This window comes from Rhinatrema bivittatum, chromosome 1 (genome assembly GCF_901001135.1).
Source record: "Rhinatrema bivittatum chromosome 1, aRhiBiv1.1, whole genome shotgun sequence".
NCBI lineage: Eukaryota > Metazoa > Chordata > Amphibia > Gymnophiona > Rhinatrematidae > Rhinatrema > Rhinatrema bivittatum.
The window spans coordinates 646,392,582-646,464,670 of NC_042615.1; positions in this window are offsets into that span (position 1 = coordinate 646,392,582).

The following is a 72,089-nucleotide window of genomic DNA, read 5'->3' on the forward strand; positions in this document are numbered from 1 at the left end:
GTGCTCCTGACCCCCCAAGCTGGCCAAAAGTTCCGGTTGGGTCCAACGGGGGTCCCGGAGCGACCTCCTGCCACATGACCTACCTGTCACGTGGTAGGTGTACAAGATGGCGCCGGTGACCATGTGACAGGGGCTGACCAATGGCATGGCAGCCCCTGTGACACAGGCTATCGGCGCCATGAGGAAATCGCAGACGAGTGCAGGGATGGCTTCCTAACTCCCCGCTGGACCACCAGGGAGTTTTGGTAAGTCTTGGGGGGGGGATTAAGGAGGGTGAGGGGTTTAAATTTTTATTTAGGGAACCGGTGAACGTATGGACAGACCCTCAACTTATGGAATTCTCCATATGTCCATATTGAACGAAATCGACCCTCAACTTCAACTTATCAACTTATCAACGAAAACTTTTTGTCTGCACATCCCTATGCTCTATACACCTAGAGATGGCAGAATGAGTGATTCCAGATATGTCCCCCTAGAGGTGTTTGGAAGTTACCGGTAGTGAAAAAGGCCAGGGCAGTAGTGACCTTGATGTGTACTGGCAAGACATGGCCCCTTTAGGTGGTAGGTTGCAGGTCCTGCTCTAACAGTTGACATAGGTACTGTATGGTTTCTTTGTTGAATCTGAACCTTTTTGAAACCCTTGTTATCCTCCTTAACCTTGTAACCTTTGTATTTTTGTAAACCGTTATGATGGTGAAACCGAATGACGGTATATAAAACTCGATAAATAAATAAATAAACCTGCACATGACTTCCTCCTCTGAGAGATCCAGAAATTGTTTCCTAGTCCAGTAAACTCTGTGCAAGGCATACCTCATCCTCCTGTTCCTTCTTCTTCTCCTCTCTTTCTCTTCTCAGCCGTATTGATCTGAGAACCCATGAAGCTATTATTATCATAGTCTTGAAAAGGGACTCCCAAGAATGAGTATCCCCCCTCAATAGTTATAGGTACAACACACTGTCCTAGCCACCTTGGTAAATCCCATTGTCTAATTCCTTGGTAAATCCCCTGTCTAATTCCTATTTCAGTAGCCACCATTCTACAGCTGAAGATCCAATAATACCAGCATTACCCTTTTAATCCATGAGTCAGTACCTGCAAGCCATGTGTTATATCCCTATATACTTCTCCCTGCCTCCCCCAGTAGGTCCCAGTCTGTTCCTGACACACTCCCTCCCACCCCCTGACCTGCTTCTATGTCCATTCACCCAGAGAGACCAGCCCAGCCAAGGAAAGCACACGAGTAAAAAAGAATGTTTGCACTACCTTGTGTAAATAGGCAGTAGCAAATAATATACGCTCGTGTGTGCACCTAAACATGCCGCCTCATGGGCGCTTATCCTTATAATATATGTCATAAATGTGTATGTATGAGGTCCACTCCTGACACACCTATTTTTTATGCACGCAGCTTTGTGCGCACACAGCTATATATGCACACAAATACCGTAAATGTAAAATACTGTCCCTGTGTGCCCAGAGCACGTTTATTTATTGATTATTTATTTATCTGAATTTTACATTACGCATTTCGGCACTTCAAAGCAGATTATATTCATGTTCTGTAGTTATTTCCCTGTCCCCAGAAGACTCACAATCTAAATTTGTATTTGAGGCAATGGAGGGTGCTCATTAGAGATGTGAATCGTGTCCTCGATCGTCTTAACGATCGATTTCGGCTGGGAGGGGGAGGGAATCGTATTGTTGCTGTTTGGGTGTTTGAAATATCGTGAAAATCGTGAAAATCGTGAGCCGGCACACTAAAACCCCCTAAAACCCACCCCGACCCTTTAAATTAAATCCCCCACCCTCCCGAATCCCCCCCAAATGCCTTAAATTACCTGGGGGTCCAGCGGCGGTCCGGAACGGCAGCGGTCTGGAACGGCCTCCTGCAATTGAAATGTGTTGTCTTCAGCCGGCGCCATTTTTCAAAATGGCGGCGCAAAATGGCGGCGGCCATAGACCAACACGATTCGACTGCAGGAGGTCGTTCCGGACCCCCGCTGGACTTTTGGCAAGTCTTGTGGGGGTCAGGAGACCCCCCCAAGCTGGCCAAAAGTCCCTGGGGGTCCAGCGGGGGTCCGGAAAACGATCTCCTGCCGCGAATCGTTTTCCGTACGGAAAATGGCGCCGGCAGGAGATCGACTGCAGGAGGTCGTTCAGCGGCGGTCCGGAACCCCCGCTGAACGACCTCCTGCAGTCGATCTCCTGCCGGCGCCATTTTCCGTACGGAAAACGATTCACGGCAGGAGATCGTTTTCCGGACCCCCGCTGGACCCCCAGGGACTTTTGGCCAGCTTGGGGGGGCCTCCTGACCCCCACAAGACTTGCCAAAAGTCCAGCGGGGGTCCGGAACGACCTCCTGCAGTCGAATCGTGTTGGTCTATGGCCGCCGCCATTTTGAAAAATGGCGCCGGCTGAAGACAACACAATTCAATTGTAGGAATCCGTTCCAGACTGCTGCCGTTCTGGACCGCTGCTGGACCCCCAGGTAATTTAAGGCATTTGGGGGGGGTTCGGGAGGGTGGGGGATTCAATTTAAAGGGTCGGGGGTGGGTTTTAGGGGGTTTTAGTGTGCCGGTTTTCCTGCCCTCCCCCTTCCCCCGATTTACGATTTTTTGACGATAAATCAGGGGAATTGGTATTGTATCGTGGCCCTAAAGATTTTTGACAATTTAAAATATATCGGACGATATTTTAAATCGTCAAAAAACGATTCACATCCCTAGTGCTCATATCACTACAATTTCGCTTGTGTGGGCCTTTTAAAATCTATCAGTTAGTGTGGAGGAGTAGCCTAGTGGTTAGAGCAGTAGACTGCAAACAAGAGATAATGAAGTTTAAATTCTCATTGCTGCTGCTTGAAGTCCTGGGCAAGTCACTTCACTCTCCATTACTTTAAGTACCACCTTAGATTGTGAGCCCTTTGGTGTAGGGAAGTACCTAAATGTAATCAGGCTTTGAAATGGCTGAAAGGCAAAAAATAAATTAGAAAAGAAAAAAAACAACTGTGGGGAGTCATTGCATATATTTAAAGCAATTAGCTGGCAGAAAATGTCCTTGGAGTGTTGCTTTCAAGAGCAAGTGTCCACATTATATATATATATATATATAAAGTGGACACTTTGCATATATACATATACAAAGATTCAAGCACAATCTTGATAGCTGAGTTTTGATTAAGCTCCTACATTAGACTAGGGGGCATCCTAGTGTGCTGCCAAAGCAAAAGATTTTGATAGCAGATTTCTTTCTAGCAACAAATAGGTCTAAAATCCAAGAACACAATGTAAACCATTGTTGGGGGTTATTAAGAATTGTTCATACCAAATCATCATTTTTTTATAGTAACACTGTGGCACAAATAGAAGTATTCCAATATGTTTAACATATTAGGGGCATGAATTGTTTTTTCAGTATTTTAACTTTCAATGAATATGAACATTTTTTATGTTTTTTCCTGACGTTAATCTTATTGAAGTCAATATTCAAAGCCATTTAGACAAATAACTAACAAGTTATCTGTCTAAATGGCAAGTTTTGCAATGTTGAGCCACTTATCTCACTAGATAAGTTATTATCCAGATAAAATCTAGCTGGATATAAAAGAGACATTACATGAACATTGTGGGACGTGCTTAATTTATCCAGGTGTGTTAGCCAAATTTCAATACTATCCAGCTAAGTAATAGGATCATTCATCAAAATGTGTTATGGTGTTAGCACACACAATAATGCATTAACACATGCATTGTCATAATGCAAGTGATAATAGTACTATCACATGGTGTGAATGCAAATTTTTGGAAGGGGAGGGGTTTGGGCAGGATTAATTAAAATGAGGGGCAATAGAATAACACATGCTATTGCATGGTTTTAACACCAAAAATAACTACAACTTTTTTCCTGATGTTAAAATGTGCAAAATGCTGAAGCAGCCATAATGCAATTTATTTTGCAAATTTCATTTTGGCCATTTCTGGGCGAGAGAGATCGTCACAGTGTTCAACTATTTATATGACTATAGGAGGGCCAGCTAATAGTTCGAGGTGAGGTGGTGGTGGTGGTATAGGTTTAGGGGCCAGTTTTACATGCAGAGTGAGACATGAACAGCTCAGTTCACCTTGGTGAAGATTTGAAGTCATTTGGAGTAAGGAAAGTCACAAAGATGAGATTTCTACTATGTTATCTCAGCCTAGCTTGATGGCACCCTGTTATAGAGCCCATCACACTAGAGTGAGAGAACATTGTAGAAATCTCATCTTTGTGAGACTTTCCTCACTCCAAATCATGTCAATTCTTCAACAAGTTGTACTGTGCTGTTCATATGTCTCACTCTGCATGCAAAACTGGCCCCAAACCCTAAACTACCACCAACACCTCACCTCGAGCTATTAACTGACCCTCCCACTCCTACAGAGATATAAATAGTTGACTACCATAAGGGTTTTATAAATAGTCTCTCTCTCTCTCTCTCTCTCATATCTTAGGCCTTCTCACACAATTCCACCACAAAAGACCAAACACCCTGCTTGCCAGGACACCTCCTAATTTAAGCAATAATGAAATTCTCAGTGCCTGCCTCCAGCTCTTCCCTCCCTTGGTGGTAAATACTGAAAAAAATATTGCCTCCATGCCAACCTCCACACCCCCTCCATGGTGCCACCTGAAGCCCTCCCACCCACCTAGTACCCTATGGCCCAGGATCACAGTACACTGCAAACCTTGGTGCTTCCAGCATTGATCTAGCAATAGTGCTGGAAGCATTAGGTGTCAGCATAAACTTACACTTCCAGTGTTATTACTAGGGCAATACTAGAAATGCCTGGGTTTGCATTGTACTGTGATCTGGGTTTCAAAATTGGCCCACGATGAGGGACTTGATGTGTGGGAGGGCTTTGAGGGAAGGGTGGTGGTGGCAAGGATGCAATAGTTTTTTTCAGTATTTATGGGGGTCAGCACTGAGAATTTCATTATTGCTTAAATTTGGAGGGGTTGGGAGGCTCCTGGCCAACAGAGGGGTATGGAATTTTGTGGTGATCAGTGGGTGGGGGATAGGAATAGGGTCAGGAGGCCCATGATTAATATTTTTTTTTAAGTCATAGGAGTACCACTTAACCGGATATCTTTTGAGAAAACTGGTTAAGTATCTAGTTATCCAGGAACACAAGGTTGGATAACTTTAACCTAACTGGCCATATTCAAAAGCTGACCAGTTAAATTTAAAATTATCTGGCTATATATAGCCAGATAACTTTAGATGATTATACTCAGCTGGATGTTTATCCCACTGAATATACAGGCTTATTGAATACAGACCTCTTTGTGAACAATATATACATGCACTGATGGTGCGGTCTTTTTTGAGAGATTTATCTTTAGCATCTTTTAGGAGAGAACTATTAATGTTTTAGTTCACACAGGTTATTATACCACTGTTAAAGTATCTCTTACAAGTGTTTGTGGTTGCACAATCTTTGAGTGTTTTTTAATGGCTAGAGATGATTACTTTTTTATAGTACCCTTTATGACTTCCTTAAGTGCTGTGCACTCATGAACGTTGCCATTTTTTTCACTCACTTTTAAAGAAGATTTGTTTGTTTAGGTTAAACTTTGGGATACGTTTTTGGGAAAATCTTTTTTTCTCATTTTTGCTGTATATTGGGATTTTACCAATTTAAACATCTTTGCCTTATTTTTTGGACCTATAGCAGGGCGAGTAAGTAACCAACCCCTTCAAAGGGCGAATAAAGGCCAGTCTAGGTTTTGTGACTACATCTTTCAAATGGCCTGACTAAAGGACTTCAAAGACCAACTTGCATTTGGATTTAAGTACTAAACAGAAATGTTCAAACACTTTGCAAGTTTGCCTTCGCCTGCTATCAAACAGGCAATTGACAGGCCTGCATGGTGTGCCATACTGATATCTGGCCACAGCAAAATACTGATGACAGCACCATATGTCTTTTTCTGATAGAATTACTAAGTATAGTCTAAATCATTTAGATCCTGCAATGCAGAGCTTGTTGAAGGTGGGCCATGGCTATACATTATTTGGCCAAGATATAGAAATAGAGAAATATGACAAAAGAAAAAAACTATACAGCTAATCTAGTCTGCTCATCCACGCTAATTAAATCAGCAATACAATCCCTAAAACGCCTTCAGAGATCCCCTGGGCTTATCCCATGCTTTCATGAATTCAGATATTGTTTTTGTCTCTTCTACCTCCACTGGGAGGCTATTCCATGCATCTACCACCCTCTTTGTAAAGAAATATTTCCTTAGATTATTCCTGAGTTATCAGCTTTCACTTTATCACATGACCTCTCATTCTAGAGCTTCCTTTACTTTGAAAGAGGCCTGACTCATGTACATAGAAACCTTGGAGGTATTTAAACATCTCTATCACATCTCCCATATCTCACCTTTTCTCTAGGGTTTATATGTTTAGATCTTTAATTGTGTCCCCATATGCTTTGGAATGAAGGCCAACAATCATTTAAGTAGCCAACTCTGGACCAACTCCAACCGGTTTAAATCTAAATGAGATCTCACCAGGGACCAAATACAGGGGCAATATCACCTCTCTTTTTCTGCTGACCATTCCTCTCCCTACAAACTCAAGTATCTTTCTGGATTTTTCTGAAAACTTATCCACCTGTTTGGCCACTTTAAGATCACCAGATACTATTACCCCCAGATGCCACTCTTCTTTCTTGCTTAGAAGAATTTCATCCCCTATATTATACTTCTCCCTTGGGTTTTTGAAGTCTAAATGAATAGTTCTGCATGTTTTAGTATTAAATATTAGAGATGTGAATTGGTTGCCGGAATTGGTTCCAGTTTCGGGATCGTGGATCCACGGGAAATTCTGTTTCCCAAGGTTCTGGATGTTTTTTGTTTTCGGCTTACCCGAGCCAAAAAAAAACCCCACCCTGACCCTTTAAATCTAATTATTTAGAATCCCCCACCCTACTGACCACCCCAAAACTTTCCTAAAATACCTGGTGGTCCAGAGGGGATCCCGGGAGCGATCTCCCACTCTTGGGCCGTCGGCTGCCAGTAAACAAAATGGCACCAGTGCCCTTACCATGTGACAGGGGTTATCTGTGCCATTGGCTGGCCTCTGTCACATGGTAGGAGCAATGGACAGGCCGGCGCCATCTTCAAAATTTGGCATGGGCCATCCATTGCTCTTACCATGTGATAGGGGCTGGCCAATGGCACCGATAGCCCCTGTCAAATGGTAAGGGCAAAGGGCCATTGGCAGCATTTTGATTAATGGCAGCCAATGTCCCAAGAGTGGGAGATTGCTCCCTGGACCCCCGCTGGACCACCAGGTACTTTAGGAAAGTTTTGGGGGGTCGGGAGGATAGGGGATTATAAATAGTTAGATCTAAAGGGTTGGGTGGGTTTGGGGGGTTTTTCTGTGTGCCCTTTCTCCCCCCCCAAAAAAAACGATAAGAAAGCCACACAAAAATGTCATGGGGTTTTCCTATCATTTTCAGGGACCCCTGATACTTGACGGATTAGGAAATATCGTACAATATTTTCATCCGTCAAAAAAACGATGCACATCCCTATTAAATATTAGCTAACAGTCTCTAAATCATTGGTTATCAACCCAGTCCTTGGGAAACACCTAGCCAGTAAGGTTTTCAGGATATCTGTAATGAATATGCATGAGATAGATTTGTATGAACTGCCTCCAACTCTTAAAATGCATTGCAATATCAGCCATTAGAGCTGCTAGAATTTCTCTTTCCCTTAATTCCCTTGGATGTATTACATCTGGCCCCATTGCTTTATGACATTTAACTTTAGTTAGCTCCTCACGAACACACTTTTCTGAAAGTTGATTGAAGTTTACCTCACTTTCAATTTTATTTGTTTTCTTTTTATGTGGCCCTGCTCCTGGCCCTTCCACAGTGGATAACAAACAGAAATATTTGTTCAGCAATTTTGCATTTTCCTTGTCAGCCTCTATACAATCTTCTCCTTCATTTCTCCGTCTCACGCTACCACTGTAAAGGCAGTTAAAATGCATTCCAGACAGAAGTGAATTGCTTTAGCCATGAATGAAGGACAGATATTTATTTATGCCACTGGTCACATGTATAGGCCCTCTGTGTGCTCTACAGTCCTAGATGCATTGAATGGCATTCTTCTTACACAAGCAGTTTTAAAACACAAGCAGTTTTAAAACATCCATCAGCAAATAAGCTTTTTGTCTTACAAAGTAAATTTGCTACACCAATTATTACTGTGTCTGTAGTAGCAGGAGAGGAAGGTAACATTCTTTCAGAGAGGCCAAGCTGCATTCATGCATGTGAAAAGGCTGTCATCAGCAGAGTGGCTGACTTGCATGGAGAGAAATGCCAACACAAATACTGGAACAGGAGAGCCAGCAGAGGTGGGGTTGCAGGAGGAGGAACTGCAGCTGAGGATGAATCCCTAATGTCCTTCCAGAATCCATAGTCACCACACAGCCTTTCCCAGAGGAGTAGCAAAGCATCACTATCCAGTAGGGATGTGAATCGTGTCCTCGATCGTCTTAACGATCGATTTCGGCTGGGAGGGGGAGGGAATCGTATTGTTGCCGTTTGGGGGGGTAAAATATCGTGAAAAATCGTGAAAAATCGTGAAAAATTGAAAAATCGCAAAACCGGCACATTAAAACCCCCTAAAACCCACCCCCGACCCTTTAAATTAAATCCCCCACCCTCCCGAACCCCCCCCAAATGACTTAAATAAACTGCGGGTCCAGCGGCGGTCCGGAACGGCAGCGGTCCGGAACGGGCTCCTGCTCCTCAATCTTGTCTTCAGCCGGCGCCATTTTCCAAAATGGCGGCGAAAAATGGCGGCGGCCATAGACGAACACGATTGGACGGCAGGAGGTCCTTCCGGACCCCCGCTGGACTTTTGGCAAGTCTCGTGGGGGTCAGGAGGCCCCCCACAAGCTGGCCAAAAGTTCCTGGAGGTCCAGCGGGGGTCAGGGAGCGATTTCCCGCCGCGAATCGTTTTCGTACGGAAAATGGCGCCGGCAGGAGATCGACTGCAGGAGGTCGTTCAGCGAGGCGCCGGAACCCTCGCTGAACGACCTCCTGCAGTCGATCTCCTGCCGGCGCCATTTTCCGTACGAAAACGATTCACGGCGGGAAATCGCTCCCTGACCCCCGCTGGACCTCCAGGAACTTTTGGCCAGCTTGTGGGGGGCCTCCTGACCCCCACGAGACTTGCCAAAAGTCCAGCGGGGGTCCGGAAGGACCTCCTGCCGTCCAATCGTGTTCGTCTATGGCCGCCGCCATTTTTCGCCGCCATTTTGGAAAATGGCGCCGGCTGAAGACAACAAGATTGAGGAGCAGGAGCCCGTTCCGGACCGCTGCCGTTCCGGACCGCTGCTGGACCCGCAGGTTATTTAACTCATTTGGGGGGGGTTCGGGAGGGTGGGGGATTTAATTTAAAGGGTCGGGGGTGGGTTTTAGGGGGTTTTAGTGTGCCGGTTCACGATTCTAACGATTTATAACGATAAATCGTTAGAATCTCTATTGTATTGTGTTCCATAACGGTTTAAGACGATATTAAAATTATCGGACGATAATTTTAATCGTCCTAAAACGATTCACATCCCTACTATCCAGTCAAGTGCTGAAGAGCCAGTACAGCCTCCTGTGGCTGCCTAGAGATGCCACTTATTAATGCTTGTAACAAAAGCATGCTGACAGAAAATGAGTGAATATCAAATCTGCTAGGTGTGCAGGGAGGGTTATACAGTATTAGGATGTACTAGTGTCCATCCTCCAGAACAGGAGTACTCAACCCAGAGCTTGGGACACACTTAGCTAGTGAGGTTTTTAGAATATCTGAAATGAATATGCCTGAGATAGATTTGCATGCACTATTTCCATTGTATTCAGATCTATTTCATGCACTTTAATTGTGGATATCCTGAAAATCTGACTGGCTAGGTGTGTCCTGAGGACTAGGTTGAGAACCCCTGCTCTCCTTTCCCTCCCCTCCCCTGCAATAGCTATGCAAGAAGCATTGCCTTTCATGACTCCTTCTCTGAACCCTCCCTCTTATCATAGCATAAACTTCCAGCTGCCTCAGAGCGCAAAGTCAGCTCAGACTGCACACTCCTTAGGTGTAACTGTCAAGCGACTCACATGAGGCAACCACTGGAAACCTCATAAATAACCATTCAGATCTATGAGGTCCATATTCAGAGACACTTAACTGGATAACTTACTAGTTATCCAGATAAATGAAGATTTTGACACTTATCCAGCTATATTTTAAGTAGATATCTTATTATCTGGCTAAACATTGCCCCTTAGCATCTAAGTGACAGATTAGATGTATCTAAATAAGTTCCAAGTACATTCCAAATGATAAAACCATCCAAAGTTTTAGGTTATATCACTCTTCAGTTATGTTGGTAGGAGCAGCCCATAGCCTTTTAAAGAGCTGTGCTAAAGGCTGTGTGGCCCAACACCATTGAGACAGGCTGGGATCAGGGGAGAGTGTAGCCAGTGTGCTGTCCCCTTGAAGAGGCTTTCCCCCTCTGGCTTGCCTGCAGCGCGTTTCTTCCTTTCTTCCTCCTCTACTGTCTTGGAACAGCAATTGTGACTAGGACTGGGGTTGTTAAACGTGCCCCAAAGATGTCAGCAGGAACATCCTGAGCTCTTTAAAGGGCCATGCAGGAGGCAGGCCCTATGCTTAAGGACGGCATGAAAGGACATGCCTCTTTGTGTGCCCCTTTGTGCATAACTTTGCAAGAAGTCAAACTCTTATAGCCCACAAAGGGAGAAGCTCTATCTCAGGACCAGTTTGCCTATGTGATGGAGCCAACACACAATCAAGTAATAGGAAATATTGAAATAAGCTAACAACACATTTTCAATTTAACCAAGAATATGCATAGACCCTCTAGAATTCCAGTGGGGTAGAGGGAACCATGGTTTTCAATGATTTCCTAGGAAATCAGTGAGAAGGAAATTCATATACCTCCCTAAGAATGCACACAAGAGTACCCCTTACTTCAAGGCCACCTCAATCAGCAAAATATGTGGAATCATAGGTCTGATTATTGCCAGGTCAGTAAATAAATAATTTCCTAAGATCCTTGATGTCATTAACAAGTACCACCTAGATATTCTAAGCATTACTGAAACATGGATAATGAAACTGGGGGTGCATCCCCCAACAGGCTTCACCATAGAACACTAACTCAGAGCAAGTAGATGGGGTGGAGCGGTGGCAATTCTTTTACCAGGACTTGATCAAATTATACTGAATACCAATTCCCTTGACGGTGTACTCAGAATGCTTATTAATATAGTTAGGACATGGGAATACTATAGGGCTCCTTCTAGTCTATAAAGCCCCATGCAACAACTCACCTGCAGTATATGACCTCCTTGAACTCATCACTGATGTCTCATTAAGACTGAATAACTTGGTGATCATTGGTGACTTTAGTCTACATATAGAAAACCCAAATCTAAAAACTGAAAATTTTCTCATATCCATATTGGCACTAGAATTTTCACAGGTGGTCACATTCCCCACCCATGAGAAGATCACACACTAGACCTAGTGTGCCTCTCAGGGCAAGATAAACCCAGACCACATGCAAGTAATATCAAGATAGATCTTCTATCCTGGTCAGACCACTATATAACAGCACTCACCCTCTCACTCTAACCCCAAAACCTAGAGTTCTCACATGCAGAGTTCCTCAAGGCTCATTCTTTTCTCCTATTCTTTTTAACATTTACATCCGACCAATATGTGACTTCATAAGAACATAAGAACATGCCATACTGGGTCAGACCAAGGGTCCATCAAGCCTAGCATCCTGTTTCCAACAGTGGCCAATCCAGGCCATAAGAACCTGGCAAGTACCCAAAAACTAAGTCTATTCCATGTTACCTTTGCTAGTAATAGCGGTAGTTATTATCTAAGTCAACTTAATCAATAGCAGGTAATGGACGTCTCCTCCAAGAACTTATCCAATCCTTTTTTAAACACAGCTATACTAACTGCACTAACCACATCTTCTGGCAACAAATTCCAGAGTTTAATTGTGCGTTGAATGAAAAAGAACTTTCTCTGATTAGTTTTAAATGTGCCACATGTTAACTTCATGGAGTGCCCCCTAGTCTTTCTATTATCCAAAAGAGTAAAAAACCAATTCACATCTACCCGTTCTAGACCTCTCATGATTTTAAACACCTCTATCACATCCTCCTCATTCAGGCCTAATTGTCTTATATCAGTGGTACAATGACTCAGCAGCCAGAAGCTCAAATTGAACCTCTCTAAATCAGAACTTCTTGGGATTAGCCACCAAAGTCATCCCTTAAAGTCACCACCTTATTTGATAGACACACCTTTACATCACAAAGAATCAAAATGAAGCTTCAGGGTTCTACTTGATCAAAACCTCAATATGGAAGCACACATCTCCAAAGTAGTAAGAACTTCATTCATGTAACTGCGTCAGATCTGCCAACTACAGAACTACCTAGATAAACACAATCTGGATATAGTAATCCTCGCACTAATCATCAACAGAATAGACTACTGCAATTCTTTATTAAATGGCCTCTCCCTAAACAATTCAAAACACCTCCAGCTCCTATATAATAAAGCAGAAAAAATGCTAAAAAGAATAAAGTCATTTAACCACCTAAAATCTTTTCCATCTTGACTCACTGTCTACCAATAGAGAACAGGATCAAATTCAAAACACTTTGCTTTGTATTCAAGTGTATGAACAAATAGGCCCCGGTATATCTCTCGCGATTCCTTCTCCCTTATGCCCCTAAGAAAGAGCTCATATCTTCCAATTGGCTCAACTTTCCACACCGCCTCTGGTCTCTGCTAAACTGTCCTGCACCAGAATTCAGGCCTTTAGTTGTTATGCACCAAAGACCTGGAACAAGCTTCCATTATCTCTACATTTGAAATCCAGCTACCAAACCTTCAGGAAGAAGATTAAAGCATGGCTTTTTAGCAAAGCATTCTCAACAGAGATTTCCTGTCCAGCAACCTAGTCATCATACAAGTATTCCTATTTCTACAGCAACAACAAAAATCTAAATATGAATCTGATTTTAAATATATAGATCCTCAACCAATATTGTTGATTTAACACTACTGTAACCTACTTGAAATGTATTGTAATCCACTTTGAGGCAACCATGTTAAAAAGCAGAATATTAAATGCCAATAAGTAAGTAAATAAGTAAATGGGCAGATAAATAAATAAATAAATAAAATAGCCTGCAACTTTTATCAAAAGACCGTAGTTAGGGTTTCAAAAGAAATTAGGGACAGAAAAACGTGACCAGTAATATCCTATATATAGCACTGGAATATCCACATGAAGATGAAACTTCAGCTCTGGTGACAAAACAAGCAGATATGTAGAATACCAACCTAATAACTGCCTTGGAAAAAACTGCACCTCTGAAAAAGTGCAATGCCATACACACAAACGAGTTACCTTACTACACCTCAGAACTATAGATGCTCAAATAAAATTCACGCAAACTGGAGAGAAGATAGTTCAAATCATATCTCAAGGAAGACAAACAAATATGTAGATCCCACATGATAACTTAAGGTTAGGCCATAACTACCAAAATAAAATATTTTTCCCAAGCCATTGACCAGGCATTAAATTCAACCAAACAATTGCTCCAAATAGTAAATAACCTCCTATAGCCTCTACTACGATAGAACCAACTCCCCCAATCAGCACTAACCAGTGAAGATTTTACTTCCTACTTTGAAAGAAAAATCAATGGACTCCACCAAACTCTCTAGAACAACCTACCAAGTCCACCTTTCACTGGCCAAGGCAATGGAATTCTGCTTTCCAAAGCCCAGTCAAATAAAACTCTTTAAACTCTGTAACAGAAGAATATCTCAGAAGCATACTGTAAAGGATGAGACTGAATCCTGCACACTAGACTCTTGCCCATCAAGTTTAGTGAAGTTAGAATGCAAAGGCCTCATAAGATGAATAAGTAAAATTGTTGCCTGATGCCAACAACACTGAAAAAGCAACAGTCACATCTTCTACCTATTACATTCACCGGTCACGGCTCTCCGCAACCAGCCGCACGTACTTACTCACTCCGTGCTGCAGCTCAGGCGGGCCCTGGAATGTTGGTGGCGGTGGGGAGCCACTGCTGACACAGATCTTCCTCTCGGGCTCTCCGCCGGGCAGTGACAGCTGGTTTCTCCGGTGCTGCTCCCTCCCTGCGCATGGCCGTGAACTGCCTCAGGCTACTCTCACTCCCCGATCATCTTAGGCACGCACGTGCGCTGCCTGCTGAGATTTAAAGGGACCATGGCAGGAAATTGCCATGGCCCCTCCCTCCTGCTGTCAGCGCTTTTCCTATTTAAGGCAAGGTCTGGCCTGCAGACCTTGCCTTGGCTTCTTGACTCTTGCTCCTGTTCCTCCCTGGAGGGTGTTCACGAGCTCCTGACCTGTTCTGCATTTGAACTGTCCTTGGACCCTGATCTTTGCCTGGATACGACTATGAGACTCGCTGCTTGCCACAACCACTGCTTGGATAACCGCTTATAATATTTGCCGCCTGCCATGAGCACAGCCTGAATAACTGACTATGGGATTTGCTGCCTGCCTTGACCCCGGTCCAAACTCTGACCGCAAGGTTTGCCGCCAGCATCTACCCTTGCTTGAACTCCCATCAGTATCCATACCCCACATCTGGCTCCAGCCAGCATCACTACTCCACCAAGACTTTCAGAGATCCCACGAAAGTCCATACAGCCCCGGTACCCAAGGGTTCAACCTGAAGGGAACGTGGGCTGGTAGTGGTGAATCTCCAGCAGGATCTCTGCTCCTCTATGGCCTTGCCTGCTGACGATGGGGACCTGTGGGACCCATCCCCACAGTTGGCGCCAACTCCCCCTTGGCCCAGGGGTCCACGACTGTAACACTACCCACCACAGTCATATTTTTTGATATGTAGATTATTATCCTCAATAGAAGGAAAATCTTCAAAATAAGTGTCAGTTAGTGACTTAGAATAACATACAATTATTGTTGATTTTAATAATTAATTTTAGTCATATTGCTGTCATTCACAAACTAGCAATAAATATATTTTAAAAAAACTAATCAAATTTATAAACTTTAGATAGAAAAAAGTTCATACCAAATTTAAAACTCTTACACCACTTATACCCATTTCTTAAACAGTTTTAAAAACTTTAGAAACTCAATTAAATCTTTAACAACTCAACAAAAATTAAGATGCAGAAAGCCCAGCAGCAAGATGTATGATTATCTACCTGTTAGTGAGAGATTATATGTGTGCACCTAGTGAAAAGAGATCCTGGTTCTAAGAGAACAAGTCTGATCCCTGAAGGCCAGAGTGGCAATTTGGAGGAGGTAGGTGGAAAGGATGACATGGAACTACAGAGAGGACATCTTCAGGACATAGTGGAGCAGTCCCAACTCTAGTATGACAGCTTTGGAGAAACAAGATCACTGGAAGGAGACCATCACCTTGATGTGGCAGGTAGTGATCTTGTAGCTAGGATTTGCCTTCAAGGTGAGGTCTTATACTCATACCAACAATGTATCTCCAGGGGCATGTGCTCAACAAGGATGGCTTAGGACTGCTGTTATAGTTGGTGATTCCATCACTAGGAATATAGATAGTTGGCATGAGGATTTCTTAGTAACTTGCCTGCCTAGTTCAAAGGTAGAGGACCTCATGCACCACCTAGATAACATTTGACAGAGTGCTGGAGAGAAACCGGCAGTTGTGGTGTTCTGGTGTATGTGGGTACTAATGACATAGGAAGGTACAGGATGCAGGTTCTGGAGGCTAAATTTAGGATTTTACGGAGGGAAATTGAAATCCAGAACTTCTAGGATTACATTCTCAGAAATGCTCCCCATTCCACATGCAGGATCCCAGGAGCAGGCTGAACTCCAGAATTACTAACAGGCCAATACAATATGGACGTGCTAAAAAAAGCGTGCTCGCTTAGGCGCCCTCTTTTTGAATGCACACACAGGCCCCTTTCCTGGGCACATGATACATAATGCAAATGAGGGGTTGCACTAAAAGGAGGAGCTAGGGGCAATTACGTACCCCTAGTGCCTCCTTGGCCAGGAGAGGTGGCTGTCAGTGGGTTTCCAAAATGGACACTCAATTTTACGAGCGTCTGTTTTCCAAACTTGCTGATAGCCATGGGTTAGGAAAATGGATGCTTATAAAACTGAGTGTCTGATTTCCTAAACTGACCCACCAGCACATTTTTTTAAAATTATTATTTATTTATTTGTTTACATTTTTGGTTCCTCCGACTTATCGCTAGGATATAAAGTCAGAGGATGTACAGAAAAGCAGTATTTTCTGCTTTTCTGTACACTTTTTCCGGTTGCTCAGAAATTAATACCTGCCCTTGGGCAGGCCATAGTTTTTGAGTGTAAAATGTGCAGATTGGCTGCATTTTTTTTCAGTATCCCGGGCAAATAACTAATAGCCTCATCAACATGCATTCGCATGTGATGAGCGCTATTAGTTTCCAGGAGGATTGGACACACATGTTCAATGTGCTAAACCCCTCACTGTATAAGGAGTAGTGGATGCACGTCGAAAATGCATGTCCAAATCGCATAAAATGGCATGCTAACCCAGGTGCACTTTATTGTATATGCCTCACTGTGAGGATAAAACAATGGCTTGCTTTAGATTTAGTGAATGACAGCAGATAAAGACTAAAATGGTCTATCTAATCTGTCCAACAAACATGTTAAGGGTAGTAGCAAGAACTAGAGAAAAACCTGAGGAAGGGAGAGACTATTCCAATGAGATGGATTCCACCTTAACCAGGGTGTAACCCAACTGCTGGCATTAACATTTAAAAAGATATGGAGCAGCTTTTAAAGAAGATCAAGAGGAAAAGCTGACTATTGCTCAGAAGTGCATGGTTTGGAGGGAGATATCTTCCAAGGACACATGCAAAATAGAAAATTAGAATTTTATTTATTTTTTATTTAGGTTCTTTTTTATACCGAAGTATAGCGGGAAGCCTTCACTCTGGTTTACAATTGAACAACTTCATACATGGAAACATTTTGTAACATAAAACATTATAATTATAATTAACATCTCGGCTAAAGCAGAGTAATAAAGAACATCAATAAATAATATAATTAAAGAAAGTATCTTATAATTGTGTTTTCTGATGTATGATGGGGATATTAGTTTAAGTGGAAGGAAAAGTCAGATTAGAGATGAGGAGGGGTGAGAATAGAAATTATAAGTGTAAGGGCTGGGTAAGTAAAGAGAGAGAAGGTTTAAGGTAAGCAAGGGGAGAAAATAAAGAGGGGAGGAAAGAGTAGGGAATAAATTTAAGCGGATTGGAAGTATAGTGAGGAGGAGAGGGTTAGGGTTCTTACAAAGGCGAATTTCCAATGGCTGAGAGTGGACAGATAACTCAAAAGTTATCCATCTAAATATCAAAAGTGCATATTCAGCCACTTATCCGTCTAAATTATAGTAGGATAAGTAGTTATCCAGTTATAATTTAGACAGATAAAAAAAGGTTACTTTGGGGCGTTCCATGGAGGGCAAAGATATGCAGCTAACCTAGCCGAATACTGCGTATATCTGGCTAAGTTAGCCAAATAACTTTAGAACTACATCTGAGTAGGTCTAAAGTTAACCACCCTTGTGTGGCCGGATAACACGCTACTTAACCGAATATCTTTAAAAGATATCCTGCTAAATAGCACTGCCATTACCCTATAAAACAAAGATTAAGACAAGAGGTTGGCCAATTCCCCCACCAAAGCTGCTGCTAAAGACATGCTAGGTCATAGTATACTACTCCCACCCCCCTCCTTAAACTTTTTTATATTTTGAGAAAGTGCCAGCATTGTATGCTTGGCTCCAGTCCTGGACCCTGGTCCCGATCATTAAATATCCATTCGACTTCCTCCCTGCCTTCCCCCCACCCACCCACAATGAAGATTCATGGTGCCTGCCCCCCCCCCCCCCAACCCTCCCCATCCTGGCCAATACCATAGAACCAAGTCGATTCTATGGAAACCGACTTGATTTTATATGTATATCGAGAATGTCGGTATATAAAAACCCTAAATAAATAAATAAATAAATAAATAAATAAATATATCTGTGCTGGGAGTGAGGGGGCCTTGCTCCCAGAGCTTTCAGTGCTGCTCTGACAGTGGCAGTGATGGAAGCATAGACTTTGACCCTTTGAAAATTTCACTCTCATCTCCTTTTGGGGAAAAGGTACCCATGCTGTCCCCAGGGAAGTAGAGTAGAGGTAGATTGGGCCCCTGGAAGAACCTTAGATATTTCATTTTGAAATGTATGCAGGGAAAAGATTCCAGTTGGCACCGGCTGCCTCAAGGTTTTCAAAGTTCAACTCTGCTGGTCTCTCTGAAAATTGCCTTCATGTCTCTGAATAAATTACATTCCAAATAATAGTCACAGAACAAAAGGTATAACAGTATTTCAAATGCAAACAATGGGCCAGATTTTAAAAAGGTTAAGCGCGTAAATCCAGAGGATTTACGCACGTGACCGGGCTTGCGCTCACGGGCCTATTTTAAAAAGGCCCAGCGATGCCTGTAATGCCCCGGGACGAGTGTAAGTCCCGAAGCTTGCAAAAAGGGGTGGGGAGGGGGCGGTCCGGGAGTGTGGCAGGGTCGGAGCCAGAGGCTCCAGGCACAGAGGCCATTTGCCGCTGTGCTTGGGATCGCGCGCCGGCAGTCGGCCAGCGCACTCAACTTACTTCAGCCCCAGGGCTGAAGTAAGTTTTGAAATAGAAAAAAGAAAAGAAAAAAGGTAAGGGAAAAGGGCGGAGGAGGTAGGGGAAGGGAAGGAAAGTGGGGTGGGGGGATAAGGAACCGGGGAAGGCAGCGCGGCTCGGCACAGGCTCGGCGCGGGCTCGGCGCGCAAGGTGACAATTGTGCACCCCCTTGCGCGCACCAACCCCTGATTTTATAACTTGCGTGTGCCAGCATGCACAAGTTATAAAATCGGGCATATATGTGTGCGCGCCGGGTAGCCACAAGTGCTCCTTTTAAAATCTACCACAATATCTTATAAGCAGGAAGAGAGAACTGAAACAGGGGCCAGATTTTTAAAATGTTACGCGTACCGGGTCTATTTGAAAAAGATCTGGTGACGCACGTAAAGCCCCGGGACCCGTGTAAGTCCCGAGGCTTGCAAAAAGGGGCGGTCCGGGGGTGGGGCGGGGCAGGGCCAGAGGCTCCAGGAACAGTGGCTATTTGCTGCTGTGCTTGGGATCGCGCGCCGGCAGTCGGCCGGTGCACTCAACTTACTTCAGCCCCAGGGCTGAAGTAAGTTTTGAAATTGAAAAAAGAAAAGAAAAAAGGTAGGGGGAAAGGGCGGGGGAGGTAGGGGAAGGGAAGGAAGGTGGGGTGGGGGATAAGGAACGGGGGAAGGCAGCGCGGCTTGGCACGGGCTCAGCAAGGCGCAAGGTGCACAATTGTGCACCCCCTTGTGTGCACGTGCAATTTATAAAATCGGGCATACATGTGTGCGCGCCGGGTAGGGCACGCACATGTACACCGTGCACGCTCCTTTTCAAATCTACCCCAAGAGCTTTTAGTTTTTTCATGTGCAGATAAACCAAAGCAAAAGCACTTCACAAACACTTTCATTAATCAGGCCTGCAAGTCAGATGTTTGAAGATGATCAAATGCCATCTGGTTTCCATCCATAAACAATGCCAATGAAAGATCAGGTGTCAATATTCCCATGAATTGTTGAGTAACGTCCACTGAGAAACTGCTTCTTTGAGGAAGTATAACAGCAACTCTCTCAGTAAGCAGCATATTCCATAACTTTACCTGAGCAGACAGATACACGATTGAGTGTTTGGTACTATCAGGAATAGTTTGTACCCTAATTTAGGACATCATTTCAGTTCGAGTTTCCTTTTCCATGTGTGGGTGTGGGTGTGTGTTGTTTTTTTTTTTGTTAAGTTTCAAGGAGGGGAATGTTTGTTTCATTTTTTAAAATACCACATGCTAAAATGTTTTACTGCATGTTATTTACAAATAGTGTGTGCTATTTCAAAGAATGAAACTATATAAAAGAAAATGAAATTTCAGGGTGTTTTAAAATATCTTTTCCACATTTATCATTAATATTCCGAATGTCATTTCAAAGAAATGCACATTCCTAGCTTAATTTGACCTAGCATGGGATACGACACATGACCTGGATATAGAAAGGATTAAGAGAGATTGATAGTTCTTTCTCAATTCTGTGGGCAGTGGTGCATATTAATTCTTAGTTTGTGGAGTGATAGGACTAGTTTTGATAACAAACAAGACTCCTCTACATAATTACCTATGCAGCTGCCAGCCCTGACTTGATTGTATTGTACTTCAGTTGGATGACTCTGCTAAAAGACAGTGCCTCATTCATATTACTGGGGAAAGTTTTCAGGCAAAGAACTGGCATAGTCATACTGAGTGCAAAAGATAATTGCTCTCCTGACCAACTAATGCCATATATTCATTTCACTCAGATCTTCAAGTGCAAAAAAGCAATATATCAACCGTCTGACAAATTGGTGGTGGCTACCATTTGGGTACTAGTTTAACCAGTTATTAAGTCACTTTAGCCAGTTAGCTGTGGATGAATATCTGGACAAACTTAACCAGTTAAAATGATCTGGTTAATTTCTAGGGATTTACATGCGTTGATCGATTTGTTTCATTTGTTTTGATGGTACACGCGTATTTCACAAATGGACAGTAGGCATGCAAAACTTATGGTATGTGCGTAAGCGGGTGACCGCCGAAAGGAATGAAAGAAATCGACCAATGAATGGATGTTCCTATTAATTTCAACACTCAGAAGCGCTTTGACTATCTGTCTATTCCTTAGTTAAAAATCCTCTTCGCAACTTCATAAATATGTATAAGTGGCCATGTAGTACAAATCAGGTAAATGACATAGAATTCAGCTATTGCACTTGGAAAATAGTACATTTCATGAACAGTAGAAAGTTAAAGAGACTTGAAATCAAGAAATAAAGCTGGTGCCAAATGTTCATGCTTGCTAGTACAATATTATACATTGCTTGGTAAAACAGAATCATATGAGATCCATTGGTGATGCCAGAAGAATTGCAGGGCTGCTAGTCAGATTCAGCTGCACTATTGAATTTAAGATTTTTTAGGAGCAGAATATTTTCAGTTCAAAAAACTGTAAGGTAATAATTGATTGAATTCACTGAAGAACTGAACATGGGGAATATACAATGGTGATGACTAAATGTATTCAGCCAGTAATTAAGCCAAGAAGGTTACAATGAAATGTTTCTCTGAGGAAATGCCAGAGCCCCGGTTCTCAATCTGCAATGAAAAGACTAGAATAACAGTAAAATGCTGTTTGATTTTCTAATTATTATTGAAGCATGCCTCCTGAGCTCGGCCTCTGCAGCTTCTTCTTTGAACCAGCTGCAGATCACGCTGTCTCTCATACATAATACATTAAACCCATATGGCATTTTGTGGTGCAGGGGTCTCTGGAGGAAAGATCCGTGCTGTTCTTTTCACAGCAGAGAGATGAGGGAGGAAAGAAAGAATAACAAGAATAGAGAAAGACAGAGTGACAGAGAAAGAGAGAGAGAGAGAGAGAGAGAATATATAGAAAGACAGTGAAAGCCAATAATACACCAGTTCTATTTTACATACAAAGTGAGAAAAGCCTACCAAACATTCACTTAATACTGTTCCTTGTATAATAATGCATGACATAATAGTGCCGTGGTGTTATTATTAATACTGTATTTAGCCACATTATGCAGTTTACATCTTTTTTCTGTTTCAATATATCTGTTATTTTATTACTGTGGTCCATAGCTTTCTGGAATTAGGCAGCTTCATAATTTGACTTTTAGTTGAGAATGTACTCGGCTTTTTTTTGTATAATATTTTGACATAAAAGTATTTATTTTTCACATTGCAAGTGAAAAGCAAAAAATAAATAAATAAAAGACTGGCAATGACACAAAAGGTACAATGTAAAAAGATTTCTTTTGTAGAAAAAATGCTGAGAGGTCCATTGTGAGAGCTGCGAAGAGCGGGAATTTATCTGGGTAACTTTAACTGGGATATTCAGTGGAATTTATCTGGATAATTCTGCCTCTCAGGGGTGGCCGCAGGCAATCTACTGCCTGAGGCCAGGAAAAAAAGAGCTCCCTCTCTCCCCCCCCCCCCCCCCAAAGGTACGGTACAAGTCAAATCAGCAAGAGGGCAAAGGACTCTAATTCTTCTGGCAATTTGAATGCTAGGGAGGGGGGGAAAGCAGGGGCCAGATCTCCCAGAGAAGTTGCAAGTGGAAGGTTAGTGATAATATTTTTAGGAAGCTGGCAACCCTGTCATATTCCCAGGAACCCTACTACATGCCTTCTACCATTCCTCAGATTTTTGACCCTAGAGAAGCTGGAGATATGTGAATGGTGAGAGTCTGTGTGTAATGCACTCTCTCTCTGGACCGATGCAAGGATATTAAGTGCCCTAGGCAAACCTTACAGCCTTGTGTGCCCCACCCTCTGCCCTCACCACACATAGTTAAAAATTATGCATTTATAGCAACACATTTTACATGAAAAAGGACATTCAAAGTATAGTCTTCTGAGGTAAAAATATCACTTATGACAAGTATATTATATTTACTTGCACTACTGAGGAACGAACTAGAAAACCTGCAAAAAAGCAAAAAAGACACTTGGAACCTATATGGTATTAGGCCTAATGTAAAGTGCATTATGTATGAACTTGGATCTCAGGAAACCATGAGTAAACTGAATTACAATTGTAATATAGTAAACCTGCCATACCAAAACAGCACTAACTGCCAGCACTCAATCAGTAATAAACCTATGAAAACCAGACCCTAAAATCCCAATGCATCTCCTATTAGGAAAACAGAACAAGCCTGGATACTATAGATCCTTACACTGAAACTGCACATTAGCAGACTACCTCACTTTGATCATACATCACAGACACTCTCACCAAATATAAAATAAAGGCACCATAAAATATATCAATGTGCAAATAAAACAGGAACTGGAAACTACAATAAGCCAGACTCTGAATGCAGTACAATAATGGAAAAACAAAAGCATTCCTCGTAAAACATCCAACAATACAATTAAGAAATATAAAAGATCAATCATAATATTAAAAACATACTAAGAAAAAGAATATTTCAAAACTGCTGAAAATAGAACTTTCAATAATTAGGCTCATAAAATTTTTTTAAAATTTTCCAAAAATCAATAAAATATTTAAAAAGAGCTGATACGTTAATTATTACAGGATATGCATATTACATAGATTGAAACCAATACTAACTCTTGAAGACTTATGAATGGTTCTACAATCTCTCATTTTCTCAAACATAGACTACTGTAACTACCTACTTATCGGACTTCCAACCTGCCTATTAAAAAAACTACAACTAAGAACATAAGAACATAAGAACATAAGAAATTGCCATGCTGGGTCAGACCAAGGGTCCATCAAGCCCAGCATCCTGTTTCCAACAGAGGCCAAAAACCAGGCCACAAGAACCTGGCAATTACCCAAACACTAAGAAGAACCCATGCTACTGATGCAATTAATAGCAGTGGCTATTCCCTAAGTATAGTTGATTAATAGCAATTAATGGACTTCTCCTCCAAGAACTTATCCAAACCTTTTTTGAACCCAGCTACACTAACTGCACTAACTACCTCCTTTGGCAACAAATTCCAGAGCTTTATTGTGCGTTGAGTGAAAAAGAATTTTCTCCGATTAGTCTTAAATGTGTTACTTGCTAACTTCATGGAATGCCCCCTAGTCCTTCTATTATTCGAAAGTGTAAATAACCGAGTCACATCTACTCATTTAAGACCTCTCATGATCTTAAAGACCTCTATCATATCCCCCCTCAGCCGTCTCTTCTCCAAGCTGAACAGCCCTAACCTCTTCAGCCTTTCCTTATAAGGGAGCTGTTCTATCCCCTTTATCATTTTGGTTGCCCTTCTCTGTAACTTCTCCATCGCAACTATATCTTTTTTGAGATGCGGCGACCAGAATTGTACACAGTATTCAAGGTGCAGTCTCACCATGGAGTGATACAGAGGCATTATGACATTTTCCGTTCTATTAACCATTCCCTTCCTAATAATCCCTAACATTCTATTTGCTTTTTTGACTGCTGCAGCACACTGAGCCGACGATTTTAAAGTATTATACACATTTTAAAGTATTATCCAATATCCACTATGATGCCTAGATCTTTTTCCTGGGTGGTAGCTCCTAATATGGAACCTAACATCGTGTAACTACAGCAAGGGTTATTTTTCCCTATATGCAACACCTTGCACTTGTCCACATTAAATTTCATCTGCCATTTGGATGCCCAATCTTCCAGTCTTGTAAGGTCCTCCTGTAATGTATCACAGTCTGCTTGTGATTTAACTACTCTGAATAATTTTGTATCATCTGCAAATTTGATAACCTCACTCGTCGTATTCCTTTCCAGATCATTTATATATATATTGAAAAGCACCGGTCCAAGTACAGATCCCTGAGGCACTCCACTGTTTACCCTTTTCTACTACAAAATACTACAAAATACGGTTGCAAGACTTTTAATAGAAACCAGGAAATTTGATCACATTATACCCTTGCTTACCAATACAATACCGAATATATTTCAAAATTTTAACCTTAATATTTAAATTCATCCACACCGATAACCTTGGACTAATAGATGTGACTACAACCATACATACCACACGAACCCTAAGGTCCCAAAACAAAGGACTATTAACTGTTCAAACAATCCAGAGCACACACCTGATCGAAATAAGAGACCGCATGTTTTCCATAGCAGGCTCTAAACTGTGGAACTCACTACCGGAGACAATACGACTGATCCTAGAATGAAAGATATTCAAACGTGAACTAAAAACTTGGCTATTTAAAAATGCCTATAATCTAACTTAAATCTTTTAGAATGCAGAGTCAATAATACCAAGAATAGACAATATTAAGTAATGAGAGAACAAAAATATGACATGACAACTCCCCTACAATTACATAAATTACTAAATAGAATCACCATTCTATTAGCCCAATGTCCCATATCCAATTAAGATGCATAAGAACATCCCTGTAGATTCACATGACCCCCTTTTGTGTTATACCAAAGATTGTCATACCAAAGTATGTGTCATGCCAAGGTATGTAATATACCAAGGTATGTAATATACCAAACACATACTTTGGTATATGTAATATACCAAAGTATGTGTTAAACCAAAGTATGTATTTGTCTAAAGTATGAATATTACTTTTGTAAACCGTTGCAATCTTCACTTGGAATGATGGTATATAAAATAACTACATAATAAATAAATAAATAAATAAAAAGTAGCACCTAATAATTAAAAATATTTTAAAAGAAATTCCCTGATCCCCATATCTGGGAACTTTTGATTTCCACTCACCCTGAGATTGTCATGGATTAGTGGGAGAAAGGGAGCTACACACAGACTTTGTCCTCTCTCTCTCATATACATACACTACCAGAGGAAGTGGTGAAGACTAAAACTGTGAAGGATTTCAAAGCGGCATGGGATAAACACTGTGGATCACTAAAAGGCTAGAGGATGGGAATAAATAAAAAAGCTTAACCGGCACAGAGCGGCAGTTACTACCCTTAAGAGAAACATGGTGGTAACCTGCATGGAGCGGCAGTTGCTACCTTGGGAAGCTTGCTGGGGGACTAGATGGATCATTTTGGTCTTTTTCTGATGTCATTACTATGTTACTATGTACTACATGTTCATTGTCATGCACAAATGTTTGTTCATACTCTCTTACATGCTCAATCATTTATGCATGCATGCACGTGCGCGCACACACACACGCACACATACACACATAAACACACCCACTTCTCTCCTTCTGGATCATACAAGCAACAGCAGCAGCAACCTCTGTCTTCAGCCCATGCATCAGATGGGAAAAGTCCTCTTTCTTCTCGGGGCATGGACCAACCCTGCTCCAGCTCCTTTCTTCTGGCCACATAAGCCAGCGCTGCTCCTGCTTCTTCTGTCCTCAGTGATTGCACCTCCTTCCAACGTGTTCAGTGCCATGTGACACAACTTCCTTTCCTAGGCCTAGGAAGAACAAAGAGTCACAATCGTCACAGTCCTGCCACTGCTGTGCCACCCCCAAAATTGTGTTGCTCTAGGCAGCTGTCTAGTGCTTCTACTGGTCCTGTACTCTCTCCCACTCACATAACCCATACATTCTTACTCCCTATTTCCCATCTTTTTACTTTCTTTCCTCTCACTCCCCTCTTCTAATTCACTCATGCCTCTTTCCATTTCATTCCCTCCTTCACTCATGCTTCCTCTCTTTCCCTTCCCCTCACTCACCCCTTCCCTGCCCTCACACACATGCCTTCTTCCCTTTGCTTCCCTTCCCTTCCCCACTTCCTTTCCCTCACACACTCCTTCCCTTCCCTCTCTCACACCTCCCCTCACTCACAATCCCCTCCCTTCACTCTTATTTGCTCAACCCCATTCCTTTTCTGCCTTTCATTCTTACATAGCTGCTCCTTCCCTTTCACTCACTCTGCTCAGTTCTCTTCCCTTTCCTCCCTTCTCATCTCACTCACTCACTTCCTTTCCCTTCCCTTGTACTCAATCACCTTATCTCAGCTCAGCTCCCCTTCCCTTCCCTTTACTTGCCTTGTCGTCCCTCTCACAACTCTCTCCCATCCCCCCAGTCTTTTGCAGAGCTCTTTTCCTGTCCATGGGGGGTGGGAACACTGTCAGCACATCATCTCTGACACCACCATTGGTTTTTATCTTTCAGTCCTTGGGAGTTAAAAATCCCAGTGGCATTCATCTCCAGTGTAGCAGTAGATCTTCTCTTTCTGCCTTTGGAGGTTAGGAATCCCCAGGCATGTAATTTTCAGTGCTGCTGAGTTTCTTTTCTTCCTGCCTGTTGGCAGGAGGGGTTCCTACAGACATGCCAATAAAATCACGCTTTGGGTGTCTTGGGTCTGGTTGCAGGGTGGGCTGGTCATGGTAGGAGTGTTTTGGGGGAACTTTTTGCTGCCCCAAACATTTGCTGCCTTGGGTGGCTGCCTCACCTTGCCTAATGGTAGAACTGTCCCTGCTTCCACTGAATACACCTATCTAAAGTTACTTGGATACAATTACTCAGGTAATTTTGGGACTGTGATTTATCTGACCAGACTTACCCACCTAAATTTCTCCAGATTTAACCTGGTTAAATTTAAAACATACTCAGATAATGCCCACTGGCCTTTCTCCTTTTAGCTTTTGTAATTTGATCGTAGTAAAAAGTAACCCGTGTTGCGGAGCGCTCGGAGAGCGATCCCACTTCCTGAGAGAGGTGTGTCCTTGGGCCGCGGCTCGACCCCAGAGGATTCCGAAGAGGGCCGCAGGAGGCGTGGCATGCCTGAGCATGGGTAGGACGGAAGCAAGACTGGAGATGACCAGGCGACAGGCCCTCCTCCGGACCTGCACACTTCGGAAGACCCAACAATGCAATGTTGGTCTTGTGAACAGCCCTCCGACCGTTCCCAGCCCTTTCGGACCTGCCGCAGGGTACGGCACGAAGCGGCAGGCTGGATGGAGGCCAGGACAGCGAAGACTGGAACATAGATTCAGACGAGACTCAGAGGCAGGGTATTGGGAGTGCAGACGTAGACTCAGAAGCAAGGTACTGGACGTGCTGACGTAGACTCAGAAGCAAGGTACTGGAAGTGCAGACGAAGACTCAGAGACAAGATACTGGGCGTGCTGACGTAGACTCAGAAGCAAGGTACTGGGAGTGCAGAGGTAGACTCAGAAGCGAGGTACTGAAGGTGCAGAGGTAGATTCAGAAACGAGGTACTGAAGATGCAGAGGTAGATTCAGAAGCGAGGTACTGAAGGTGCAGAGGTAGACTCAGGAACAAGGGCTGAAGGAAGACATGAGCACTGTTCCTCAGGGCACCCCGCTCAGACCACTCCTGGGACTGAGTCAAGGGCCACCCTGTCCCACGCGTCCCCAACACTGCCTTGGAGGGCAGGTCACGGACCACGCTGAGAACAGGAAATGCAGGAGAGATCCAGGCGAAGCGAACTCCGATGCTGGGATACTGACATCCGAAGCCCCGTCGGCTGGCAGGAAGGGAAGCTTTAAAGCACAGGGACGAATCCCACCTGTTGGCCACTCCAGGGCCCAACAAGCCAGAAGGCTCAGGAGCCAGACGAAGACAAAGGGCAGAACATCTGGGTCTGGATTAGGAACTGGATCAGGCACCGACATCAAGGCAACAGGGAAGAAGCAGGTTGCTGCACACCGGCAGCCAAGGTAGGATTGCTGTACACCGACAGCCAAGGCAGGTAACAGGGTCAGGAACAAGGACTTCTCAGAGACTTAGAAATGAGGTACATGGCTTGCATCACAGATGGCCCTAATCATCCCACCCCGAGGGCTGGTCACGGACCACGGCGTGGCTTGCCGCGAGGTACCAGGACATTGGAAGACACAGGATCAAGGTGCTAGCTATCAGGAGATTCAAGAGCAAGGTACTTAGGTTTCAGGCGAGTTTCAGGATCAGGATACAAGGCTTGAATTATCTGGGCCGGACCATGGATACCGGATTAGAAATCAGACCTCAAGGCAGGAACAGGAACAAGCAAACATCAGGACTGGAACAACTGGAAACATCAGGACTGGAACAACTGGACAAGAAGCTCCGACGGAAAACATGGAACACTGGACCTTGCAGAAGGCTGGAACACAAGGCAGCTCCTGGAACGAGGATCTCAGGAGTGACCAACTCCTTGCGAAGGCAAAGACAGACTGAACGCTGAGCCCTTTAGTAGCGCTGAGATGGACAACGCCCAGGGAGGGGTCAGCAGGGGGCCACACCTGGCTGACCCTTGAAGAGGAGCGGAGAGGCACGCGCCCGCGCCTAAGGAAGCTGGAGAGCTGGTGCTGGAAGATGGTGGCGTCCTCAGCCATGTGGAGGACCATGGAAGCCAGGCAAGCATGGGGGCAGCTCTGCCCTGAAGCTGGAGAAGTGGCAGGTTGCTGGAGCGGCTTCCAGCCGCGAAGTCAGAAGCAGGAGAAAGGGTAAGGCTGGCTGCAGGGGCTGTAGAGGCTGAGTAGGCTGCAGGCACCGGCAGGGACGCCCTCCCTGCCGGCTGAGGACCCCGGGAAGGCAGAGGCACGTCGGGGAGAGCCCGGAAGGACAGCGGGGTTCCCGGCCGCGAGGGAGAGCTCGCAGTGGGTCGGCCCCGCTGCACGGAGGAGAGGGCAGCCGGGGAGGAGCCCGGACACCGCGGAGAGACCGCGGCAGCGGCTCGACTAGCCACTTGAAGGTGAGGGCCTGCCCGCGCTCCTCGCGGACAGGATCGTAACAACCCGGGCAAAATTTCACTGGTTGGTAGGACAAGAAATTGTAATCTTGGGGTTTGTCAGAATAACTTGAAAGTTACTCTGACAAACCCTTTTTAATATCAACTTGTGAAATTTTAAAGATTGCCCAGTCAGATTTAGCATAAATATATACACACAGTTGAATTTTCAAAGGCTTACTTGTGTAAAATAAGGTCACAAATGCATGTATGTAGCTTGAAAAGTATAATGCATATTTTAAAAAGGGCTCACATATGAGTGTATATGTATGTGCATGAGGAATAGTACATGCGCAAAAAAGAGGTGTATTGTGGTCATGCCGGTATGGGGTTTGCAGTTACAAGAGTAAAAGGTATTTTAAAACCAATGTATGCATGAGCGTCATCCAACTTTTGTGTGTTCATTTACTACTGCTCATTTATACACATAAGTGCAAACTTTTATTTTGTTTTTGGACGGCATTTTGTGGATTTTTTTTTCTGGGTGAGTAGACACTGGTACAGGCTAGGTGGTGGGAGGGATTATAGCTGCAACAGATAGATACTCACTGGGGCCAAATTGTAATACACCTGGTTCATATGGGGGTGAAAGGCATAGACTGTTTCATATGGGGCAATGGGAAGGAGTGTGCTTGGGATAGGCAGGGTCACAAAAGGGAGGAGTAAGTATACCTGGGATGGTCTGGACAAAATTGGGTGTTAATTGGGATATACCAGATTATACTAGGGTTTATTGAAACCGATTAGGAGTAAAATGGGACATACAGGACTATAATGTGGGATGGGAGTTTGTGTTCCTGGGACATGCTGGGGAGTGTGAATCAGTGGTGGAAAGTCCCTTTTCAATATCACTCTAATTGGTCTATAGATACTAGAGATGTGAATCGTGTGATCGATCGTCTTAACGATCGATTTTGGCTGGGGGGGGGAGGGAATCGGATCGTCGCGGTTTTGTTTTTTTAAATATCGTGTAAATCGTAAATCGGGGGAGGGTGGGAAAACCGGCACACTAAAACAACCCTAAAACCCACCCCGATCCTTTAAAATAAATCCCCCACCCTCCTGAACCCCCCAAAATGTCTTAAATTACCTGGAGCCCAGTGGGGGGGTCCCGGTGTGATCTTCCACTCTCGGGCCACGGGTGCGTTTATAGAAATGGCGCCGGCGCTACCTTTGCCCTGTCATATGACAGGGCAAACGTTCCTGTCCCCCGATGTCACGAGCGTAGGAGTTCGCTCCCGGACCCCTGCTGGACCCCCAGGGACTTTTGGCCAGCTTGGGGGGGCCTCCTGACCCCCACAAGACTTGCCAAAAGTCCAGCGGGGGTCCGGGAATGACCTCCTGCACTCGAATCGTGTTGCTGTATTGTAAAATGGTGCCGGCCGTATGGCCGGCGCCATTTTGCAATACGGCAGTATGGCCATACGGCCGGCGCCATTTTGCAATACGGCCCGACCCTTTAAATTCACCCCCTTAGCCTCCCCCACCCTCCCGAACCCCCAAAAAACTGTTTTAAAATTACCTGGTGGTCCAGTGGGGCGCGGGGAGCAATATCCCGCTCTCGGGCCATCAGCTGCATTAATAAAAATGGCGCCGATGGCCCGAGAGTGGGAGATCGTTCCCCGTGCCCCCACTGGACCACCAGGTACTTTTAAAAGGTTTTGGGGGGGGGGGGGGGGTCGGGGGGGGGGGGGGGGGGTTTTTTTGTTATCGGATCGGGCGCAGCCAATAACAAAAAAAAAGTCGAGCCGGACGATAAACATTTTATGATTTTGAATCGGAACTGATCAGTTTCTGGTTCTGATTCACATCTCTACTACCATTAACTGATGTAGCCACTAGTGGCGAAGTATATAATAAGCAAACTCCAGCAAGAAAAAAGCCCTGTATCCCCATATGTTGCAAAATTGCAAAAAGATATTGCCATTCTGTCCTGTCAAATACTTTTTCATCATCAAAACTCACAACCATAAATGGGTGTGCCTGGCTTGGACAGAGTGAAATGGCAGACAACAATCTCCTGACATTTACAGATGCACACCGACACCTAAAAAACCCGACCTGGCCCATCCCAATATAATTCGGTAAGATTACAGCTAGATGATCAGCTAAAATCTCTGATAATTTTTGGTCAAAATTGATTAAATATATTGGGCGATATGACCTCACCGCCACCGGGTCTATACCAGATTCGGGTAAATCTATTATGGTCTCCTTGTTTTCCCCTTCCAGGAAATGGCCATCAATAATCACTGCATCATACATTTTAACAAGTAAATGAGGAGCCTCAACAATCAATATTTTATAAAACTCTCCTTAAGTGGATTCACTGATCGTATGCCCACTATAACCTCTTCCAGAATGATAGGGTGATTAAGCCGGGTCAAGTATTGCTCTGCAATTTTTTTCATTCCCAAGTTTGTCAAGAATGTTTGACATCTGTCTAACTCACAGCCCTCAGAACTATAAAGCTGTGCATAGTATTTGGAAAATAAATATAAAATATCCTCATTTAAGTGAAAAATGAGACCACTCTAGTCCTTAAGCATTGATATCCTGGCTGGTGGTAGGGAATTTAAGGCCACTTGTGCAGCTATGAAAGCCTCCATGTTGGTATTCGTGTTGTCTGCCACTAGGACTGTTTTACATCTCTTTAAGTTCTTATCTAAAACTACCAATTGTTTGTCCAGTGATCTCCATCTCCATGCTACATAGGAGATTATTTCTCCATGAAGAACTGCCTTTGCTGTACACCACGACAGAGTTGGGGCAGTCTCCAGATGATCTGCATTAGAATTTATATACTGAGCCCAGCACTTCCTTAAGTGTTCCTGAAACTGGATATCTGTGACTAAGAAATAGGGGAACCTCCAAGAAAAATGAGAATTTCTCCTCCACAACCCCGACATAGTAATCCATATTGGTGCATGATCCGAGATTTTTATATTGACAATTCCCGTGTCCTCCACCTGGGAAAGATTATCACTAGAGCATAAGAAATAGTCCAACCTTGACAGAGTGGGGTGTGCTCTGGACATGTGAGTGAAGTCTCTCTCTCCAAGGTGAAAGACACATTAAGAATCAATCAGGTACAATTCAGAGAGTAAGAATGGTATTCCTTTCCTCAAGCTCATCTGTGCACTCCTCGTGGAACCTTTTCTATCTAGCTCTGGGTCAGCTATTAGACTAAAATTGCCACCCACAATCAGGAGCCCCTCCCAAACATACCAGTTTTTGTACCAACTGAATGAAAAATACATGACTATATGTATTAGGCGCATAAACATTGCACAGAGTAAATCTCTTCCCTGCCATTTCAACCACTAAAATGATGAACCTTCCTTGAGGGTCTGTCATTTCACTCAAGACCTTAAATACCATAGCTTTATGAAATAAGATTGCTACCCCTGCTGATCTAGTATTGGCTGAAGAATAGAAAACATGTCCTACCCAGTCCCTCTTTAGTTTCTGATGCTCTAAATCGGAAAGATGTGTTTCCTGCAGAAACCCAATATCTGATGAAAGTTTCTTTAATTCTGCAAAAATCTTATGCCTTTAAATAGGTGTCCCAATCCCACAGACATTCCATGACACCAGCTTTAAATTCCCTGAAGCCATAATATTACAGATAAGCTTAATGTCATCGACCCAAGAAAACTCAGCCCATGGTAAAAGGTTCCTCCCCAGCTAAGGAACCTTAAGTATAACTTATGAAAATCCAGCCTATAGCTATAAGGTCTGCAGGTAGAGAAACCTAAAGAGCTACTGATATTACTCCCACCCTCCCACTCCTCCATCCCCTCCCCCCCCCCTGACTTCTGCCAAACCCAAACTAGAGAGGTCAACACCACACTCATATGCCTTTAGCCCTTCGGTGAACTGCTAACCATGTGGACAAATGAGAAGGATTTATTTAAAAACAAATGATATTTCACCTCCTGTAAAACCTATACCAAGAATGACATTAAAACAACTGACAAAGAAGTAAGTCAGTGAAGGTCAGAGCTGTAACATGTCCACAAATTATTATTCTTGTCATGCTGCTCTACTTATTCGTTGCCCAGGGGAGATTGACACTAGTGGTCCACAGAGAAATTATAAAGTCCGCTCCCCATGAAGGCACACCAATTGAAGAAGAAACTTAAAAGTCTAACTTGTTGAATTTGAAACCAAAAATCGTAATCCTGTGTTTCCCTTCACACATTGACATCTCTGTGTTCCCGGTACAGAGAAGTAGAATTGTCCAGTCCTTGGACACATGCAGCCATGCCCTGCAATAAATGTTCACAACTTGGCCTCGGGCTGACCACTTTCCCATTTATAAAATTTCCTTTGACTTTGAGCCTACCAAATTAGTGAATCCAGACAGTATTAAGCACATCCCATGTTGCATAAGGAATAAATGTTTTAACTGGCTGCCTTGCTCCTTTCCTGCTCCAAACGGTCTGCGAGTTTAGCTGCTTCCATCGCTGTATTCACCCACTGCACGCCCTCCGGCAGGTGTACTCAGAGGCGCATGGGGTATAACAATGCCGGTCATAGGCCCAAATTATATAAACTAGAGCATGCTGATGAAAACTCCTTCCTACTTAGTGCAAGTTTAGCCGAATAGTCTTGGAAGACTAAAATAGATTTATTTTCATGTCAACTTCCCTGCTCGTATTTCTCGAATGATGTCCATTTTATAAGCAAAATCAAGCACCCAGGGGATGACAATTCGTGGTCTCTCTTTTTTTTCCTGCCACCTGCCCAACCTATGAGCCTTTTTGATCTTTAAAGGGCCCCTCTCCAAGTTTAGGCCCAACTCCGTCGTCAACCAAGATTCTAAAAAGGGGACCAGTTTTGCTTCAGGCAAAGACTCAGGAAGTCCCACAAACCGAAGATTGTTCATCTCAAGCAATTTTCGAGATCATCTATAGGATCTTCTTGTTTTTTATTTCTTTCCTACAACTCAGAAATCCCTGCAGTGGAAAGTTCCCTCTGAGCGGCCTCAGAGGGAACTTTCCTTCCACGACCCCCCACCTTCCCCTCCCTTCCCCTCCCTTCCCCTATATACCCCCACCCCCCAGCCCTACCTAAATCCCCTCCCACCTTTGTTGGGCAAGTTACGCCTGCTTGAAGCAGGCGTAACTTGCGTGCGCCGCCTCGGCATCCCCCAGCACAGGCCGCAGTGCCGGGGGACTCGGAACCGCCCTCCCGGCCCGCCCCCGAACTGTCACCACGCCCAGACCCACCCCGGACCACCCCCTGACCCCGGACACACCCCCTCCTGCCCCTTTTATGAAGTCCTGGGACTTACGCACATCCCGGGGCTTTGTGCATACCGGCGGCCTATGCAAAATAGGAGTGCCGGCGTGCGAGTGCCCTGCGCTCGTAAATCCGGCAGGATTTACACACGCAGGGCTTTTAAAATCTAGCCCTCAGTGTGAGGATTTAAAAGCTCCATTAGAAATGGTGATCTGCAATAATTTGATCCAGATTTACTGTTGCCTATGTTTCTGATTGACATTTAAAATAGATTCCGGGGTGATCTAGGAAACTGCAGATCAATAAACCTGATGTCAGTACTGGGCAAAATGGCAGAAGCTATTCTTAAAAACAAAATTACTGGTCATAGGATAGACATTGCCTAACTGGGAAGAGTCAACATGGATTTAGCAATGGGAAATCTTGCCTTTCCAATCTACTAGATTATTTTGACGGTGTTAATGCACATGTGGATAAGGGTGACAGAAAAGATATGGCTCATTAGCATGCTGAGTTTTGCCTCACCTTTGTTTTATCTGCAGAAAGAAAGCTTTATGTAGTTTGAAATAAGACTTCCATAACAGATGAATCCAAAGGAAATTATGCTCGTCATCAAATTTGATGCCTGCAAGAAGCATTGAGTTGAACTGGGAGATTTCAGAAAGAACAGTGAAAGATGACAGGGAGTTGAACTGCCAAATTCCTCTTCTCTTTCCACTCTTGCTTGAGGGATTGCTTTTGCACCTGAAAATTTTAAACATTTCTATTCATGATCCAGAAATGTGCCCATGAATTAATTCTGAAAGCAGCTTGTGGAAGGAAGTGATGCAGACAATGAAGAACGGAAGAAAACAAGATTAAACTCTATAATCGATCACTTTCATTCTTTGTACAGCAGTTAATCCTACTGTTCCACTGGAGTAAAGTTTCATCCAACAGGAAAGTGGAAAGACTTAATACAGTATGTTGTACAACATGATGGAAGACATTCAAAATAGTTCATGTGTTAATATGTTCAAATCCTGAACACTTAAAAAAAAGATGAGTAAAAAACATTTCACATTGCTGGGAAATGTCCAAGTCTCATTTCTGTTTCTTTTACTATAGAAATATCCTTCTATAAGCTTTTGGTGGAGGAGCACAGTAAGACAGGGAATAGAAGGCAACTAGTTCATTTTCTTTTATGGTCCTTTTAAGCAGCATGTGATATTGCTGATGAACTGTTTTGAGGTATCAATATTATTAAATAATTAAGTTAAATTGAATTGTAAAGATCTATGGAATGAATCTGAACATCAAGCGGTCCATATTCAATAGGGATGAGAAGAAGAAAAAATGTTATTTCTTTGGGGGGGGGGGGGGGGTTGGTTTCCCACGAATTTCATTTAGTCTAATGTTTATTTTATTTATTCTTGATTTTTTTTTTATATTCCGCTTTTTGCACTTTTTTCAGCACTTCAAAGTGAATTACATTCAGGTACTGTAGGTATTTTGTTTATTTTGTTAAAAAAATGAAAAAAATATAACCTCCCAAAAATAAACAAAATAAAGAAACAGCGTCTCTCAAGGCCTTCCATGCTCCCCACCAAAAAAATGTTGGGTTCAGGATCCTCCCTGGCCCCCATGTACCTGCTCTGTGGTGTTTCTGACACCGAGTCCGAGGCCTTGCATAGGGCCTAGATTGAGGGTCGCAGCAACCTATCACAGCCTAGGCCTATGCAAGGCCAAAGCTTCAGACGACCCGTTTGCTAAGGCAAGGAACTGGAGTCTGAGCCCTGCCTTTTATGCAGAGCTCAGGTGAAGTCATTGTCGTATGCCGCGGAGGAGTTTCCTGTGCTTGACCCTTTAAAGGGCTGGGTGGTCCGCACGCGCGTGCCTATGGGCAGACCCAATGCTGATGAGGATGCGGGGAGCAGTGTGAGGTCGAAGGCCCTGAGGGGCCTGGAGATGTCGTGGGATGCCGCGGGCACCAGGGACTGTCTGCAGCCGCGAGAGAGGACGGACCAGGCCTCGCGGAGGGGAGCCCGAGGTGAGCAAGCCCGGCCATGGCACCAGCGTGGCCAGGTCGTGCAACACAAAGTTTTGTTTGTTGCCCGACTTTCTGACTACCTATTTAAAATAAAACACACAAAGTTCTGTTTGTTGCCTGACTTTCTGATTACCTTTATAAAACAAAACACATGAACAAACTAAATAAACAAGCTTTTCAAAAAGAGAAGGGAGAAGAGAAGCCAGGATGGGCAAAGCATGAACAATTAAACAACCACACACACTGCAGAAGTCACTAAGTGTGTAGTTTTTAATAGATAGAGCATCATCACTAAAGGACAAGTTACAATTATAAAGTTAATTCTGTACTTAAAACTGAGATAGAGAGACTTGGTCATGATTCATCACATTTAACAATGCACATTGATCACAAACTATGTTACCGAACCTTATGGCACCTATGTAAATGGACAAATTGTAGTATCATTACTTTTTATATGCCTTAACGTAAACCATTGTGATGGTCCCCACCAAACGACGGTATAGAAAAGATTTTAAATAAATAAATAAATAATATACCCCAATAGTTTAGTTCTCCCCAATACTATTAAGTTTTAAAAATTTCTCAAGCAGTACTTACTAATTCTTTCCAGCCACTAGCAAGGTAATCATCTCCTCTCAGTGTTCACACTGGATTGTGAAAATCTTGCATAGTATCAGCCTTCCTCATGAGCTCCAGACATACAAATGAAAGAGCTCATCTAGGAGTTGAACCCAGGACCTCTCATGCCCTACATGAGAATCATACCACTAGACCAACGAGCCAGTGGCAGTAATAAATCCCAGGACCTGTAGAAAAGACCATATGGTTGGATGAACAGCGTTCCGCAGAGATCATACTTGCAGCATCAATTAATGGATCCGAGACTCTGGCAGAAACACTCTGCCCTGCCTTGTATTGTATCAAACCCTGAGATACTCCAGAGGCTGTAAAATGTTCTTGGCTAGATTCACCTAGCCTAGTTCCTGTAGCAAGAAAATCATCCTGCGGGAAATGCGAAGACTCTCTTCCAATGTCTTGGCTCAAATCAACCAGTCATCTAAATAGGGGTGAACTAGAATTCCTTCTTTGTGAAAGGCCACTTCCATGATCTTGGAAAAGGTCCTGGGTGCTGTGTTTAGTCCAAAAGCCAAGACTAGAGACAGGTAATGATGATCCAAGATAACAAATCGGAGGATCAGCTGATGTTCTTGCTGGATGGGAATATGTAGATAGGTCTCTCTCAGATCCAGAGATGTGAAGTACTCCCTTGCTTGAACTACCATTATGACAGAGTGCACCATATCCATCCTGAAATGCATGACTCATAGATATCAGTTGGCACCCTTGAGATCCAGTATGGCCACGGCAAAATAAATGGAATATCTGCCCATATTTCATTGTGGTTTGGGAACGGGGCTCACTGCTTTCAGAATAAACAGCTGCTGTAATAATGCTTCTACTTCTACCCTCTTCTGATGAGAGTTGCATGGAGAGACCATAAATGCATTTGGATTAATGCAAAGAACTTCTGTAGCAAAGCCATTCTGAACCATTTCTAGAACCCATTGATCCAAAGTAATCTGGGCCCACCTGTGATAAAACTGGGATAGATGACCAAATATCTACTGCACCACCAGGTGAGCCCATAAACCTTCATTGGGAAGATCAAGGGACTCTGCCTCCAGAACCTGTATCCTTCTGAGGACCTTTGGGTGAAAGGATTGAGATCTGTGGAAGAGATGGGATCTCTGGGAAGAACCTCCCCTATGTGGCTGAAAATGCTGGTAGTCTTGAGAGCATCCACTTGCCTAAGAAATCCAGGAAATTGGCTTCTTATCCTCTGGTAAATGCAGGTCCTGTGTCTCTTTCCATTTACTTGCCATTTTTTCCAATTGACTGCCAAACAAAAGTGAGCCTTTGAAAGGCAGCTTAGTCAGATTGGACTTTGAAATAGTGCAGACCAGTTGTGCAGTCACAGCTATCACCTGGCCACAATAACTGAAGGAACTACTCTGGCTGCTGTGTATACCAAGTCACAGCCCACATCAACCAAGAAGGTGGTCCCCTGTTCTACCATATGCTCTAAATCAGACCCAATGCCACCAGACTCTTGACAAAGCCACAAGGTAGCCCACAAGGTAGCCCAAGCTACCAAGGAGCAAAAAGAAACAATTAGCAAGTTCATTGACATTGCCTCAAAGGCTTGCTTCAGGATAGCCTCAATCCTCCTATCTTGAACATCCTTCAGAGCTTCACCTCCCTGTACCAGGATGGTAGTACGTTTCATGACAGAACACACCTTAGAGAAATACAATTTCTCTCTGGCCTGTGGATCCTTAAGACACATCCTACTTTAAAAGACGCTTCTTGAACATTCCATTACAGTTCAATCAACTCCTGGATTGCATCCAAGAGGAGAAAGAAACAAGAAGCCTTGTACAGGGTGATCAGAATAGGATCCTTCTTCTGCGTAACCAAGGAGTTAGGCCCAGCCACACCAAGGGTCTTCAGGGTCTGAGATATCAGACCCGGCAACTCATCTCTCTGAAATATATGTAGAAGAGTTCTATATGGCTCCAAATCTGGGGGAATAACCCTTTCCTCTCCAGGAGAGTTCCCACTGTCATCATCCTGATTCATTTGCATTTGAGCTCTGTCAAACTGCACTGCACTATGGCGCTTGACTGTGGAGTCAGGTGGAGGAGCACTCGGAGAGCCCTGAACTACTTTAGTAGGAAATGCCACTTCAGCAGACTGGCCCTGAAGAAATGTCTGCAATCCCTGGAATAAATCCACCCAAGAAAAGGAGGCCAGATCCATTTCAGGCCCCAAAGGCTCGAACCTGATGTCCTGCAAGCCAGTGTTCCCTGAGTACTTTACCTACAGACCAATCAGGGGAGGAAACACCCTTGCGGTGTCTTTTTCGGTCACACTCCCCTCAGTCCAAGGAGATGGCCCATTGTCAGCAAAATCAGGAGGTTAATCTCCCTGAGCATCTGGGCAGTGCTGACACAGGCTTAAAGAAAGCTCTGGACTTTGGCAAGTCTCGTGGGGGTCAGGAGGCCCCCCACAAGCTGGCCAAAAGTTCCTGGAGGTCCAGCGGGGGTCAGGGAGCGATTTCCCGCCGCAAATCGTTTTCGTACGGAAAATGGCGCCGGCAGGAGATCGACTGCAGGAGGTCGTTCAGCGAGGCGCCGGAACCCTCGCTGAACGACCTCCTGCAGTCGATCTCCTGCCGGCGCCATTTTCCGTACGGAAAATGGCGCCGGCCATACGCGTATGGCCGGCGCCATTTTCCGTACGAAAACGATTCGCGGCGGGAAATCGCTCCCTGACCCCCGCTGGACCTCCAGGAACTTTTGGCCAGCTTGTGGGGGGCCTCCTGACCCCCACGAGACTTGCCAAAAGTCCAGCGGGGGTCCGGAAGGACCTCCTGCCGTCCAATCTTTTTCGTCTATGGCCGCCGCCATTTTTCGGCGCGATTTTGGAAAATGGCGCCGGCTGAAGACGACAAGATTCAGAGCAGGAGCCCGTTCCGGACCGCTGCCGTTCCGGACCGCCGCTGGACCCGCAGGTTATTTAAGTTATTTGGGGGGGGGTTCGGGAGGGTGGGGGATTTAATTTAAAGGGTCGGGGGTGGGTTTTAGGGGGTTTTAGTGTGCCGGCTCATGATTCTAACGATTTATAACGATAAATCGTTAGAATCTGTATTGTATTGTGTTCCATAACGGTTTAAGACGATATTAAAATTATCGGACGATAATTTTAATCGTCCTAAAACGATTCACATCCCTAACGCCTAGATGCACAAGAATGCATCAACAGTCTGCAGTAAAAAGCATGTGAAAGTACCCCGTGCGCCAAAGTGGAACAATCCTGAAAGCGGGGCCGAGCCAAACAGCTGCTCAATCCATTGTGCCTGCACTCTCTCCTCACTTCACAGAACTTCCCAGAGATGTGAGCAAGACAGCCGAACACCAAGGAAACAAACCCTTCTCCTGCTGTATTCTCCTGTCTCTATTTTTTTTAGTTAAAAACTTTTATCTGAGCTCAGCCCTTCCTGGCTAAGAGCAGGAACGGGTCCCGGATACAAGGGGTGAGGGCTAAAGCCTTCACCGCTGAGCTCTTTCGGCCTGCAACCGCTAATTGGAATTTAGGTGTACACCAGTCAAGGCTACCAGACTGAAGCACTCTACTGGGAGCAATGTCTCATGGTATCACCTCAGGAGGCAAGCGGTGCGACATAGACATCTCCATTCCAACGTCTTTCTTCTTTTCTTCTTTTTCTCCCTTTTTTTTTTTACTCGCAGGCAATCCCCCAAAGGGAAATGAATATCCACCATCTGCTGAAGACGTAGAATACTGGCAGGCTGATGTTGGGGCAGGACTATATAGCTGTGACATCAGCTTTTCCTCCATCTCCATCTGTACATAACCCAGCTGTACATAACCCATTTGTTGAGTTTGATCTACCCAAACACTAAGGAAAGACAATTTCATTGCCATTGTCTATTTCATTAAATGAATGCACATCCCTAAAAATAAGTCTCCTGCTCTCTATACCTGGCAACTTTAGATTCCAGTTACTCTGTGATTGTTGTAGATTAGTGAGGGGTGGGGAGGTATGCACAAACTTTCCTCTGTCTCTCATATATACAAACTCTCTAACGCAATGTTCATTCTCACACAAATTTCTTTATATTCTCTCTCACATACATGCTCACTGGCTCACATACTCTCTCTCCAAAAGATGCTCACTGTGTCACAAACTCTTTCACGCTCTCACTCACACACAAACTTAATGGCTCACTCGCTCTCTCTCATACACATGCTCACCAGCTCACACACATGTTGACTACCTCACACTTGCTCACACACACATGCTCACTGGCTCAGTCACTCTCTTTTATGCTCACACACAGGCTCACCAGCTCAACTAGTCCTTCTGATCACACATGCTCATTGGTTCACTCATTCTCTCTTGCTCATACACATGTTCTAGAAACCACAAACCCGACTGTATTAGGCAATGCAAAAATGGAAAAACAGAAGCATCATCATTCCTCACAAAACATAAATACAACAAAAAACAAAAATACAAATACAGTGTTTCTTCCCCCTAGCAAAGACTACTAAATACTGTTATTAGTTCCCCTCCTCCACCCTTAGCTTATCCTTCCCTGTCCCTCCCTCCCCCCCGCCCTCCTCTATCCCTTTCACTGACATCAATGGTCTGGTACCTACCAGCCCACCTGTTCATATATTGCTTATTGTTAATTTATATTTTTTTTTCTCAAATATCCACCTGTACATATATTGTTTATTGTTAATTTATTTTTCGAATGTTCCTTTAAAATCTCTCTTTCTCTATCCTTCCTACTGCTGTCCTCTCTCCTCCTTCATTGCTGCTCCCCCTTCCCCTTCCCTGTTTATTGTATTTCACTCTATTGTTAGTTTGTTATAATGTAAACCGGCATGATGTTCCGACGAATGTCGGTATATAAAAAACAACAAATAAATAAATAAATAAATAAATAATCAAGCAATAAAATCAAGAGATATAAAACATCATTGATAATCTTAAAACCATACTAATTAGAAAGAATAAATATGTCGAAATAGCTGACAAACATCTAATAATGAAAATTTGTTCTAATTTTTCCCAAACACCAATAAAATATTTCGAAACAGCAGACACATGAAAACACCCCACAATTTAAAATAATGAGATTAAAAAATCCATACCATAAATAAATAAATACCTGAGATCTTTTGATTTCCAATCACCCAGAGATTGTCATGAATTTGCGGTAAGGGGCTGCACAGACTTTATCCTCTTTTTCTCCCCTTCACACACATAGGTGCACTCTCTCTCGCATACCCATGAAGGCTCTCACACACACATGCAGTTTTTTTTCTCTCTCTTATTCACATGCGGCTCTTACACACGCTCAAACTCACTCTGTCTCTCATATACACTCTCAGGCTCTTTCTGTTACACATATATGCAGGCTCTCTCTTTTCTCATGCACATGCAGGTTCTCACATATATACTCAGGTGTTCTTAGTTTCTCACACACACATGCAGGCTGTCTCATATACACACAGATACTCTCTTTTTCACACATACATGCAGGTTCTCACATGCAGACATTCTCTTTCAGATATGCATGCAGGCTCTCTTTCACACATACATGCAGGTGCTCTCTCTCTCATAAACAGGCAGGCTCTCATATGCACATGCAGACACTCTCTCACACACACACACAGGTTCTATCTCTCTCTCACACATACACACATGCAAGCTCTCAAACATACATGCAGGATTTCATATACACACGTAGCTTCTTCCTCTCATACACATACCTCTTAGGCCTCCTCTCCTCCTTTCTCCTTGGCTTTAGTGGCAATGTAATTTTACTTCTGTGGAGAGGGGGTGGACTTCACTAGCATGGCATTCTTCTTTTTGCCAGTGGGGTGAGGGAACCCTATTGGCACCTTATCTATCTGTACCGCTGAGCGGGACTTTTAGTTTCTTTTTGACAGGGAATTGAGGCAGTCATCATATGGCTTTTTTGGGGGTCACTTTTTGCCACCCCAAAATTTGGCCACCTGAAGTGAACCCCTCATCCTGCCTGATGGTAAAACTGACCCGAAGCAAAAAGCTCTTGGCAGCTCACAGTGTAACATGCATAAAACTAAAACAAGCAAGAATAAAATAATCACGACATAAACAAACATAATATGAAGTACAGCATAACTTTTACCTGTCAAGCTCAATGCATATTTGCTGTAGGCAATCCTAAATAAATGAGTTTTTAATAGTCCTTTGAAGATCTTAGCATAAGTTCTTTGACATAACTCCTGTGGTAGGAGATTCCAGACAGAGGGAGCTACCACGAAAAAAGCCATCTCGCATGTCTCACTAGGCGTGCTTGCTGAAAAGATGGAATGTCGAGAAAGCCTCATTGTGAAGACCGTATAGTCCATGTGGGATTATATATCTGTAGCAAACTAGTTTCCCATGGAAATGAATCAAGTGCCAAACGTTTATGCACCAGCATTGCAGTTTTATATGTTACTCTTGATTAAATTGCCAGCCAAGGCAGATGGAACAAACTTGAGGAGATGTGCTGTCTCATGGGGGTACCTGCAATCAGTCAGGCTGCTGCGTTTTACAAAAGCTGCAAAGTGCATAAAGAAGTAGTGGGTAGCCACAGGTAAACCCCATTACAATAATCCAACAAAGGTATTATTATAATTTGTACAACTGTATGATTGTCAGCATTAGACAGCAAAGGTTTTAAACTGTGTAGTATCTGCAGTTTAAAGAAACCCTTTTGAAGAACCAGTCTGATTTGCCTCTTAAACAACAGGCCAGAATTAGTGGTAACACCTATGCTCTTAATGCTGCTAGAAAGCTGAATGTTGTCATTTTCAATAAAGGAGGAACAGTAATGGAGTCCCCATGATGGATGATTAGGAGATCTGTCTTAGAGAGACTGAAAGCAAGGGCTCTTCAGGCGCCTTCTCATCCTCTTCCTCACCCATACCTCTACCCCACCTGGCACTCCCCGAAACTCCCACAGCCTCTGGGAGCACTGCTCTTGGCAGAATACAGATTATCATCTGACAGCATTGCTGGTAACTTCTGCTCCCTGTATAATTGGACCATGCTCCCAGACGTTCTGGGTTTTTGTAGGATGCCAGATGGGGCAGCTGGGTTCTATTTGGGATTGCAGGTGGGGAGGGAAGAGTGGAGATGAAAAGGAAGAATGGAAGCCAGATAAATGTCCTGCATTTGGGGAGAGATGGCATGGAGGTTCTTCAGGTGATAGGCAAACAACTTTTAAAAATCTTTTTTTTTTTGGGCGGGGGTAAAGGGGGTTTTGTGAACTAGGCCCCATATGACTTACAGTTTTTTAGTAGAGTGAGGGGATGGGAGATTGGGTCTGCAGGTCCGCAAACATTTACAGCCACTTAACTGGCTATATGTTGAACATAGCCAGTTAAGACAAAAAGTATTCGGGCACACGTTCCTGTTTAACTTTATACCTGCTCTGAAGACAGATAGGCTTACCCAACTAAACTTAGCCAGATAGCATTGATATTCAGTGCTATCTGGCTATGTTTAAGCCCCACTCTCGGAATATCTATTTTATATCCAGCTAAGTTTTAGCCTTGTAATGACTTATCTGGCTAAAACTTATCCAGACAGTGGATTTGTCCAGCTAAGACTCAAAGTTAACTGGACAAACCATTTTGAAGTTTGACCTTATAGAAGACAATTTCCAAACTGTGCACAGAAGTGTAAAGTCTGCCCGCATATTTCATGACAGTTTTCAAAAGAAAAACTTTGCTTTTGAAAATTGCATTGGAAATACTACACACACAGACCTGCACCTGCTACTTATGTGAGCATCTTTAACAGCAAATATTTGTGTGTATGTTTCTGAGTATGTGTGTGTGTGGCCCCTTGGGCAAGGTCAGTGAGGCAGAGTGACCAATGAGCTGTGGGAGGTTCTTTTCCCTTTCATGGGAAGGGGTTTCTGTTGGAAGCACAAGGGGGAGATTGCTGGAATTTAGAGAAGTGTTGGGAAAGTCTGAAGGAACTGGAGGGATTGTTATGCAAGTATTCCTATTAGTGGAGTCTTTGGAAATTATCATGGTCTGCAGAGCTGAGAGGACTACAGCTCGGCCTACCAAGGGAGTAGGACTGAAGCTGGAGCTTAGGGATTGCTGGAGGAGCTGAGGGGTGGTTCCAGCCAGGATTGTACTGTGAGCCAACTAGAAAATTTAAGGGGTTTCTGTTCTTTCTAGGGACACCTTCAGTGGAGGAAGCTTGTGAAGATACAAGAGAACTGTGAGCTTTTTTCTTCAGAGGATCTGGAGGGGAATCAATCTGGAACTCTGTTGTATGTTTGCACCAGAGAGCTTAGCCCCAAACCCTTGGGTTTTGCAGAGTGAACTGAATAAAAATGCTCAATATACATGAATAAGTTGCTAGTTAGCCAGTAAGTCTTATCCAGCTAACGTTAGACCTGCTATTTAGCAGTATAACATATCTGGCTTTTTCCGTCGATAAGCAGGACATTTAGCCATGCATACTGGGTGATGTCATCCGTGATATCATGAAGGCGGAGCTACTGTCTTAACTCAAAGAGCTTTGAAGTGCGCATGACCTCGGATTCCCGCACTCCTCGAGCTTCCCTTCAGTTTTTAGTTTTTCGAGGTACTACACGGACATGTGGCTACTCTCACCCTGACAGGAAAATTAAAATCTCGAAAGAATTTGAAAAAAAGAAGATAAAAGATGACAAAAAGCCCAGGATTCAAATACTGCTCCTGCGATAAGATCATGTTGGTGACCGATGGGCATAATTACTTCTATTTATGCCTCGGTCCCCACCATGATCAGGCCGCGTACAAAGACTGTGGAAAGATGTCCCTGTGGGCCAGAAGGCAAAGAGCAGAGAAGACGGAGAGGCTGAGGTACTCATGTGCCCCCTCTCCAGCTGATAAGCGATCGACAAAGTCTTCCCCGAGCACTCAAAAGTCCCAGTCCGAGACTCCTCGGCGCGCGCATTCGGCCTGGGAGGGTCGTGTGCCGAAGAATTCGTCGGCGACCACACATCATGTGTCGAGCGCCGCACCAGACATGATGCATATGATGCATGCATTGTTAAAACTTGCATCGCTTCAAGCTTCTCTGCCTCGTACGACGCAATCGACGCATGTGTCGACACCATCAAAAACGTCGACTTCTACTGATGCATCACAATGCATCCAAAAAGCCCACGACACAATCCACTCATAAACCCAAGAAACCTTCTCATCCACAACCTGAGAAGTCAGTTAGAACACCTAAACCTCAAGATACTCCACGAAAGTCAACATCAAAGTCGAAGCATAGTACACCTCCATCTGGAGCACCATCTTCCTCTAGATCTGCTCTTCGACTGCCTACATCTCTGCCAGGAGATCATCACTCTCCTTCATCAATATTGTCTGATATTATAATTGGCGAGCCACCAGGTAGCTGGGAGTCATCACAAGATCTTGTTGCTCTTCCTAAACAATCAAAAAAGAGGCCAAGAACTCCTCATTTATCACTTCCTAAGATGCTGGCTAAACGGTCTACCAGACTATCTGATCAGTCACATTGCCTGACAGCTGAAGAGAGAATGTCTCATATCACTACGCTGTTACACACTTTCTTTCAGGGTTTACCATCAGGCCCTAACCTGTTACCGTTGGATCCTCAAGATCCTACATCACCACAGGTTTCTCCTAATCCACCTCATGATCTGCCATCTCCACAACAATCCAAGTCTCCTATATCTTCTATTCACACGATCTCACCGGATCTTTCTTCTTTATCATCTCCTGGAAGTTCAACGGGTATCCCACAGGATCTTCCCCAGCCTACTTCTCTACCGGAAGATCTAACTTACTCTAAATTCCTTTAAAAATTGGGATGTGCGCTCAATATAGAAACTAGAAAACTTCCAGACCCACAATCTGAGGTTATGGGGATTCTCCAAATACTCGATGTCCCGGCTGAACCAACTGCTTTATCTCCTCATCAAATCTTTGAGGGCCTTATGGACAAGGCTTGAGATACTCCACAACTTCTCCCACCAATCTCTAAGAAGCTTAACCTAAAGTATAGAATGCAAAAAGCATCCTACTATTCATCTATACACGTTCCCCACAATTCAATAGTAGTAGAATCGGCTATGAAAAGAGCCAAGAAAAACAGGCTATATTCAAATACACCTCCAGGAAAGGACAATAAACTACTGGATGATTTTGCAAAAAAGGTTTACCAAAACGCAATGCTCAATTCTCACATTAACCATCATCAGTTTTACATCATACAATATTTGTTCAATTGTACTCAACAATTGCAACCCTTGCTAACCACTTCATATGGGAATGCTCCACTGCCTCAGCCCTTCCTAGACCTACAGGAAGGTTTGCATCATTTATTGTGGACAGCATACAAAGCATTTGATACCTCTGCGAGATCATCAGTGACTTCCATTTCCACTAGACGTCTGGCATGGCTCAGAGCCCGCAGTATATGAGAAAACGTGCATGACTGACTAACAAATTTACCATGCAGACCAGACAATCTCTTTGGTGAGAAACTCTGAGAGATGGTATCTTTGATTAAAGAACAAAATACAGCGGTCCAGTCTTTAGCAGCACCTCTAGTCACGCCTTTAACATCTAGACGTTACTTCAGTCAATACAGAAGAAGTAGCTATTATCACAGACCATACCGCTACTATCAACCCTACCAATCTACTTATAGGCAGCAGCCTTTCCAACCACAGAGACCTCGATCTCAAATGCAAGGACAAAGACCATGACAAAGAACCCAAAGACAACAGAAGCCACAACCTTCTCAACAAACTCCTAAACAGCCTTTTTAAATCAACTTGCCACAACAGCAGTTCACGTGGGGGGAGGGACTCTCTTTATTTCATTCCCAGTGGTCCATAATCACTTCAGACCAATGGGCGTTGAGCATCATATCGCAGGGATACCGACTACATTTCAGTTCCTTTCCAACTCTTCCACATCTCATTATTTCCAAGACTCCTCAAATTCAAATCCCATCTCTCATGAAGGAAGTATCCATCCTCCTTCAACAGAAGGCAATCCGGCTGGTGCCTTCCACGAATAAGGAAAACAACTTCTATTCCCAATACTTCCTCATCCCCAAATAATCGTGAGGACTACGCCTCATCTTAGATCTCTGAACTCTAAACAAACAAAAGAAAATTCAAGATGACTTCTCTCAAAACAGTCCTTTTCTGAAAACAAATGATTGGATGTTCTCACTAGATCTAAAGGATGCATACACCCACATTCCAATTCACAAGGAATGTTAGCATTACCTCTGTTTTCAAGTGGCGAATCACCACTACCAATACAAAGTACTCCCTTTTGGTCTCTCCTCTACCCCACGAGTTTTCACAAAATGTCTAGCTGTTGTTGTGGCACACTTATGCAAACAAGGGATAAACATATTCCCTTACTTGGATGATTGGCTCATTATATCTCCCAATGCGAAACTCCTACAACAGCAAGTGGAATGTACACTTCTCTGTCTACAAAGCTTGGGTTGGATAGTAAATTATGAAAAGTCCCAACTCCATGCCTCCCAAACCATTCAATTCATAGGAGCAGTTATTCAAACCCCACTATCCAGAGCTTTTCTACCTCTGGACAGAATCTAGACTTTACAATCCCTTTCTCAGAATCTTCTACGTCAAAAGGTAATTCCTGCATGACACATAATTGTACTCTTGGGGCATATGGCCGCAGCAATTCATGTAGTCCAAAATACTCATCTCCACATTCGACGTCTCCAGTAGGGTCTAAAATCTCAATGGAACCAGCTGACAGAGCAGATGTCTCACAAAGTACGAGTTACGCAGGCCATGAAGAAAGACATAAAATGGTGGCTTTGACCGTCCATCTTAAATGAAGGAATCCCATTTCAGCATCCCCCTCATTAGTCAATACTCACATCGGATGCTTCAACAAAGGGATGGGGTGCCCATCTCTTGCATCTAGAGACTCAAGGCCTTTGGTCAGAAACCGAACAGTATCTCCAAATAAATCTGTTGGAACTCAGAGCAATAAGAAACTCTCTATTAGCATTCCAGTCATGGATACAAGGGAAATCAGTAATGATTCATACCGTCAATCAAGTGGCAATGTTTTATATCAACAAACAGGGAGGATCTGGGTCCTTAACTCTTTGCAAAGAAGTGGTTCAAATATGGGAGTGGGCAGAACACAACAAGATCTTCCTACAGGCATTCTACCTTCCAGGTTTTGCGAACACAAAAGCGGACAAACTCAGCCGAGTTTTCCACCCACATGAGTGGTCACTCAAACAAATGGAAGCAGACAATATTTTCGCAATCTGGGGTACTCCAGAGATAGACCTCTTTGCTTCAGAACAGAATCAGAAAGTAGAAAAATTTTGCTCTCTTCTTCCCAGTGCACACAGGACATCGCAGGATGCTTTCCTGATTCTGTGGGGGAAGGGTCTTCTATACGCATTTCTTCCCATTCCACTAATCTCACGCACAATCCAGAAATGCATTGCGGACGGAGCAGATCTAATCCTAATAGCTCCGGCATGGTCAAGGCAACCATGGTATGCTTATCTTCTTCGTCTTTCAGTCACTCCTCCAATGCAACTACCCAAGGACCCATTTCTCCTTTCACAGGATGGAGGGAGTCTGATTCACCTGCAGTCCTCCCTTCATCTGATAGCATGGAGATTTAACGGCAAATATTTAGTTCCCTGAATCTCTCACCAAACATAGTGGACGTTCTCATAGCATCACGAAAACCTTCCACCAGGAAAAATTATGCTTTCAAATAGAAAAGGTACTTGAAATGGTGCACCCTTAAGGTACTCGACCCCCTTTCTTGTCCTCCTGAGTCGCTATTAACTTATCTCCATCATTTATCCCTTTCAGGCCTGGCAGTGACATCCATAAGAGTTCACTTTATTGCTATTGCAGCTTATCACCTCACGGATAAAGGCTGCTCCATCTCATCCCATCCTTTGATTTCCAAATTCATGAAGGGCTTGCTTCATCTGCACCCACCTTTTAAAAAACCAGTAGTTCCTTGGGATATTAATATAGTTTTTGAGACGTTGATGTATCCATCTTTGAACCCATGTCATCCTCTATGATAAACTTCTTAACCTGGAAGGTTCTTTTCCTAGTGGCCATTACTTCTGCAAGAAGAATAAGTGAACTTCAGGTACTGGTAATCAATTTTCCATATCTTCAATTTCACCATAAGGTGGTATTACGAACGCACCCTTCCTTTCTACTGAAGGTAGTATCTGCTTTTCACTTAAACGAAACAATCTCCCTACCATTTTTTGCCCAAAACTGCATGCGGACTATCATCAAAAACTTCTTCATACCTTGGACTGTAAAAGAGCCTTAGCCTATTACAAGAGCAAGACTGACTCAGTCAGACATTCCTCCCAATTATTTGTCTCCTTCAACCCAAACAATCTCGGTCAACCGGTTTCAAAATGGAGGCTTTCTAACTGGCTTACCGCCTGTATCCAATACTGCTATTCTACAAGGGCAATGCCTCTTGCAGGTCCAGTGAAATCTCATGAAATTAGGGTGACTGCAGCTTCCATTGCGCACATTCAAAGAGTGCCAATCCAGGACATTTGCAGAGCAGCAACCCTGTCTTCCATTCATACGTTTACATCACACTACTGTCTCGATCAGCAGTCTGCATCGGATTCCTCATTGAGATCTGTAGTTCTAAGAACTGTTTCAAAGTATTGATGGCGGTCCACCTTCCATAGGTTGCAAAAACAAACAAACAAATAAATAAATAAAATGAATGTTTCTTACATTGCAATATCATCTTTGCAACCTATGAGCTTCGGACTCCCAGTATGCATGGCTAAATGCCCTGCTTATCGACGGAAAAAAGCAAGTTTGCTTACCGTAAACGGTGTTTTCCGTAGATAGCAGGGAATTTAGCCATGCATTCCCACCCACCTCCCTTGTCAACCATCCATCCTAGCAATGCCTACACCAGCACTTAGCTTGGAAAACCAACTGAAGGGAAGCTTGAGGAGCGCAGGAACCCAAGGTCATGCGCACTTCAAAGCTCTTCAAGCTAAGAGATTAGCTCCACCTTCGTGACATCACGGATGACGTCACCCAGTATGCATGGCTAAATTCCCTGCTATCTACAGAAAACACCGTTTACGGTAAGCAAACTTGCTTATATTCCGCCCACCACTTAGCTGAGTAAGTACTTATTCTTTTAAATGGAGGCTGCTGAATGAGACTGGATATTTAGCCACTACTTAGCTGGACAAATCTGTACTTATTCAGGTAAGTAGCACTGAATATTGGCTTCACAATAGGCGATAGCTAATAAGCTGGTGAGTGGCAAAGTTACCCAGAGAACTTTATCCAAGTAAATTTAGCTGAGTATATTAACAGAAGAAAATTTCAACTGAATATTCAGATACAGTTTTCCAGGTAACTTTATCTGCAGAGCTTTCCTGCTCACCAGCATATTCAATTTGGACCTTAAAGTTTCTGCGCTCTCTAGGCCTGGGAGAAATTTCATTTTTTTCCATAAGATTGTGGCAAACACCTTTTAAAATATGTATATGCCATTTAGCATATGCAACCCTTTGTGGGTGGATGGTACATATCCTAAAGGGCTATATAAGAATTTCTTTATGTGGGCAGCTCTTCTGTTTTTTCCCCACTTTTCCTTCTCTCAAAGGGGGGATTTTTTCTGTGAGATTGAAGGATAACCTTCATGGCCCAGGCAAGGGAAACCTCGTGTGTGTGTGTGTGTGTGTTACCCTTACTCTTCAGGACAGGTACCAGTGTCAAAACAGGCAGGACTTGCTGGATAGGAGTTCAAAATAATATTTACTGATATTGATTGGAGGAAAATCAATAAAGTATATAAATAAAATGTCCAAATACATCCAGATTCCTTGTCTTTGATGTAGTATAAGTTTAAATTATGCATCCCTCTGAGGAAGTGTCTCTTTTTACTGAAACTTGGAACTGGTAATCCATTCATGGTGTGGAATGAATGTCTATCCTAAGGGGCTGGGGTATCCTAACCAGGGAGCATTTCTCCTTTTCTCAAACAGTACCTGACTCCAGAGGGGCACTCCAAATCTTCACCTGTCTGTGTCCCATGTCCCAGGTTGGAAACTCCAGTTAGGGGTCTCCTGATGGTCTACTTCTTCAAACTCCTCTTTGAAAAAATAGCTCTTTCAATGGGCAAGGAAAGGGGGCAGCAAAACCTTCCTGCACCTCTGGAGAGGGGGGTTACAGCTTCCAGTTACTTAACACTTCCCAGAAAGTGCAGGTCAAAACCAGCCAATTCCTCACTCTCAGTGTAGGAAAAATTACAAAAATCACTCTGTTTCCCTCGCTTTTCCTCCAGCCTGTCATCAAGAACTGCCAGGGCCATGTATCTTCCTTCTTTTGCTAAGCTGAGGGCCTAGCTTGTGTAGAGCACACGGAAAGATGTCCTTCCTTCTTGAAATCAAAACTACTCTGCCCCCCTCTCACAAGGGCTCCCCCCATGTGGCCTGGGAGATCATCATCCTTAGGCAGCCTCTGGGGAAGGGCCTACGCAGGAATGCTGTCTCCATTCAAGCTGACATACATCCTAAGGCTGGGAGCTAGCACCAAAGGTCCGGCCACAGACAGGTCCTTCTGAGTGCTAATACACATTAGAAAATTACAGAAAAATATTGCAAGTCAGTTGGCTTATACAGTTCTGAGTTGGCATATTGTTTTAGCCAGTGTTTTAATTTCCCACAAGGGAAAATATTGTAGAAAACAGATTGTACAAGCAAAATCTCGAGCACACAGAGTTGCAAAGATTGTGAATCTGTTCATTACTTTTATAAAGTGAGAAAAAGCATAATCTTCTCACTTCCTTCTAGGTGGTCTCCAAAACATCTTGTGAACTATCTAGTAAAACCAATGGGATGCTCTAATAGCCAAGATAAAAGCACTATATTCAGCTATGCACCCAAAGAGCACACTAAAGCCTGGATTAAAAATGCATCAAGAGAACATATAAACATCAGGACAGAATATTTCTGCAATTCAAAGTCAGAAATAAATTAATTACTGTACTTATAAGAGGAAAACTCATAAATAAAGTTTGCATAAGATTATCATTTAAAAAATAAAATCATCTTTTCAGTCTTATATCCCATCCTGATGGAAATAAAAAATGTCTGTGCTAAACTGTCATTTTGTAAATACACTTTATGAGGCCAGCTTTCAGTCATTTATTTGTATAAATAGTGATTTAGTCTCATGAATTGGCTGCCTGAAGACTGCCTTGAGCCTCCCTCACAGGCTGATGCAGAAAGAAGCCTTCAACCCAACGAACAGCCTTATCCACATTTCAACGCTCATTTTGTGATGATGCAGCAGGGAGTTTTATGCTCACAAAACGTGTGTTCAAAATTGGGAGTCCTGCTTAGTGCCCTCGCATAGATATCCCATGCAACTGAGGGAATTAAGTAGTACTCCTCAATGCAGAAAGACACGCTGGCCTAACCCAGGTTTTCTTAATGCTGGAAACTGAACTTCTAGGTCAGAGATGTAGTTATGTTTCCAGCACTGCTGTGCGGGAACAAAAAAATCAGAAAAAAAAGGACATCTTTCCCACCATGCCACCATGCATTTGCATAGTATTAGCATTCTGCATTGGGAGTTAAAAAAAGATTTTAGTCTAAGAGTTAAAACTATGCGTGGAAAACAAGCGCACAATTTCTTAAAGCTCAGATTATTGCATCGGCCTGTCAATGTCACTAAAAGTATGGGTGTTTTTTCACAACGTGCAATGTTTTGCCGCATTAGTACTCAAGGAAGCAAAATAAAATGCATAGATGATATTTTCAATGTATGCACCTTATTTTCCATGAAACAGTGCTAGCAGAAAAAGCAAGTGCATTTGTGTGTGGGTAATTTGTACTCACAACAAGTTTCAAAATACTTTGGCTTTGAAAACTGGGGCAAAGTCCCACTCTTAATGTGGCAAAAAGTATGCTCATTGTGAAACAACACCCAACTTGAAAATATCATCTATGCATTTTATTTTTCTTCTTCAACCAATTAATTCACTACTACTTAACATTTCTATAGTGCTGCATGACATACACAGCACTATGCAAACACACAAAAAAAGACAGTCCCTGCTCAATAGAGCTTACAGTCTAGTAAGACAAACATACAGAGCTAGAGACTTGGGGTTATTTCATAAAGCAATACAATGATTAAAAAAGAAATGAAAGTTAGTTAATACGGCTAAAAGCAGACAATCAGGCCTAACATTTAAAAGCAGCTTAAAAAAACATGGGTCTTTAGATGGGATTTAAAAGTGCCAAGAGAGGGAGCATGATGCACCAGTTCAGGAAGACTATTCCAAGCAGCCTGCACAGCCCAGTGGAAAGCACAGAGTCAGAAATTGGTGGTAGAGGAGAAGGGCACAGATAGGAGTGATGTCAAGTGTCCGATGAGCAGAGTGCACAAGGAGGGATGTAGAGAGAGATACAAAAGGAGAGATAGTGAGATGCTGCAGACTGAAAGCATTTGTAGGTGAGAAAGAAGAGCTTGAACTGTATGTGGGAACCAACAGGCAGCCAATGCAGTGACTTCAAAAGAAGGGTCATGTGAGTGTAGCAACTTTGGCAAATTTAGGAGGTAGCACTCTAGGGGAGGGGGGTGTATTTTGGTCGAGGAAGCAAAATAAAATGCTTGGATGATATTTTCAATTTATGGAAATTATTTTCCACAAAAAAGAGCTTACAGAAAAAGCAAGTGCATATGTTCGTGAGTCCTTTGCACCCCTGCAAGTTTCAAAACACTTTTGCTATGAAAACTGGGGCAAAGTCCATGGGTGAAAAGGGCCAGCAAACTTTGTCCAAAACATACAGTTTGAAAATTGCTTCCTAAAATGTACAATATATCTTTCCATGATCATATGACAGGTAAACCACTGCAGTTGTTCAGTTACATGGTAGAGTTCTGGATGCACAGTGCTATTGATCAGGAAAAGATGTTTTGTCACATCAGAGGTCTCCAAACTAGGTCCTCAAAGAGTGCCACCCAATCAGATTTTCAGATTAGCCATGATGAATATGTAGATACTGTGAGGGCTGGGCAAGCCAGTGCAAGACATTTCCCCAGCAGGAGCAGTGCAGGATTTGAGGGTAGAGCAAGGTCAGGTCAGGTTGGTGCCATTTTGGAAAATGGCAGCTACTGGGCCGGGTGAACAGGTGTACCAGGCCCCAATGTGGAATCCTATTTAAAGTACAGGAGGGTTCGGGGGGGGGGGGGGGGGGGGGCAGGGTCTAACACCTTTTTTGGGGGAATGATTAATGGAATTCTGGACGCCAGGGATGAGGGGGTTTCATTGATGGATTTCGGTGGGGTGGCTTAATGGATTGACTTCAGGGAATGAGGGTGGGTATGGGAAGGGGCACCAGGACCTGGAAATAATTGTTTGTTGGGGGGGCCACCACCTTGTGCATACTTTTTACTTTTTTTCACATTTTGGTGGAGTTGATGCCGCCTCGACTGGTGGCCCCGGGTTGAGATGGGGGTCAGCACTGACTCTTGCTCAAGCTCCCCGTTTGCCCCATCTTTTATTTTTTGGGCCACTGGCCCTTTATGGCGATGGCAGTCCTATGAGGTTGAGACCACCATCGCGTTAAAGGGCAACTCACTGCATTCTTTTGTACTGCAATGTTTAGCTGCAACACAAAAGAACAAGCCATACAGCTGCAATGCTCTTTGAGGGAAGAGCCCCACTATCACAGCAGTGGAAGCCCTCCTGTGATAACATTTCCTGGCTTAGTGCATCTAGGGGCAAGTTTGGGGAGCCCTGTGTTGGATAACTCATTGCAGAGTTTAAGAGAGCAACTAATCTGTTTAATGTAACAGAGTTGCAATTTTGCTTTGATGAATATCATGAGGCTGATTTCCAAAGTGTTTAAGGTTCTAACTGAGGTGTCAGGCTTCTGAATGTTCCCTTTTGAAAATATACTAGGGCTGAGTGCCAAAATTTATGCTCCTAGTTTCACTAAGCCCCTAAATTTAAAAGCCTTAAATGTGGTTAGCTACAAGGTGAACTTGGTAGGAAGGTAGGAAAAAAGTGATTTTCAGCACTTAGGAGCCTAAATCTATGTGAATAAATGGAAAACCTTATTTTAGGGGCCTATATTTTGGGCTCCTTTGGCCAATATTCAAAAAAAGCGGAGATCCAAAATTTGGTCATCTGAGGTGCCTAATTTTATTCAAACTTAGTAGTCTAAATTTATGAGTAAAAATTCACCTAAATTTAGGCTTTATTCTGTGTATATACCTTAGTTATCCTTTTCCCCATGAATGTCTTTGAAATATATGCCATATGATGTCTGGCCAATACGTTTATCTTGCAGGTGCTGAAGAAAGAGCATTATTTTATGCTGTGAAATTAGTAGTGACAACTACATCTCTCATGTATTTTATATGTCTTGTGTTTGTTTAATTTGCTATGTAAGTCATAGGGCAACAAGATGGAGGATTACAGTTACAGAAACATGAGTGTTTTCTATATACATAACATGACATCTATTGATGAAAATGTTAACCCATTTAAATTTTCCTTTTGTATTTTAATAATTCTAATGTACTGAAAATGTTTCCCCATGATTCAAAATTTTGGTCTTTCTAGGGGCATTTATAAGGGTGTCCCCAAAATATCCCTTATTAGTTGCATCAGTGTTGTGTCCATCGGTCCTCAACGGCTTCGCCTCGTTTGCCTCACCTTATTCATGGCTCCTCCCGCTTACCTGGGCAAGATGGCTACCGCTGCGTCTAGAAGCCGACCTCTCTGGTGTCCACAGAATGGCTATGGTGCAGCCTCCCGCCATTGCTCCTCCCAGGTACATACTAGGGTGTGCGCGCGCAACCCACGTCTTTGTACCACCCCTGGCGCGAACCTCGAGGGTGTACCCTCAAGCTGACATCATGCCATCCGGGTATATTACCTTCACTCATTTGCTAGCTCCCCGAGTTAGCAAGGACTCAAATCCATTCCTGTCTATGCTACTCTGCTGCTTCCGTGCTGCCGCAGGAAGTGCTCTCTCTCTGCCCTTCGGGGTATATGCTAACCTGGGTACCCGCTCCTTGGGGGCCCTCTGCTTTCTTTCAGGTGCCTTACAGGGAACAGGTACTCTTTCCCTGGAATCACATACCAATAGCTAACATCTAACTCTCAGTCTATCTCATCCACAGTATCTCCTCGCTGGGAGACCTGCTGTGGAACCTCCTGACGTCATCAAAGGAGAGAAGGGCTCCTTCTGCTGAGGTCCCTGAGACTCACCACTGCTTCTCCGCTCTCTCTTCCTGTATCCCTGATCTGCAGACCATTAAAATACCAGACTCTTGCAGGAGGCAATTTCATTCTACAATAATTAGTGGAGCACCTACGGATCCCCACTTCCACTATGAAGCCTCCACTTCTTCTTTCATCCATCCATGGAGAGCCCTTACCGGGTGAAGTAACACTACGCACTGAACCAGTATGTCTATGGACCGGTGCCCTCCATTCTGAGACAATCTCCTTCTTTGTTTTAGAGAAGGCCATGCACCCTATAGTACTGGGATTACCTTGGCTGCAGCAGCATATGCCTCAATTCAATTGGGCTACACTGGAACTGTCTAGATGGGGTCCAGACTGCCGTTACCCTGTATGCCTACCACCCCATTGATGCTGGGGTTGCTGCCTCAATATGCATCTTTCCATGATGTCTTTTCAAAAGAAGCTGCAGATGTACTTCCGCCTCACAGACCTTATGACTACGCTATTCATCTAAAGCCTAATACGGAGCCACCCAAGGGTAGAGTGTACTCCCTGTCCGTAGCAGAAAATAAAGCCATGCCCGAATATATTCAGGAAAATCTCCAAAAAGGCTTTATAAGACCATCCAAGTCCCCTGCTGGCTCAGGCCTTTTCTTTGTGGGAAAAAAGGGCGGTACGTTATGTCCATGTATAGACTACGGGGGCCTCAATGAAATAACAATAAAGGATCAATACCCCCTGCCTCTGATTTCAGAGCTATTCGACAGACAACAAGGAGCTCAAATCTTTTCCAAACTGGATCTGAAAGGAGCCTACAATTTACTTTGCATTCGAGATGACGATGAGTGGAAGACGGTCTTCAACACACGGGACGGTCACTTTGAGTATCTACTGATGCACTTTGGCCTGTGCAATGCCCCGGCTGGCTTTCAAAATTTAATGAATGACATTTTCCGGGATCTCCTCTATAAGTGTGCTATTGTTTACTTGGACGACATACTGATATTCTCGCAAGACATGACCATTCATCAGGAGGATGTTAAGAGAGTACTACAGAGACTCCGGGAGAACCATCTCTACGCCAAGCTATCCAAATGTGAATTTCACAAGGAGTCAGTGCTTTTCTTAGGCTACATCGTTTCCAATCAAGGCTTCCAAATGGACCCACAGACGCTGGAGAGTATCAAGAAATGGGCACAACCCACTGGGTTAAAAGCTCTAAGACGCTTCTTACAGACTATTACAGGACCTTCATCAAGAATTAATCTTCACTTACAATACCGCTTACTAGGGATGTGAATCAGTCTTCGGACAATTGAAAATATCGGACGATATTTTCAAAATTGTCAGAAATCGGGGGCTCCCCCAAAATGATAGGAAAACCCCACGATATTGATCGTGGGGGTTCTCTTATCGTTTTGGGGGAGGGCGGGAAAAACAGCACACAAAAATAACCCATAAACCCACCCCGACCCTTTAAAACTAATACCTTAGCTTCCCCTACCCTCCCGACCCCCCCAAAAACATTTTACAGGTACCTGGTGGTCCAGTGGGGGTCCCTGGAGCAATCTCCTGCTCCCAGGCCGTTGGCTGCCACTAATCAAAATGGCGCTGATGGCCCTTTGCCCTTACCATGTGACAGGGTATCCGTGCCATTGGCCGGACCCTGTCACATGGTAGGAGCACTGGATGGCCGGTGCCATCTTGTGCTCCTACCATGTGACAGGGGCTGACCAATGGCACCGGTAGCCCCTGTGACATAGTAAGGGCAAAGGCTATCGGCGCCATTTTGAATACTGGCAGCCGACGGTCCGAGTGCAGGAGGTCGCTCCCGGACCCCCGCTGGATGTTTGGCAAGTCTTGTGGGGGTCAGGAGGGTCCCCCAAGACTTGCCAAAAGCCCCTGGTGGTCCAGTGTGGGTCCAGGAGCAATCTCCTGCACTCGGGCCATCGGCTGCCAGTAATCAAAATGGCGCCGATAGCCTTTGCCCTTACTATGTCACAGGGGCTACTGGTGCCATTGTTCAGCCCCTGTCACATGGTAGGAGCACAAGATGGCGCCGGCCATCCAGTGCTCCTACAATGTGACAGGGTCCGGCCAATGGCACGGATACCCTGTCACATGGTAAGGGCAAAGGGCCATTGGCGCCATTTTGATTAGTGGCAGTCGATGGCCCAGGAGTGGGAGATCGCTCCAGGGACCCCCATTGGACCACCAGGTACCTGTAAAATGTTTTGGGGGAGGGTCGGGAGGGTGGGGGAAGCTAAGGTATTAGTTTTAAAGGGTCGGGGTGGGTTTTTTGTTTATCGGCTCGGGCGCAGCCGATAAACAAAACCGCGATCGGGCCCGATGAAAAAAAAACCCACATGTGAATCTGAACCAGAATCCGAACCGATTCTGGTTCCGATTCACATCTCTACCGCTTACAGCTATGACAAAGAAAGGTGACAATGTTGCTAATTGGTCTCCAGAGGCTATAGCTGCATTCCAGAAACTAAAATATGCCTTTTCCAGTAAGCCGTGTCTTCGACACCCAGACCCCTCCAAGCCTTTCATCGTGAAGGTCGATGCCTCAGACATTGGGGTAGGGGCCGTATTAAGCCAGGCTGGTGATTCAAAAGTTCCACAACTGTGCTCATTCTTCTCCCTCCGCTTCTCTCCTGCAGAGAAAAACTACAGAATAAGAGATAAGGAGCTTCTGGCTATTAAGATGGCATTCGAAGAATGGAGACCTTGGCTCGAAGGAGTGCAACATCAAGTAACGGTCTTCACAGACCAAAAGAATCTGGAGTACCTCCACCACGCACAGCGCCTGAATCATAGACAAGCGAGATGGTCTCTGTTTTTCAACAGATTCAACTTTGTGCTCAAGTACCGCCCTGGAGATAAGAATATCAGAGCTGATGCTCTATCTCGCTCATTGCTCTCCGAGGACATACCTGAAGAACCGCAACACATCATTGACCCAGAGAAGGTCATATTGGCAGCTACCCACTCAATACCTGCAGGAAAGACTATCGTACCCAAGAACCTCAGAAAGAAGTTATTGGCTTGGCTCCACAACTCTAAACTTTCAGGACATCCTGGTCAATGTAGAACCCAGGCTAAACTTCAGACCTATTACTGGTGGCCCACCATGAAGGAAGACACTTTCTCCTACATCACTTCCTGCACAAGCTGCGCTAAACAGAAGACACCGCCGGGTCATCCATGGGGTCTACTCCAACCCTTGCCAGTGCCAGAGGAACCCTGGATACATATCTCCACGGACTTCATGGTCGATTTGCCATCTTCAGGAGGGAATGACACTATTTGGGTAACCGTAGATCGGTTCTCGAAGATGGCTCACTTTGTGGCTCTCCCAGGCTTACCCACCGTCATGGAGCTCTCAAGCTATTCCTTATGCACATCTTCCGCCAGCATGGTTTGCCTAAGCACATAGTATCCGATCAAGGAGCCCAATTCACGGCTAACTTCTGGAAGGCACTATGTAGGAATGTTCAATATTTCTCTCGACTTCACCTCTGCATACCATCCACAATCCAATGGACAAACAGAGAGGATGAACAGGACTCTCAAACAGTTCATTCATACATGAACACTCGGCAGAATGATTGGAGTGAACTGTAGCCCTGGGAAGAATTTGCCATTAATTCTCATCCAGCAACATCCACTGGATCAACACCATTTGAAGTGATCTATGGATGACTACCACTGCCACCACTTCCACTTCCATCATCAGTGTCGTCTCCAGCAGCTCAATCTACTGCCAAAGATATCCAAAAACTTTGGACTCAGACAAAGGAGATGCTTACTAAAGCAGGACTTCGAGCAAAGAAATGATACGATGTTCATCACTGCAATGCATCAGACTTCAATCCTGGTGATAAAATCTGGCTTTCCACGAAGCACTTAAGACTTAAACTTCCATCAGCTTGCTTTGCTCTGTGCTTCATTAGACCATTTCCTATTCTCCAACAACTGGGCAATCTCACCTACAGTCTGAAGCTACCATCTACTTTAAAGATCCACAATGCATTCCATGTCTCACTATTGAAGCCATTAATCCTTAGTGAGTTCTCCAACAAGATACCTGATGTTACACCTGTAGATGCAGAAGAAGATGTCGAATATAAAGTAGACACAGTTCTCGATGTGAGAAGACAAGGCAGAATATGGGAATACCTCCTGTCATGGGATGGGTATGGCCCTGAAGAAAACTCTTGGACACTAATGTCTAATATCCTGGATAAAGAGATGCTACAGGACTTTCATCACTTGCATCCTCAAAAACCAAGACCTGGTAGATAACAGTGTGGATGTTCTTTGAAGGGGGGGTTATGTTGCGTCCGTCGGTCCTCGACGGCTTTGCCCCGTTTGGCTCACCTTATTCACGGCTCCTCCCGCTTACCTGGGCAAGATGGCTACGGCCGCGCTCAAGCCGACCTCTCTGGCGTCCCCGGAACGGCTATGGTGCAGCCTCCCGCCATTGCTCCTCACAGGTACCTACTAGGGTGCACGCGCGTGCAACCCACGTCTTTGTACCACCTTTGGCGCGAACCTCGCTGATGTCACGCCATCCGGGTATATTACTTTCACTCATTTGCTAGCTTCCCAAGTTAGCAAGGACTCAAATCCGTTCCTGTCTACGCTTCTCTGCCACCTCCATGCTGCCGCAGGAAGCGCTCTCTCTCTGCCCTCCGGGGTCTTTGCTAAACTGGGTACCCGCTCCTCGGGGGCCCTCTGCTTTCTTTCAGGTGCCTTACAGGGAACAGGTACTCGCTCCTCGAGGGCCTGCTCTCCCTGCCTCGGTGCCTGTACCTTCTACAACATACCTGGTGGAATTGCATACCAATAGCTAACATCTAGTGAGTACTCTAACTCTCAGTCTATCTCATCTACAGTGTCTCCTCACTGGGAGACCTGCTGCGGAACCTCCTGTTATCATCAAAGGAGAGAAGGGCTCCCTCTGCCGAGGTCCCTGAGACTACAACCACAGACTGCTTCACTATTGCCACCTCTGGTGGAGATCTTCAAGCTGTATAATAAAGAACCTTCCTATGTTTTGTGTGTACGAGTCTAGCCCAGTGCTGTGGCTCCTCACAGGGCTCCTCCCCATGGACGTGGTCATCTCCACAGCACTCAAGGATCCACAAAACACATGTTATCATAACAATCAGCATCCTCACAGACACTGTATGATGAGATCTGAGAGAGTAGGAATATGTAATGTTCCCTGACACTCCCCAGTGGGAGATGTCTTGTGAAAGAATTATTTAACAAAGCTGATAAGCCCACTTTGGCTCATGTTCTGCCATCCAGTCTTCCATTCTGAGAGGGTTGGAGCCTCAAGGATGAGAGGTTGAGCCTGAAGAGTAATGTAAGGGGTGGTAGTCCCATACTCCTTGAACTTCATTAAAGATTGCCTTAAAATATAGTGTGGATTTCTGGCTGGATTAAGAGGAAGCACAGCCAGACTTGAGATCTACTTTCAGAGTTACGCTTTGAAGGAGTCAGCAGAAGATCATCTGTTCAGCAGAGATTTCAATCTCTGGGGGTTATTTTCCAAGCTGTGTTATGGGCTTTTTGCATGCGAAAAGCACCATAATGCAATGTATCACACTTTGTGATGTTTTCACAGAGAGAGAGAGAGAGAGAGAGAGAGAGAGAGAGAGAGCACCTAGCCATAATGTCCTCATACTAGGTAGGTATTTATATCTCTATATGAGGCCCACATAGTTACTCAAGGTGAGGTTTAAGTAGGAGTGTAGGGGTTAGGAGCCACTTTGACATTCAGAGTGAGACATACGAACAAAACAGTGCTCTCTTGTGAAGACTTGATGATCTTCGGAGTGAGGAAACTCACCCAAAGATGAGATTTGTGCAATATTCTCTCAACCTAGCTTGATATTACCCAGGTAGAGAGTCCATCAAGCTAGCAGGAGCAGCACAAGGGTGGCATCAGGCAGGTTAGCGGCTCCAGCCACGCTGAAGAAGCGTCAGTGGCCTTCTGGCCATGGGAGAAGACACAGGAGAGGTGAAAGGCTGCTCATAGCACCGGTTGCGGGTAGAATCGCAATATTCATACATTCATTCAAATATGTCATGCTGAAATATCAATATGGTGACTGAGTTCTTTGCATTCTGCATTGCAATTTTATTCAGGTTTTTAACAGTGGCCAAAAATATTGGGTATGTGCACATAGATGTCATATTATCTAAATGTTTCACAAAGGCATTTAAAGTATATGACTTTTTTTTAGTCATTGATGATTTAATTAAGAGATAAAACCTGAGGTTGTTGTTTTTAGTAGCTAGTTAGATGGGGGTAATCTTTTCTAGAGAAAATCAAAGATGCAAATATGTTTCAATACCCCTACATCAAGATAAGCATCTTTTTAAAGCCATGGTTGCAAAATAAATATCTAGAAATGTTATCAGAGAATTGAAATTGCAATAGTTTTTGAGCTGAATGTTTAATTTCTGTTTTGGCTCTGCAGTCCATGGAGATCAGCCACAATCTTTAAGGTGAATTTTCACAATGTAATGCATATAAGTAGCATTTACTCATGTACTTCATATTTTATAAAAGTAAAAAATACACATGCACATATATGCATGTAAGAAAGGGCAGTTTCAGGGTGTTCCAGGGTGAGGACAACACTTACATGCATAATTTCCTATTTTAAAGGACATATTTTTACACCTGCTAATTATCTGGCATTAGTGATATTAAATGTGTTTATTTTGTAGTACTGACTGGGTGGTTAGTCTGGGGGAACTGGGGAGAGTTCAGCGTGAAGCACCAGGAAGCTCTCGATGACCTCCAGAAGGACTGGGCAAACTGATTGGTAAAACTGGTAATTTCCTTGACACGCACATGTTTTAAAATTGGCCAAATTGTGTATATAAATTGGGACTTACACAAGTAAATGCTGCATGTTACGGCGGTTACTACCCCAAACCAATGCTGCATGTTTCGGCGGTTACTACCCCAAACCAAATGCTGGCTTGTTACGGCGGTTACTACCCCAAACCAAATGTGCCTGATACTTCACTTTCGATGCATATCCAGCATGGCTCTCTGCTTCAGCAGCATGAGAGAAAGACTGATACATCACGCATTTCCAGCATAGCTCTCTGCTTCAACAGCAGGGGAAAAGAAAAACTGATGCTTTACGCATTTCCAGCGTAGCTTCAACGGCAGCGGAGAAGAAAAAAGGATTCGCAATCACAAAGTGGGGAGTAGCTGGCTTGTTACGGCGGTTACTACCCCAAACCAAATGTGCCTGATACTTCACTTTCAATGCATATCCAGCATGGCTCTCTGCTTCAACAGCATGGGAGAAAGACTGATACTTCACGCATATCCAGCATAACTCTCTGCTTCAACGGCAGGAGAGAAGAAAAACTGATACTTCACGCATATCCAGCATAGCTCCCTGCTTCAACGGCAGGGGAGAAGAAAAAACAACCAATAAGGGCTGTATAACATGGTCTGGGTACAACAAATGATCATGGGTGTAGCTTGCTTATTGCGGCGGTTACTACCCCTAATGCCCCTAACTAATCAAGCTAGATATTTCACTTGGATGCAGCTCCATCACTGCTCTCTACATTAATGGTGGGGGTGGAAGGGAAATAGAACCAAGAGCTAAGAGAAACAGATAAGTATGAGAGAAAAAATGTGTGAAGCTTGCTGGGCAGACTGGATGGGCCGTTTGGTCTTCTTCTGCCGTCATTTCTATGTTTCTATGTTTCTATGTGGAAAATATATATGCATATACTTTGAAAATAGATAGGAAAAGTAAGTGCATTCATTGTGTTGCAGGGTAGAGATATGCATATTTTATAAAACACATATACATCATACATATGGGTTATACAATACTATGGTAAAACTATATGTGGCCATGTGTGTGCGTATATATTGCTACGTGCAGTTGTTTGATTGTTATTTTCTTTAGTTATTAGGGGCATGGTTGTTAACACTTTGATTCAGTTTCTTGTTTCATTCATTTCATTCCCCTTGATCAGAGCTCAATCATTTCAATCATCTCATTCATTTTATTTGTTTCCATTAGAGTCAATGGGTGAAGCAATGCATCCTATTTGACTCTAATGTTGTGGTTTTCCATCCAAGTTATAAGAAACTTGCTGGCAGGCATTAATAGCAGAGGCAACATCACACCAAGACATCAAGAGTTGCATGAATACCCACAACACCAAAAGAGGGGCAAATGGCACCAAAAGTGGCATAACAAACCCAATGCATCAAGAGAGGGGGAAATATCACAAATGAACACACCCCCAATGCACCAAAAGAGAGGCAAATGGAATCAACAACAGTGGCAACAACAGCCCAAGATTATGAAAGGGGAAAATCAGCACCAACAATCACATTTTGTGGGAAAGCTGACCGTGATAAGGGGGAAAGCCAACAGTCACTCAGCAGTGCATGGTTCGGAGAAATGAATCCTTGAAGGATACTAATGAAACAGGAGAGTTAGGGCATCCCAACAGAGAGGTCCCAATAAAAGCAAATGTAGTCCATGTGCCTATATGTAAAAAATCACTGAAGCAAATGATTTCCGAATTATCACTAACAACTGAAAAGCAAGTGTTGCGTCCATTGGTCTCAGACGGCTTCGACCCTTGTGCCTCACCTTTCTCTCTGCTCTCCCCGCTAGCCTTGGGAAGATGGCTACCGCCGAGTCTGCATGCTGCTCTCTCTGGTGTCCCCGGAACGGCTATGGCAAAGCCTCACGCCATGTTTCTCCTAAGGGCCTCCTAGGGTGCGCGCACGCACGCCACCCACATCTTTATCCACGACATGGCGGGAACCTCGGGGGCATCCCCCTCGAGTGACGTCACGCCATCTGGGTATTTAGCCTGCCCATGTTTGCTAGCTAATCGAGTTAGCAAGGATCATGAATGGTTGGAAAGCCTCCGGTCTGAGCTACTCTGCCGCTTCCTTGCTGCCGCTGGAAGCTCTGTCTGCCCTTCGGGGTACTTCTCTAACCTGGGTACCCGCTCCACAGGGACCCTTGCTTTCTTTCAGGTGCCTATCTGGGATCAGGTACTCGCTCCTCGAGAGCCTGTTCTCCCTGGCTCGGTGCCTATATACAACTACTTCTGCCTGCTGGGATCTCCACCTATACAGCTACCAACTTAGTGAGTAATCTAACATTGTCAGTCTGTCTCATCTACAGCTCTGCTGTACTGGGAACCTGCAACCGGATCTCCCTATACTATCTCTGTGAATGGTCCCCTCTGCCTAGGGTCCCTGGACTGCTACCTCTGGATCACCTCACTACTGCCACCTCTAGTGGTAAATCTCAGCTGTATAATTTATTTATTTATTTATTTAAGTTTTTTTATATACCAACATTCAAGACGATAGTCCCATCATGCTGGTTCACAAGAAACAGGGGTGCAAAATAAACTTAAAACTTGAACAAAAGTGCAGAAAAAGGCAGTTACATGTAACAAGGGAAAGATCGAACTTGGATTAAGAAGGAAAAGGAAGATCAGATAAATACATATAATTACATTGTAATAGGTAGCTAATAATGATATTGCTGGTGTCAATAAAAGACAATATCTATGTTTGCATATCTCGAGTCTAGCCTAGTACTGTGGTCCCTCATGGGGCTCCTCCCTCTGGGCATGGTCATCTCCACAGTACCCAAGATTCCACTCAAACACCTCAAAACCATAACAGCAGGTTGTTAATACAAACAAAAAACACACTTTAAAATGTCTGTATGCCAATGCCAGAAGTCTAAGATGAGAGAGTGTATAGCAGCAAATGATGAGATTGACATAATTGACATCACAGAGACTTGGTGGAAGGAGGATAACCAATGGGACAGTGCTATATCAGGGTACAAATTATATCGCAATGATAGGGAGGATCAACTTGGTGGGGGTGTGGCACTTTATGTCCAGGAGGGTATAGAGTCCAACAGGATAAAGATCATACAAGAGACTAAATGCTCAGTAGAATCTATATGGGTAGAAATCCCATCTGTGTTGGGTAAGAGTATAGTGATAGGAGTATACTACCGTCCACCTGAACAAAATGGCCAGACAGATTATGAAATGCTAAGAGAAATCAGGGAAGCTAACCAATTTGGCAGTGCAATAATAATGGGAGATTTCAATTATCCCAATATTGACTGGGTAAATGTAACATCAGGACTTGCTAGAGACAACAAGTTTCTGGATGTAATAAATGACTGCTTCATGGAGCAATTGGTTCAGGAGCTATTTTAGATTTAATTCTTAGTGGAATGCAGGATTTGGTGAGAGAGGTAACGGTGGTGGGGCCACTTGGCAACAGTGATCATAACATGATCAAATTTAAACTAATAACTGGAAGGGGGACAATAAGTAAATCTGCAGGTTTAACACTAAACTTTCAAAAGAGAAACTTTGATAAAATGAGGAAAATAGAAAAAAACTGAAAGGTGCAGCTGTAAAGTTTAAAAGTGTTCAACAAGCATGGACATTGTTTAAAAATACAATCCTAGAGGTGTAGTCCATATGTATTCCACACTTTAAGAAAGTGGAAGGAAAGCAAAACAATTACCGTCATGGTTAAAAGGTAAGGTAAAAGAGGCTTCTTTAGCCAAAACAACATCCTTCAAAAATTGGAAGAAGGAGCCATCTGAAGAAAACAGGATAAAACATAAGCATTGTCAAGTTAAGTGTAAAACATTGATAAGACAGGCGAAGAGAGAATTTGAAATGAAGTTGGCCATAGAGGCAAAAACTCATAATAAAAACTTTTTAAAATATATCTGAAGCAAGAAACCTGCGAGGGAGTCGGTTGGACCATTAGATGACCGAGGGGTTAAAGGGGATCTTAGGGAAGATATGGCCATTGCAGAAAGACTAAATGAATTCTTTGCTTCTGTGTTTACTAATGAGGATGTTGGAGAGATACCAGTTCCAGAGATGGCTTTCAGGGGTGATGAATCAGACGAACTGAATGAAATCACTGTGAACCTGGAAGATGTAGTAGGTCAGATTGACAAACTAAAGAGTAGCAAATCACCTGGACTAGATGGTATGCATCCTAGGGTACTAAAGGAACTAAAAAATGAAATTTCTGCTCTATTAGTAAAAATTTGTAACCTATCATTAAAATCATCCATTGTACCTGAAGACTGGAGGGTAGCCAATGTAACCCCAATATTTAAAAAAGGCTCCAGGGGCTATCCGGGTAACTATAGACCAGTGAGCCTGACTTCAGTGCTGGGAAAAATAGTGGAAACTATTCTCAAGATCAAAATCATAGAGCATATAGAAAGACATGGTTTAATGGAACACAGTCAACATGGATTTACCCAAGGGAAGTCTTGCCTAACAAATCTGCTTCATTTTTTTGAAGGGGTTAATAAACATGTGGATAAAGGTGAACCGGTAGATGTAGTGTATTTGGATTTTCAGAAGGCGTTTGACAAAGTCCCTCATGAGAGGCTTCTACGAAAACTAAAAAGTCATGGGATAGGAGGCGATGTCTTTCGTGGATTACAAACTGGTTAAAAGACAGGAAACAGAGAGTAGGATTAAATGGTCAATTTTCTCAGTGGAAAAGGGTAAACAGTGGAATGCCTCAGGGAGCTGTACTTGGACTTGTGCTTTTCAATATACATATAAATGATCTGGAAAGGAATACAACGAGTGAGGTTATCAAATCTGCGGATGATACAAAATTATTCAGAGTAGTTAAATCACAAGCGGATTGTGATACATTACAGGCTGGAAGATTGGGCATCCAAATGGAAGATGAAATTTAATGTGGTCAAATGCAAGGTGATGCATATAGGGAAAAATAACCCTTGCTGTAGTTACACAATAGGTTCCATATTAGGAGCGAGCTACCACTCAGGAAAGAGATCTAGGCATCATCGTGGATAATACTTTAAAATTGTCTGCTCAGTGTGCTGCAGCAGCCAAAAAAGTAAACAGAATGTTAGGAATTATTAGGAAGGGAATGATTAATAAAACGGAAAATGTCATAATGCTTCTGTATCACTCCATGGTGAGACTGCACCTTTAATACTGTGTACAATTCTGGTCGCCGCATCTCAAAAAAGATATAGTTGCAATGGAGAAGGTACAGAAGGACAACTAAAATGATAAAGGGGATAGAACAGCTCCCCTATGAGGAAAGGCTAAAGAGGTTAGGGCTGCAGCTTGGAGAAGAGACGGCTGAGGGGGGATATGATAGAGGTCTTTAAGATCATGAGAGGTCTTGAACGAGTAGATGTGAATCGATTATTTACACTTTCGAATAATAGAAGGACTAGGGGGCATTCCATGAAGTTAGCAAGTAACACATTTAAGACTAATTGGAGAAAATTCTTTTTCACTCAACGCACAATAAAGCTCTGGAATTTGTTGTCAGAGGATGTGGTTAGTGCAGTTAATGTAGCTGGGTTCAAAAAAGGTTTGGATAAGTTCTTGGAGGAGAAGTCTATTAACTGCTATTAATCAAGTTTACTTAGGGAATAGCCACTGCTATTAATTGCATCAGTAGCATGGGGTCTTCTTAGTGTTTGGGCAATTGCCAGGTTCTTGTGGCCTGGTTTGGCCTCTGTTGGAAACAGGATGCTGGACTTGATGGACCCTTGGTCTGATCTAATATGGCAATTTCTTATGTTCTTAACACCCCAAGGCACCAAAAGAGGAGAAAAGGGTACAACAACAATGGCATGAACACTCCAAGGCCTAGAGTGAGGGATATAAATGTAAGCTCGGTAGCATCAACACCCAAAGGAAAAGTGAGGGGTAAGAAATAAAGAGTAGTGGTTCCAACACCCATAGGCACAGAGAACAGAGTGATGCAGCAAGAGACAACAACATATCCAGACATTGACTGAGAGATGAGATAGCAAATGGAGTGGCCTAAACAATCCCAAGGATAGACGAGTGAGCCAAGAATAGAAGTAATATTAATACCCTCAGACACTGAGTGTGGGGATAAGAGAGCAAGAGGAGTGCCATCAATACCCCAAGGGTCAGAGTGAATGGTGAGACAGCAAGAGGAATGGTATCCATGCAGGAAGGTGTTAAACCAAGAAAAAGGCAGGGCAGGAGGAGCAGGTTGGATGGCAACGACCAACAACACGGCAAGACACTGAACCAGAAAAGAATCAGGCCAGTTGATGGCAGCAGAAGCAAGACTATAAGACCTCAAAGCAAGAGAGGAGAATGTTTTTCATTTTTTAATGTGTTTATTTTTAATGAGGGCCCAAAACACCCCAATATAACAAAGAAAGAGATAGAACAGGAGAAACAGGCTGAACGACAGCAACAAGAGTGGTACCTGACAATTCTACAAGGCACTGAGGTCATAAAGTGTGGCATTCATTTGGATTAGCTGTTAACTCCATTACCACTCATATGGAAATTCATGGAAATCCAGCAGAGGGAGATTTATCATAAGGAAAGCCAACTTTCCTACCAACTCTGGTGCCAATCATGAATTATGTGGCCTCATAGTGCCCCCAACCATTGAGAATACTCATTCACTAGGCATGCTGGTCGCTGGGCAGAAAAGGAAATACTGGTCAAGCTTAGTGAGGTATAGCCAGAGCATAGTATTCTGTGGCCAGTATGCCAAATGGTCTGTGTCCCTAACCTTGATGGGCTCTCCATCAAGATCAGGGACACAGATGTGACTGCAATTAGATCAGGAACTCTTTTGACATGGGGTTCTGGTCTCTTTTGCTAACTATTGAAACTATGACCTGTGGCAGGAGAGCCTGTGTTGTGGTGGCCATGGTGGGGAGGTGGATAATTGTGGGGGTGAAAGTGGTAGTATTCAGGGTGCTGCTGATGCTAATAGTACTGTGTGGAGTGATCACTTTTTCTCAACGACATTCCCACTGCCTTTCTGCCTTTGGTGCTCCCATTCTTGCATGGCGGCTTCAATCTGTAAGGCAATATTTTATTTATTTATTTATTTGACAGCTTTTTCATTTTACCTGTGAGTCAGCATGAAAGATTCCACCTGTGTGAGGGATATGAGCTGATTTTGTAGTTGCAGCTACAAGGAATTCACGCGCACCAACACCTCTGGTGCCAATCCCTAATTTGTTGCCAGAGGATGTGGTTAGTGCAGTTAGTGTAGCTGGGTTCAAAAAAGGTTTGGATAACTTATTGGAGGAGAAGTCCATTAACTGCTTAGGGAATAGCCACTGCTATTAATTGCATCAATAGCATGGGATCTCCTTGGTGTTTGGGTAATTGCCAGGTTCTTATAGCCTGGTTTGGCCTCTGTTGGAAACAGGATGCTGGGCTTGATGGACCCTTGGTCTGACCCAGCATGGCAATTTCTTAT